The sequence below is a fragment of the Apium graveolens genome, chromosome 6 (assembly GCF_009905375.1).
Source record: "Apium graveolens cultivar Ventura chromosome 6, ASM990537v1, whole genome shotgun sequence".
NCBI classification, from domain to species: domain Eukaryota; kingdom Viridiplantae; phylum Streptophyta; class Magnoliopsida; order Apiales; family Apiaceae; genus Apium; species Apium graveolens.
In genome coordinates this window covers 19337483-19409571 of record NC_133652.1, presented here as the reverse complement: position 1 = coordinate 19409571, position 72089 = coordinate 19337483, and the positions used below count along the sequence as shown (strand labels likewise).

Here is a 72089-nt window from a genome sequence, read left to right as displayed (position 1 = left end):
AAGCTTTCAGAATCTGAGTCATCATCACTCTCAGAACTTGATGACTCAGTATCAGACTTTATGAAAAGAGCTTTACCCTTGTCTTTCTTTGAGGAAGCTGCTTTGGGGAATTCTTCTTCAGCCTTAAGAGCAACTGTCTTTGACTTTCCTCCTTTCCTCTTGCTTCTTTGTTCCATCTCCAGCTCGTGAGTCTTGAGCATTCCATAGATTTCGTCAAGAGTTGTTTCATCAAGATTGTAGTTGTCTCTTATTGTCGTTGCCTTCAAATCCCAGCATTCAGGAAGAGCTAACAGGAACTTAAGGTTTAAATCTTCAAGATCATACTCTTTATCAACCAATGACAAATCATTCAAAAGTTTGACAAATCTATCATATAAATCATTCAATGACTCATTAGTCTTTGAGTCAAAGTGTTCATACTCTTGAGTGAGTATTGTCTTCCTGTTCTTCTTAATTGTGTCAGTTCCCTGACACCTTGTTTCCAGAGCATCCCATATCTCCTTAGCAGTCTTGCAGTTGATTACCCTGTTTGACATTACATTATCAATGGCACTATGCAGTAAGTGTCGTACCTTAGCATCCTTAGCAATTGATGATATGTCCTCAGCAGTATAATCACTCTTCTCCTTTGGTACGGTCATTGCTGCTTCACCTGCAACTACAACAGCGAGTTTGGTTGGTTTGTGAGGACCTTCCTTGATTCTATCCAGGTATTCTGGATCTGTTGCTTCCAGGAACATGGTCATCCTTACCTTCCATATGGGATATTCAGATGGTCTCGGTATGGGGACTCTGATGGTCTCATATCGACTCTGAATTTGTGTCTTTGGTGGTTCCTCAGTTGTGGTAGGCTTAGTTGGAGTTTCTGTGTCCGACATGATTGTGTTTGGATCTTTAACTGTATGTAAGTTAACAGATTGGCTCTGATACCAATTGTTAGGTCACACACACACTGTAGAGGGGGTGAATACAGTGAATAGTACACTCAAATCGAACTTTAAGAACTTAAGTAACAGAAAACAAACTTTATTGAAACAATAAACTCTGTTACAGTATGAAACTGTTACCTCTCAGTGATGAACAAATATCACGAGAGCTGCTAGGGTTACAATGAATAATCTTTTCTAATAATGATAACACTTATAGTGTAAACCCTATGTCTGTGTTTATATACTACACAGTTACAAGATAATCGCTAATTGATATGGAATATAATTCTGCTTCCTAAAATATATCAATCAGATATCTTTTCTTCCAAGTATTCCATTCTTCACGGAATTCCTTCTTCATGCATATCTCTTCTTATGTTTATCTCAATCTTCTTTCCTTTAATCAGCTACTGTCCTTATCTGATTGTCCTTCAGCACTTAAGTTCTGATATCTATCTTCTGATGATTATCTCCTGATAATATAAGTACTGATATCCTTAAGTCCTGACTTCCAGTATAAGTACTGATCAACAGTTAAGTATTGATTTATCCTGTTCACGTAAGATCTGAAAGCTAAACATAAAACATATTAGCCATGACATTATCAAATATATCTAACAGATAGTATTGTTCAGAGTATTGTTATAAGTTGGTTTTGTATTAAGTGTAACCTAAATCATACTTAAACCTGGAAAAGGTCTTGGTAAGAGGGGGTCGTAATTGGGTATTTATAATGTTTTGAAATATATAATATGTTTAGTATTATTGTTGTTGGTGACGTCAACTCTTGACCCCGGGGTTGAGGCCGTCACATTGGACAACTGAAAAGATCCAATATCATGAAGAAATGGAGCTTTTTCTTTGATTGTATCACTAAGGCATTCGCCAACAAGTGCTCCAACTTTGATGTTATTCCCATCATGAGTCAGCAAATCGGGTATGCTCTTATTCATCAAACTCACTTTGATTTTGCAAGTGTTGTGCTAGGTTTCATAGGGGATAGGATGACAGAGGATAGGAATGTAGTATACTTTGCTAGATTCTGTCAGCTTATATATACTTTTTGTTGTGCTGATAAACCCCAACCTACCACTGATTTAATTCTACCCTTTAAGCTTGCAAAAAGGGCTTTTAATGATTTGTTAAATGCTGACAATAAGAAACAAGTGGTTAGACCCTTATAGATACCTCAGTCTGTAAAACAAGTCTTGGTAAATGCTGATCCACATACATACACATCTATCTATCCTGATGTCCAACCCACCAACTCATCACAACCAACCCAAACTCCATCAGTACCTACCACAACTACACCAACATCTCAAACTTCTCAACCTCAACCATCTCAACCCTCCATCACGACATTTTTCAAACCAACACAGTCAACTCAACCTCAACCTTCAGCACCTACAGTGAAGCCTTCATCTTCCAAACCAAAGAGGACAAAGACTGTTCCTCAGTATCAACAGAAGAAAAGGAGAATTATTCTGAGAGATGAATCAGATACTAAGGAACAGGTTCTCATATCAGAACCTGTTGTTGTAGAAGCTGAGAAGGTCTCTTCTCAGAAAGATACTGTAACTGGGAGTTCTAGGCCTCTCAAAAGGCTTAGAAAGCTAAATCCTGATGATAAAGCTCCTACAGTGTCTCCACCCTTGAAGAAAATAAAAAAGCAAAGAGCTTACAGGGACACAGTTGAGTCAGATTCAGAGGATGAGGAAGCAGCTAAGGAAGGGGGTCAGGAATCTCTGATCCCAACAGAACCAGTTATTATTAAATCACTTCCTTCTGCACAACCAGAAACTGCTCAAGACAGAGTGCCTACACCTCCTGTGTCACTTATAATTGAACAAGTACACACTACAGATCCAGGTACAAGTGATGAAATTGACATTCACAACTTGAATGTGCCTGAGATTCTATACTTGGAAGCTCCACCAACTCAACTCACTCCACCGACATCACCAATTTTGGATGCTGATTTCAATGCCAATATTCCATCAACACCAATTCTGGATTTAGATGCTGAAGATCAGATTTTAGATGAGCATCAAAATGTGGATGTTGATCAGAACTTAGCTACAGATCAAAATTTAAAGGATGATGTTGAAGCCTCTATAGCCTCACATACTGTTATTTTATCTGAGGATCCTGATACTGCAGGATCTATAAGTTCTGATGCTGCCTATGAGAATATTACTGGTGAAGCTGCTGCCAATTTAGATGCTGATGCAGCTGGTTCATCAGGACATGCACCTCAACAAACAGTTAATAAAGCTGATCTAATCAAGAAGTTTGTTAGAGAGGAAGCACCAGTACCTTGGAGTGAAACTCCTAGAGGAAAGGAGTGGACTAAGGAATGGAACATAGTTAGTTTTATTCCTACTGAAAAAATTCTTGCTGAGCATCTGGAAAAAGCTGATGGAATGCTGATAAATGATGATTTCAAGGCACAACTGAGAGTTACTGCATTGAGTACTAGGCACCTTCAAGGTCAACACTCAACAACTCATGCCAAGGTGAATAAAATTCAAGAAACCTTGATCCAACAAGATATGAATGTGAAACTTGAAAAGAACAGATTTTTCAAGCCTGCATTTGACAGAATTGCCTACATTGAGAAAACTCAGGAGAAGCAACAAACTCAGATTGATGAAATTCTCAAGAATCAAGCTTCTCAGCAAACTCAACTCAATGAGAACCAATCCTCAGTGGAATTGCTTGTCTCTCTTCTTTTACCTGCTGATGCCAAAAAGGGGGAGAAAGTGATTAAGTCCAAATGCAAATCTATTCAGACACTGAAGGGAAAGGATGATGGAAATGATGACCAGGGAAACTCTGATAAGGGTAGAGGTCAAGGTTAAGGCAAAGGATTTTCATCAAGTAAAGCTAGAATTACAAGTCAAGGAACAAGTTCTGATACTGGGAGAAGAATAAGTTCTGATACTGGTAAAAGGATAAGTTCTGGTGAACATCTGGAACTTGATGAAGAAATTTCAAAGAAATTATTTCTTAAAGAAAATCCAGGAATGGACTTTGAGAGTCTAAAGGAAGAAGAAGCTAGACTCAAAGCAGAAAGTGTCAAGACAAAATCTAAAGCTTTTGTTGTTGAAAAGAAACTTCCAAAGCTTAAGGGTATTGTGATAAAGGAAAGAACAAATTCTGAGGCAACCAAAGCTAAATTACAAGTGGAAGTAGATCCAAGGTCCAAAGGTAAAGAAAAAGTTGATGAACCTGTAAGGGTTTATATGCCGGTCATGGATGAAGAAATAACTGATGAAGAAGATACTAGTCTTACTCTGATGAAAAAGAAGATTTCTCAAACAACCTCTGACATGGCTCGTTGTTCAGAGTCAAGATGTAGTAAGTTATGATATGACAGTGAAGCAAACAACCTCTGATATAGCTCAAGTTGACTTGATATCAGAATTTAAGGAAAAGGAAACCTCTGACATTGCTCATGTTAAACCTTCAAAGATACTCCTACCAGGATTCACCAAAACTAAACAGACTCAACCTTTGAAGACTGCAACAAGTGGTTTTGAAGCAAGAGTTGTTACAGGAAAGGAAGCAAGAGATAAATCTGGATTGGGTAGTTCTGTTGAAAGAAGAGTACACAACACTACCAATGATCCAACTTCCTTAAGTGAACCAGGAGTAGGAGCAACTCCTGAAAGATTGGATCAACTTGAATCTGTACAAATGGTTTACCATTCTGTTTTGAAAGAACACATCATGTTATATTTTATGATAGATGGTAGGGTATTCCAGATCAGGAAGAATGCTATTCAACTGAAGTATTTTGAAGAACCGAAACATGTTCTATTTTTACTTCAAGTGAAAAAATAGATCTACAAATGGTGCTGCAGATTATTTAAAATCAAATATTCAAAGACAGAAGAAACTTTACTCTGTAAAGTCTGACAGCCCATACTTTCCAAAGTACAGAGATCACAATGGTGATATTGTTGAAATGAAGCCTAACACTGCTAAGATCATAACTATTTTTCTGGGTTATAAGGCTGTGGAATTCAATCTAGAGTCTGACAAAGTATATCTGATTAGACTTGATCAGGACATAAGGAAAGCTAAAATAAATGATCTCAGGGCTGCTATTTTTCAAGCTGGTGAAGATACAGCTGAATTGAAAAATGCTAAAAGGAGGATGGTTAATGAACTTGAATATGCTGAGGAAGAATTACCTCAGAACAACTCCTGACATCATAGAGATCAGAAATTGAAGCCAAGACGAAGATCTAAAACTGCTTAAATTGTGAAGTGTATACAGACTGAAGCAGATATCATACTTTAAAGATGGTAAAGCTGTAAGGACTGTAAGTTGTAGTTATCTAGTCAAATTCTCATGCATTTGTACTTAATATTTTTGACATCATCAAATATCTGTTGAACTTGTATATTATGCTAATTTACAAGTTGGGGGGGATTGTTAGATATATTTGTGATGTCATGTCTAATGATGATTTGTGTTTAGTTTTCAGATCTTACTTAACAGGAGAAATCAGTACTTAACTGGAAATCAGTACTTATACTGAAGTCAGAACTTAAATATCAGAACTTAAGTTATCAGGAGATATTTATCAGGAGATAATATCAGGACTTAAGGAGACTTTCAGATAAGGAAGGCGGCTGATTGAAAGGAAAGAAGATCAAAATAAACGCAAGAAGAGATATGCATGGAGAAGGAATTCTATGAAGAATAGAATACTTGGAAGAAAAGATAACTGATTGATATCTTTTAGGAAGCAGAATTAAATTCAATATCAATTAGAAGATTATCTTGTAAATGTGTAGTATATAAACACAGACATAGGGTTTACACTATATGTGTTATCGAAATCGAGATTATTATTCTTTGTAACCCTAGGAGCTCTCGTGATAATTTATTCATCACTGAGAGAGGACAGTTCCATATTGTAACAGAGTTTATTGTGTTGAATAAAATCTGTGTTCAGTTACTTGTGTTCATAATTGGATTTGATTGTAGTAAACACTGTATTCAACCCCCTTCTACAGTGTGTGTGACCTAACAATTTAACAAATATATAACTTAAGTTCTACACATATGTTGAACAATAGTTATACTTGTGTAGATCAAATAGATAATATAATTTTACATTGGTATTATTAATAAAATTATATTAAATTAATAATATTTTCTTTTTGCATAACCAAATTTAATATTGATGAACCTTAAAAGGATAGTTCAAAATTATGAAATATTTATTTAATAAAATTTTAACAACGGTTTTACACATTCTATATTAAATAAATAAAATTTTCATATCTTTGTGCTCTAATTTGATATTGATGAACTTTAAAAGGATATTGAAAGATTAAATTATATGTATTCAATTAAATTCCAACTGTTATTTAATAAATTAAGTTGAATCTACGTGTGTGCGGGCACGTGTACTGCATGTGCGTCAGAGATTTATAAAGATTATAGAACTCAATTTTTTTAAAAAATTATTAATTAAAATAAATAAATTTAATTTTACAAATATGATATTTAATGATAGCAATTTTCACACATATTTTGAAATTACTTTTATATTTAAAATTAAATAAATAAAACTTAAATTGCTCGATGTTGTGCAGTTTCATTTGATACATGTTATTATATTTAATGAAAATATTGTATTGATTTATAATTTCAAATGATTAAAAAACCTAACTATTTTTTTATAAAAAGTTTAATCGAGAATATTTAATTTTATAGAAATAATTTACAATATATTATCTAATTATTATAAGAAAAGATTAAAATTACAACAGATAAAATTCGAAATGATTTAAATGAGGATATTAATTCATAACTTAAGATCAAATTCTAGAAAATAACATGTGCCTTACACGGGTTTTTATGCTAGTTTAAATAATAAAGTTGCATAAATTTCGAGGTAACATGTATCATGTCAAACTTATTAAGAAATAAAAAGAAAGAACTTTAAATTAAAAGGCAAAATCTTATATCCTCTTTATATTATTATTTTCTCTAAATTACTAATATCGTCTAATGATACCTTACATGAATTAAATATTGATATGATATTTAAAGTTAAACTAAATAATATTTTTGATTCATCTTAAAAAAATTGATTTGTCCAAATTTTAAAGTAGAAACTTAAATAAGTATATCAGTTCTACACTATTTTATATTTATGTACAAAAACAACTGGAGTGAAATTATCCCAACGAATATCCCTCCCCGACTAGGGCTGTCAATAAATCGGATATCTGGTCCGATCCGATCCGAAGGCTAAAAGAGCTGATATGGATCATTAAAAATAAAATTCAATCCGGAAAGAATCTGATCCAACAAGTTTAGGATATGAATTTGATATGATCCAATCCGAATATATATACATAAATATAATATAATATATTTAATTTCTAATATATACTAAATATTTAAAATATAAAATTAAAGGAAGTAAGTAGAATTGGGCTGGATCTAAATTTGTGTGTAACAAACCACACTGTCTCTCGATCTTATTCTCTGTAAATCACGAGGCTCAACTCTCAAGCCCTCGACTAAAAATTGTTTAAACTTTTGATCTTTCATATGAAACTTTTGATCTTTCTTATGTGATTCTGCACAAGTGGCATTACACTAAATTCTCACTAAATTCAAGTCATTGATATTTTCATCCACTAAATTCTAGGAAAAATTATCATTAACAGTGACATTCTCACTTGCATTACCCAATATATTAATAGGTTTCACATACCTATTCAAAGATCATTGTAAAGATTGTGTGAGTTTGTCTTGCCTATCTTTTTTCTTTCTCTTAAAACATCCTGAATCATGCTTCCTTTTACCCGTCATTATGCTAATACCTGTAATATACTACAAAGAATCAAAAGTATATAGTATCTAGTATAATAAATTAGTTTTGAATTTAAAATACCAAAGTATAAAAGAATTGGAGAGATCACTATATATTACCTTTGCTGCTCTTGTTGATTTTATATTTGCTCAATTGAGCGTATTAGGTTTTCTACCTTTTTGGTTATATTAAAGACTTAAAGTGATTTAAAATATTGTAAAATATTATACTAATTTATTGGGCTATTATCTTTCTTTATTGTATTGAATGGGCCTAAAGTTAAAGTACTATCCAGATTTCTAAACTGGTGTATGGGAGAAGAATAGATATTATTTTAATAATTTTATTGAATATAATTAATAATTAATAATTATATATATTAATACTTGAAAGGCATATGTCATAGCCTATTTGTTTATTCGAGGATTTAACTCAACTCAAATAAGAATTTAATAAGTAAATAGTGGATCTATCGTCAGAGAGATCTCACAGAGTAACATCTGTCAAAGGGTTAAGAAATATTATTCATCTACAGACTTGGAGACTTAATTCACTGGAAGAAGCTCAAGAAATTGATCAAGCCTCAGTGATATAAATCAAGATTGTGAATTTAATCAAGTGACAGAGATCTCGTCAGGGTATCAAGTAATTACAAGGATTTAGTCTGAAGAAAATCAAAGTCAAGATATGAAGAAACGTCACGGAAGTTAGTCACTCATGAACCAGACAGTACATCGAGTGTCAACATTGAAGTGGTGAAATTGATTCATAATTTCAGTGATTTTCAGAAGATATTCAGAAGAATGGATGCTGCTCAAGATTAGTATTAATTCTCTATTAATTAATTAAGTCATATAATTTAATTAAGAAAATAATTTATATCTGCAAAGATTAATTTATTGATTAATTGAATTAATTGATTAATTAATTTAGAATTAATATTAAGGTTTTTCAGGATTTTAATTGATTTAAAATCTGTTATTAATTCATAAAGACAACTGATTGTATTAGTATGACAATCGGTATGACAATCAATAGTCATACCGAAAGTCATGCTAATTCAAAAGGATTGTCTTATTAGATTTTTTATTACATTAAAATCTTTTATTAATTCAGTAAGACAATCTGATTTTGAACTACTATGACAATCGCTATGACAATTGATAGTCATACCGAAAGTCTTGCTAGTTCATTCTGATTGTCTTGCCAGCTCAAAGAGATTGTCATGCCAGTACATTCTACTCGACTGTTGGATTAAAAGAAGCAGCAGAAGACATTCGTGCAATTATCATACAGAACACACATGTCAAGAACACAGCAGAAACAAAAGTAAATTATTTCATCTTTCATCTGCTTTAATCAAGATCAAAATTCTAGATTGTAAAGTTAAATCCAAACCACTAGAATTATTTATCTTGTTCTTGTGTAAAAATCTAGCGGATCAAAATCCCTAGAACTTAATCTCAAATCGCTTATAGCATTTGATCTTTTTATTGCAAAAATAGAAAAAGTTCATGTTGAATTTATTCTAGATTTGTGATAATTGATTTGAGATTAATCCCTTGTAAACGATACCGTTGTTGTAACACCTTTCAAGTTTAATAATAATTTTATTTAACTTGAATTTTGTTTCACATTTTTATTCCGCATTTTATTCGATTAAACGGTATTGTTTGTATTCAACCCCCCTTCTACAAACATATTGAGACCTAACAATTGGTATCAGAGCCTTCTGATTAACGTACAAATCAAGATCCTAGACTTTTGTGTTTCTTTCACTCCTTGAATTTTTTATTCACTCAAAAAAAAAATCATAATGACTACACAAAAAGTTGGAACCGTTAAAATTCCACTTTTTGATAAAGAAAATTATGTTATGTGGAAGAAGAAGATGCTACTGTTTTTACAAGTTGCTAATCCCAAATATCTGCAAGTGTTAAAGAAGGGTCCAAAAATTCCTATGGTTATTGAACCAGAGGTAATAGAAAATGATGTGGTGATCACCAAAGCGAGAACTTATGTGAAAGATCCTGAGGATTTCTCTCCTGCTGAAATAGAAGAAGCCTCCCTATATGCTAGCATTCAATTAATTTTAGTAGATTCCCTTGATCCCTTGATGAATAGACATGTGATGAATTGTAAAGATTCCAAACATATCTGGGAAACTATTGAGGTTATTAATGAAGGCACAGAGGAAGTTAGGGAGAACAAGTTAGAAATCCTAACCTCTGAGTATGAATACTTTAAATCCAATCCAGGAGAAGGAATCACTGAAGTGTTTGAGAGGTACAATGCATTGATCAACAACCTGAACATTAATGGTAAATACTATTCCATCAGGGAGGTCAACAAAAAGTTCCTTTTAACACTGCCAACTCATCTCGAACATAGAATCACTGCCATAAGAGAAGCAAGAGATCTGAGTGAGATTTCTTTGGATAGGCTCTATGGTGTGTTAAAGACTTATGAGTTGGAGCAGATTCAGCAGAAGGAAGTTTACGGGAAAGGAAGAGTGGTCAGCACGTCTACTGCTCTAGTAGCTGATGAACAACAACAACAACCTCAATATCAACAACAATCTCAACAGTCAGAAAGAATGGCACAGTCTTCCAAGATTGAAGAAAATGTGATAGTAGTATAATTTGATCCTCCTACTACAAATCAATCAGGAGATGATTTTTATTCCTTGGAAGAACTGGAGCAATTGGAGGATGAGTCAATGGCCCTGATTGTCAAGAGATTCTCAAATGTCAGATTCAAAAGGAATCCCAAGTTCAAGTACAAGTCCAACTACAACAGATTCCAGAAAGGTGGATCTTCATCCTCTAACACCAGCAGTGGTGGGTACAAAACAGGGATGGTTGATCGAAGCACCATTCGATGCTTCAACTGTAATGAGTTGGGACACTTTGCCACAGAATGCAGGAAGCCAAAACAAGTTAGGAAGAACTCTTACGATTCTAATCAGAAGAGTAAATCTGAAAGGGCTTACCTGGCAAAGGGAAGAAGCTGGGATGATACTGACAGTGAAGATGAAGAAGTTGGGAATCTTGCTCTCATGGCTAGTGATGCAAACACCTCATCGTCAAGAAAAGAGGTAAAATTTACTGATGCTGAATTAGTTTATCATCTAGGAGGTTCCTTAGATTGTGCTCGTCGTGATAATGAATTGTTAAATCAATAAATCAAAGACCTTGAGAAAGAGGTCAATGAATTAAGACTTGTGCACATTAATCAAGATAAATTAAAAGAACAAGTATCTTTTCTAGAGAATAGAGTTGACTGTTATAGACAACTTGAAACTATTCTCAAAGACAAGATCACCGGTCTTGAGGCTAAGGTTAAAGCTTACTTTAATTCTTGTTCGAAGTCCAAAGAGTTTTACAATAAGCAAGCTGTTAATCAAACATCTGGAATAGGTTATGATTACAATGTTGCTATTGGAAAATTAGGAATAAACTCCCCTCCTCATGTCTGTGCTAAAGGCAGGGAAGTACCACATGTGCTTAAGGGTGTTGATGAACCCGTCTATAAAGAATCAATTGATGAACCATTTGATGAGACCTCATTTATTATTCAAGAAGAAATCCGTGCTGAAGATAATGCTAATGAGAAAGCTGTCTCCAAGTCAAGTGTGTCAAAAGTTCCAGTCAAGGTTGTGAAAGCAACTGAGACTAACTCAGACACACATGAGTTGGATAACACAAATGCCATGTCTACCATGCATAAGTTGCCTATTGTTAATCCCTCTCATAAAGCATATGGTGTTCCTGATTGTATGTCTTGTGCTTTTAATCTGATGTATGCTTATTTTAATGGTAAGCATGTTTCTAATGATAAGACTACTCCTCGTCAGCATGTGAATAATAGAAAGCATGATATGTCTAAGACTGCTAGTCCTTCTAAAGCTAGAAAGGAGACATTTGTGCCTAAGCCTAAACAGAAATTTGTCAAGGCTGTTCACAAGGTCAAATGTCTAGTCATTGAGAAAGTTGAGAATATTAAAATTAAGAATGTTGTTTTGCCTGATAAAGGCCAATTTTACAAGTATGCCGGACCCAGCCAAGCTTGGGTTCTGAAGAAGGTCTAATCCATTTGTATTGCAGGGCATTAAACAGGTACAACCGGTAGTGTGGATTCTTGACAGCGGATCGTCAAGACATATGACCGGAGATAGAGCCCTGCTATCAAATGTGGTTGAGAAAGCTGGCCCAGTGGTTACCTTTGGAGATAACAGCAAAGGTTTAACGAAGGGATATGGCCGTTTGCTAGCTGGAAATGTTATCATTGAAAATGTGTATGTTGTGCAAGGACTTGAACACAATCTGCTTAGCATTAGTCAGTTCTGTGACAACGGCTACAATGTTTTATTCGACAAACTGAAGTGTCAGATTCTGCACAAGAAAAGTGAAAAACCCTCCTTAATGGGAATCCGGAAAGGAAATCTGTTCGTAGCTGACATGAACTGAGGAAGCAATCCTGAAGTCAATTGTTTCTATGCAAAGGCATCGTTAGATGAGAGTTGGCTATGGCACGAGAGACTTTCTCATCCCAATTTCAAAACAATGAATTCTCTTGTAAAAAGAGAATTGGTAAGAGGTCTGCCTCGGCTGGAATTCTCTCCAGAAGGACTATGTGAGGCCTGCCAGAAAGGAAAGTCAAAGAAAGTAAGTCACAGAGGCACTGACACATCTTCCATAACTGGTGTTCTGCAATTATTGCACATGGATTTATTTAGACCAGTTAATGTCCTTTCGATGTCAAAGAAGTGTTACTGTCTTGTGATAGTTGATGACTATTCCAAGTATACGTGGGTTTTATTTCTTCACACTAAGGATGAAACACCACAAGTTGTGATTGATCATATCAAGATGATTGAGTTAGATTCTAATATCCCTGTTAGAGCAATAAGGTCAGATAATGGAACAGAATTCAAGAATTCACTTCTCAATGGATTCTGTACAGACAAAGGGATTACCAGACAATTTTCAGCTCCTAGAACCCCTCAGCAAAATGGAGTGGTAGAAAGGAAGAATCGTACATTGATTGAAGCTGCAAGAACGATGTTAAGTGAATCAGGTCTTCCAATGTACTTTTGGGCTGAAGCTGTCAATACTGCATGTTATACTCAGAATCAAACTCTAATCAACAAAGACTTCATGAAAACTCCTTATGAGATTTTGAATGAACAGAAACCTTCTATCAAATACTTTCATGTATTTGGTGCCAGATGCTTCGAGCTCAAGGATGGAGATGATCGTCGTGGTAAATTCGAGGCAAAGGCATATGAGGGTATTTTTGTTGGATATGGAAGAAGATCATACAGAGTGTATATCATTGATCAACACAAAGTAACTGAAAGTGTCAATGTTACATTTGATGACACTAAACTCCCTAGTATCCAAACTGAAGATCCTTCTGAGAAACTGAAGTTTGATGATATGTCAGATTCAGAATCAGAACATGGTCAAGAACCTGAGTTTGTTGCTGGTGAAGAACCTGTTAATCATGATGATACTCAAGGTAATAGTGATGGAAACTTTGGCAACAATGGAGATACCACTGCTACTGACGGAGAATCTTCAAGTCAACATGGCAACAACTCAGGGGGAGATGCTGAAGGATCATCTAGTAGGACACAACATCCCAATGAATTTCAAGGCGAATCATCAAGATCAAATCTTCCAAGACAGACTGTCTGGAATAAAGCTCATCCTTTTGAGTTGATTATTGGTGATCCAGATGTTGGAGTCAGAACTAGACGTGCTACTCAAAATGAGTGTCTGTTCTCAGGATTTCTTTCTGAGATGGAACCTAAGAAGATTGAAGAAGCACTAACTAATCCAGATTGGGTGATTGCTATGCAAGATGAACTCAATCAGTTTGAAAGTCAACAAGTCTGGAAACTGGTACCTAGACCTACACACAAGAAAGCTGTTGGTACTAGGTGGGTATTCAGGAATAAACTAGATGAAGATGGTGTGGTTACAAGAAACAAGGCAAGACTGGTAGCAAAAGGGTATTCTCAAGCTGAAGGCATTGATTATGATGAAACCTATGCTCCAGTGGCTAGACTTGAGGCCATCAGGATATTTCTGGCATTCGCAGCATTCTCAAACTTTAAAGTTTATCAAATGGATGTCAAGAGCGCCTTTCTGAATGGAAAGCTGGATGAAGAGGTATATGTAGAGCAACCTCCTGGTTTTGAAGATCCAGATCATTTGGATTTTGTCTTCTTTCTTTTCAAGGCTATCTATGGGCTCAAACAGTCTCCAAGAAAATGGTATGACACTCTCTCTGAATTTCTTATTGAAAATAGCTTTATTAGAGGTGTCATAGACAAAACTCTCTTTTCTAAAAAACATAAGAATGATACTATATTAGTCCAAGTCTATGTGGATGATATAATATTTGGGTCTACTAATGATAATCTCTGTAAGAGATTTGCTAAGTTAATGCACAGCAAGTTTGAAATGAGCATGATGGGAGAGCTGAAGTTCTTTCTTGGATTACAAGTAAATCAAAGGTTAGATGGAACATTTATTTGTCAATCCAAGTATCTCAAGGAACTCCTTAAAAAGTACAATCTAGAGGATTCTGCATCAGCAAGGACTCCATCAACTACAGCTGTCAAGCTTGGACCATGTGAAAACTCCATTAAGGTAGATGTCACAAGCTACAGAGGTATGATTGGCTCGTTACTCTATCTTACTGCAAGTAGACCAGATATTATGTATGCTACATGCTTATGTGCAAGGTTCCAAGCGGATCCTAGAGATATTCATCTCGTTGCTGTTAAACGAATCTTAAGATATCTTAAGGGAACACCAAATCTAGGTATTTGGTACCCTAAAGAATCTGGTTTTAACCTTGTTGGATATACAGATTCAGATTATGCAGGAAGTGTTGTTGATAGGAAAAGCACCTCAGGGAGTTGTCAATTCCTAGGTAGCAGACTAGTCTCATGGTACAGCAAGAAACAGCAAACAGTTTCCAACTCAACGGCCGAGGCTGAATATATTGCTGCTGGAAGCTGCTGTGCTCAGATCTTGTGGATTAGGAACCAGCTACGAGACTATGGCTCTGTATTGAACAAAATTCCTATTTTATGTGACAATACAAGTGTAATAGCCATCACCAACAACCCTGTGCAGCACTCGAGGACAAAGCACATCGACATCAGTTATCATTTTATTAGAGAGCACGTCATGAATGGTACTGTTGAACTATTTTTTGTTCCAACAGAAGAATAAATAGCAGATATTTTCACTAAACCTCTTGATGAATCCACATTTATCAAATTAGTTGGTAAATTGGGTATGTTGAACAGCTTTAGTGATTAAACTTATGAATATCTGAAATCTGTTCTTGAGTTAATTTACAAATGAATTTTTCAAAAATGAAAAATTCATTTGCAAATTTATTTTATCATTTTCCAAAATTTCCTGCTTATTTCTATGTAATTTATATTATCTTATCTGTTTTAGTTACTCTACTTATTAAATTTTAATATCTCAGAATATTTTATTTTCTCTAAAAATATTTTTCTATGAATTTTATTTGCTAAAATTCAACAGAAATCTATTTTTGGGCTGAAATATAATTATTTCTGAATATTTTAATGTTGTGAATATTTTCTGCCTTATTTATAGTAGTTTTTAGTTTTATATTATTATTTGTCTGTGTTTTTGTAAATATTTTCTGAATTTTTACTATTAATATAAGTCTTTATTTCAGTTTTCTATAATTGTTAATATTTTCTGTAAATATTTAATTGTCTCTATACTAGAATGACAATCGGCAAGACAATTGAAATTGTCTTGCTGAAAATCATTTCAGTACATATATATATATATATATATATTTATGTGTGTTTTTAACAGTTTTTATGTTAATTATCCAGTATATTTAAAATACTTAATTTAGTTTATACTAGAATGACAATCGGCAAGACAATTGAAATTGTCTTGCTGAAAGTCATTCCAGTACTAATACTTGTTTATTTTTAAATCAGTTTAATTTTATAACTAGCAAGACAATCGGTATGACTATTGATTGTCATGCCAGTAATAAAATTAATTTCAGATATATTATATTTTATTTTGTACTGGTATGACAATCGGTATGACAATCGGTATGACAATCGGTATGACAATCCGATTGTCATACCAGTTATACTACTTAATCGTTTTTGTGTGTTTTAATTTCCATTCAGTTTCTTTTTCTTAAAAATTCCCACAGTTTATCTTTTCTCTCTTCTCTCTCTCTCTCTAATCGATCAAGCTCAACCGCCATTGTTCTCTGTCTGTCTTCCTTGCTTGAGTTTTTACTCAGCAAACTAAAACTTCACTCCTGTGATATATACATACAAGTATATACTTACAGAAGTGCTGCCCATTTTTTTCTTTTCTTTTACTTCAATTCGATTTTTCCCAAAAATCAGTTTTTTATTATTTTTTTTATTATTTTAATTTCAATTTCTGTTTTGCGTCTTTTGGCTTTTCAAATCTGTGTTTGTGAGTCAAGAATTTTAACGAGATACATTTCTGTCTAAATTTTTCGATTATAATTAATTTAATTCGAATTATTAAATTAATTTAATTAATTCGAATTTTCTTAATATTATTCTTAAAATTCTGAAAGTGTGTGTCTTATTATTATTTTAAATGGCTCTCAATTTCCAAATTGTCGCGCATAATCAGGTTGGTTATTTTAATCCAGAAAAATGTGATGTGGAAAAATTTAAGCCATGAATTAGATTTTTAAATGACCATTCGATTGTTAGCTTTGCTATTAAATCAAATGTGATTTTAAATGTCGATCTGCTTAGACTGATTTGCACAACCTCTACTGTGGCCGATGATTCAAAATCTTTTTCATTCACCGTGGCAAACACACAGTATGTAGTTGATGAAACAGTCGTCAATCAAGCGTTAAATTTTCCATTGGACAATTTCTGTAATTTACCCTCTGAAAATGATATCACAAACTTTTTCCATGCTATTCACTATCAGGGGGTGATCAATTTAACCAAACTTTCAAAATCCAATTTGGTGTCTGAATGGGATATTTTCTTCGATACACTTTCTAAAGTGTTTGCCAACTGCACTAAATCCAACTTTCACAACATCACTTCCACTCTGCAGTATATTGGTCTTGTGGTTGTTTTCAATCAAAGGATCAATTTTGGCAAACTACTTTTTCCCATTCTCTTGAGACGTCTCACTACTGCTTTACGTGATCATTCTATAAATCGTAGGGTATCATGTTACTATGCTCGTTTTCTCATGCTTATAGCAGATCATCTTCTCACACCTGAGCACAAAGCCCTTTTTGCTAACTCTGCAGTAACCGAACCCCCTCCAGTAAGCAAAAAGATTTACACCCGCCAAGACACAACCTTCAAATTCATGCAAGTTCCAGTACTTGTATCTGCTTTCATGGCCACTTATATTCCCTTACCTATTTTCAATCTTCCCGGTCATGAACAGTAACCTCAACCTCCAGTGGTTTAAGCCACCCAGGCTCCTCCAACATTAGATGCTCTTCCATTACAGGTAGTAATTCCTCACTCTCACTCCATTCCTACTTCTGTTGAAAGACCCCCAGTGGTCGATAGGACTGACCATGAAGTTGTAGAATCACAGCTTCAATCCCAGGTCATAGAGCCAAACACAGAGTCACAACCTATCTCAACCTCTCCCCCACTGTCTAAAATGTTACCCAGAAGATTAATAGGAAGTAGTGCATTGTTAAATGTGAGTGAACCCTCAGCTCTGCCTCCTCCAAAGAAAAGAAGAACTTATACTGAGGCATCTGAAAGCCCATCCTTGTCCTCCCAACAGGACATGGACTTTGAAATGGCCAATGAACAGTTACTAGAGACATTCTCTCAACAGGATGAATCTATTGAAATTCACCATAGGGTCATGGCATCTTGTACTGAGTCAAGCACAATTCCATTACTCACAATGGAACCATACATACCCACAGATGATACTCAGGACACAGAGCAAGGAGTGCACATAGAGTCTGTTATAGTGCCTGCCATAGTTACGGCAGAAGAGCAGTCACATGCTTCTGAGGGAAAATCTGACTCTCATCCACCCTTAATAGAGTCATTTTCTCCCCTCCCAGATCAAACACCTCTGGCTCCCTGACGGGATTCTCCACTCACAGATTTATCTGGGAAAGTGGAGGGCAACTCGGTCAATCTATCCCTGAAGCAATTCAGACATCTATTTCACATGAAATGATAGGTTTGACTGAGGACCGGGACTCGCGAATTCCCATTGCACCACCACTGACCTCTCTTGAAGAGGCTAGGGTGATTTTAACTGCAGGTATAGAAGAACAGCAACAGGAAGACTCCTTACGAGCAATTATATTGAGAGAAACACAAGCACGTGAGGTGAGTGAACCAAACACGAGTGAAATTCAGGTGAGAGCACACACAGACACAGATACTGAAAACCTGTTAGCTCAAATTGCTGCTCTAAAAGAAGAACTTGCTAAAAGCCAAGCTGAGGCTCAATCATTCAAAGCACAAGTGGTTGAACGGTCTTCTTCTTCCACCTCTGTCAACAATCAGTTGGCACTCATAAGGAATGATATCTCAGATCTCAAGAACACTGTCACACCAAAGCTCAATTCCATTCAGGAAACTCCAACTTTATCAGCTGATGACATTTCTAACTTCTGCTCTCTACATACAATGATGACTTCTCTTGAAGATTTGGTTGAAATGAATCATTCACTGGATTCCTCCAGATTTCTGAAGATAGAGATAGGTATGGAACATCTGAATGAAGGGATGAAGCACCTGTACTACATGATCAAAAATTCTCACTGTCCCAATGAAGAACAAAGGACTTACTTTGAAGGGTCGTCTGGTGGAGGCTCAGGCTCGGGAGGTGATAGAGGTCATGGAGGATCTAAGGGAAAATCCGTAGAGGATCCCTCAACTAAGGGGGAGAAGAAAGAGAGTAGTGGAAAGGGGAAAGAAAAAGATACCTCTGCTGGAGACAAAGGAAAGGCTGATGATGTCTACTACAGTGGAGAACATGATGATTTTGATATTTTTGACATTCCCACTGAACCAGTCTTGGAAGATAAAGATGGTTTATTTGAAGCTGAAGAGGAAAATGATTTTGGAGAATGGGAAGAGGAAGCTACAGTGGATCCTATCTTTGAGAAAGAGTTTCAGCAGCAGCAGTCAGAGATGAAAAGAAAAGAAGCTGAACTCAAAAAGGTCTCCCAGATTATTGACATGAGGAAAGACATACAAAGAACAGAAACTCTTCAAAAGCAACGTCTTCATGACATTAAGGCTCAAGAAAGGAGAAGAGATGTCAGACTGAAGATTGGTGAAAAATGGGATGAAGCTAGGAGAGTACTTGATATGCCTCAGTTGAGCACTAACAATGATAGGCAGTTCCTACATCTTCTTGACAAGCTGGAAATCTCAAATCCTAACAATGACATGTACATGAATGCTATCAAGACTGAAGTCTCAAGGATCACAACTGCTTTTGACAGATCCCTAAATGAGATGAGCATTTTTGTATATTGTCAGAGTGAAGGATCTTTCAAGGTGTCACTTCATCTGTTTGAGAATCGTTCTTTTTCAGAGACTTGGGTTCTTCTCAACAAGGTAAAAAGAAGCTCAGAATTGAATGAAGTTCTTCGAGAAAGGCTTAAAGAGTTTGCCAGCAGGGCTAGTCCTCAAGTGGTCAACAATCCTCATCAGGTGAGATTCTTTAAGTCTGATTGTCTTCAAATCTGTCAGCTAGATGTACAATCTCTTAAAGACTACTCAGCTAAACATCTGGTCTGGATGGAACATCATTTAAGAACTGCTGGATACTCATCCATGTTGAAGACTCAAGCTGCTGATTTGATTCAAGCTTATTGTGAAAAGAATATTAAAAGGTACAATCAGATCAAGAATAAGCTGAAGTCAGTTGGAGTTCAACCAGTCAGACCAGCAAGCTTCACTTCAGAAAAGGATCGTGTGTTTGACAAAGAGTTGCTTCAAGATTTAGAAGAAGGTGAAGTCAGAAGAGAAGACAACTGAAGTCAATTAGCTCAAAACTCAATGTAATATGATTAGAGCTTTATGAATCAAGATAGACTAATGTAGTTATTTGTTCAGGCTAGAGGAACATCTATCTTGTATTCACTTGTAAATTTCTTTTGGAATCTGGAAAATGTTAAATATAATCCAGAACTTTTCTGCTATTTACTTTGCATTACTGTTTATATCTTTTTCTTATTTGTTAGTTGAGTTATCCTCTAGGTATTTGTTGTTATTGTCTAACAAGCAAATAGGGGGAGATTGAAAGGCATATGTCATAGCCTATTTGTTTATTCGAGGATTTAACTCAACTCAAATAAGAATGTAATAAGTAAATAGTGGATCTATCGTCAGAGAGATCTCACAGAGTAACATCTGTCAAAGGGTTAAGAAACATTATTCATCTACAGACTTGAAGACTTAATTCACTGGAAGAAGCTCAAGAAATTGATCAAGCCTCAGTGATATAAATCAAGATTGTGGATTTAATCAAGTGACAGAGATCTCGTCAGGGTATCAAGTAATTACAAGGATTTAGTCTGAAGAAAATCAAAGTCAAGACATGAAGAAACGTCACGGAAGTTAGTCACTCATGAACCAGACAGTACATCGAGTGTCAACATTGAAGTGGTGGAATTGATTCATAATTTCAGTGATTTTCAGAAGATATTCAGAAGAATGAATGCTGCTCAAGATTAGTATTAATTCTCTATTAATTAATTAAGTCATATAATTTAATTAAGAAAATAATTTATATCTGCAAAGATTAATTTATTGATTAATTGAATTAATTGATTAATTAATTCAGAATTAATATTAAGGTTTTTCAGGATTTTAATTGATTTAAAATCTGTTATTAATTCATAAAGACAACTGATTGTATTAGTATGACAATCGGTATGACAATCAATAGTCATACCGAAAGTCATGCTAATTCAAAAGGATTGTCTTATCAGATTTTTTATTACATTAAAATCTTTTATTAATTCAGTAAGACAATCTGATTTTGAACTACTATGACAATCGGTATGACAATTGATAGTCATACCGAAAGTCTTGCTAGTTCATTCTGATTGTCTTGCCAACTCAAAGAGATTGTCATGCCAGTACATTCTACTCGACTGTTGGATTAAAAGAAGCAGCAGAAGACATTCATGCAATTATCATACAGAACACACAAGTCAAGAACACAGCAGAAACAAAAGCAAATTATTTCATCTTTCATCTGCTTTAATCAAGATCAAAATTCTAGATTGTAAAGTTAAATCCAAACCACTAGAATTATTTATCTTGTTCTTGTGTAACAATCTAGCGGATCAAAATCTCTAGAACTTAATCTCAAATCGCTTATAGCATTTGATTTTTTATTGCAAAAATAGAAAAAGTTCATGTTGAATTTATTCTAGATTTGTTATAATTGATTTGAGATTAATCCCTTGTAAACGATACCGTTGTTGTAACACCTTTCAAGTTTAATCATAATTTTATTTAACTTGAATTTTGTTTCACATTTTTATTCCGCATTTTATTCGATTAAACGGTATTGTTTGTATTCAATCCCCCTTCTACAAACATATTGAGACCTAACAATACTACATGTATGTATATATATATTGGAGGCCCCTATATTATTGGAGGCCCTAGGAAAATAAATGGGGAAACTCCCCGTAAAGCCCGTTCTGCTCTTGTGTCCTAGCTTGTTTTTGATTTATTTGTTACAGCTCAGCCTGTAGTACCACTATCTAATGCTTATTTAAAGACACTTAAATTAGTTTTCAGTTTTGCAAAATATAATTAAGTAAATTATTTTGCTAAATATAAATGGATCAGAACTTCGATTCGAAATCCAGTGATCCTAACAGATCCGGATATGGATCATGTTATAAAAAAATTGGTTCTAATCTGATCTGAATCCGGTAAATATAAACGGATCAGGATATAGATCATGACTGATCCGATCCATTGATAGTCGTATCCCCGACCACCGAAGCAACCTGATGAAAATCCCTAGCAACTTTAGTTTTATAAGAGCAAGAATTATTGTTTAGGATACTTTATTCGGAAAAATTATTGTTAAGGTTTCTTTAATTACCCTTTCAAGAAACTAGTATTTTATGGTGTACCAAAAAGTGATTTTCAAACATTATTTTAATAACTTTTTTAAAAAAATATATAATATTTGAATAATTAAAAAAAATGCATGTTTATCAATTTTTTTAAGTTAAAATCTATTTATACTATACTACTATAAGCGAAATATGATTTCGTTTGGTCGGTTAGTTAACGTATTCCCAAAAAAGTAAGTATTTTTACATCTTCCAAAATAAAGTTTAAACAAATATAATTTATTAAAAATAATAAATCATCTATCTAATATAACTATAAATTTACGAATTATTGTCTAACTTAATTTCAAAACACACTCAACTTTTTCTTACCTCTTTTGTAGGAAAGCAAACACTTCCAAAATTAATTTTAATATTTCAAATTATAATATAATAAAATAATTAATGAATCAAGAAAAAATTTAAATATTATTAAAAAAATAATATTCAATCCTTGCATCACAGGCTTATAGGCCAATATTTATAAAAAGTTAAAACCCAAAATTAAGAAAGCAATGGAGGTAGGAACTAGAGTTCTCGCCATAGATGTTCAAAAAAATCCGAAATCTGAAATCCGATCCGATTTGATTTGGAAAAAAGCCAGAAAAGCCCGATCCGGAAAAAAATCCGGTCCGGTTCGGCCCGACCCGCGGGCCTTAAATGAGCCTCATTTTTTCTCAAAAATCCGGCCCGGCCTGAATCCCAAAAAGCCCGGATAAAAGTTCGGATTTAAAAAAGTCCGGATCGAAAAAAGTTCGGATAAAAGCCTGGTTCGGCCTTGATAAAAGTCCGGGATTTTTAAAAAGCCCGATTAAAAAACCGATTTTTATTATAAAATTTGAAAATATACAATATTTTTTATGATTTTTAAAATAATAAATCATAAATTAGAAACAATTAAAATATATATGATTATTTATATATTATATTAAAAATAATTATTTATTACGGTGTCTAAACTACTCTATCTGATATATTAAGATATTATTTTCTCTGATATATTAACTACTCATAATTTGAGTTATAAAATATTAAAATATTTTTTTAATATGTAATAAAAAGTCCAGATAAATCCCGGTTCGGCCCGATCCGGCCTGGCCCGCGGGCCTAAAACGAGCCTTATATTTCTTAGAAAGTCCGGTCAACTCGACCCAATTTTTAAAAAAATCCGGCCCGATCCGTTTTAGAAAAACCCGGATTTTTTAAAGTCCGGATAAAACCCAGCCGGGTGGGTTTTTTTTACATATCTAGTTCCTAAGCTTCTAGCTGCAATAATTTAAAATAAAAAATACGAGACACATTCAAAATATTGAAATAATAAATAACAAATTTACAAAAGAAAAGAAAAGGCTAGAACAAACACCATCACCACCATTCTCTTTTTCCTCTTTCCTTTACTCACCAAATCCTCTTTGTTTATGCTATATTGTGTGTGTATCTATATTTATACATACACCAATTAACAGAGACACCAGAACAATGATTCCTTCACCAGATATTTGAATTTCTTCCTCTATACACACAATTGTATCTATTCTTCATCAAAAACACCTCAAGTTTTGATCTTTCAGATCTTAAACACACATTTACATTCACAATTCATCTTATTCATCATGTAATTTCACATTTTTAATCGAATTGGTGCTTCCACATTCAAAACACAGAGAGAGAGAGAGAGCGGGAGGGAGGGAGAGAGGAACAGAAAGGGGGAGATAGGATAGAGAGAGAGAGAGAGGAACAGAGAGGGGGAGATAGGAGAGAGAGAGAGACAGAGAGGGGGGGGGAGAGAGAGAGAGGGAGATTGTATATATAGAGAAATTGAGTTAGGGTTTGTACATACCGAAATGACACAACAATTGAGAAGAAATGGACGACACGGATACAATGATTATCGATCATTTGATTCGCCACTGTCATCATCGTCACCGTCAAATAAGCTTTATTCAGTTTCGTCAGCTCCATTGCCTATTTCTTCCTGCTCGTATGGTGCCGGTGGTAATTACATTGAACATACTGTTTCGAGGTTCGACACATTAGCTGGTGTTGCAATTAAATATGGAGTTGAGGTGATAATATTGCCTTTAATTACATTCCTGTGAATAATTAATTAAATTTGTAAAAAAATGATACTGATGTCGCTGGCGAATGTGTTAAGCATGCTGCATTGTTTTGTTATTTTGTTGTACCGTATAATTCCGTGATTTTAATTAAGCTAATTATTCGTGTTTCTGACTCTCGAGTTTGTTTTGTGTAAGTTCTGGTAAAATTATTACTATGTATATGTATGCGAGTACTCCAAGTATTGTTTTCAATGCCTGAAATGGTCGATAAACGCCCTTGACAAATGCTATGATATATCAGGTTTCTGACGTGAAGAAGCTAAATGGTTTGGTGTCAGATGTTCAAATGTTTGCTCTCAAGACTCTTTATATACCATTACCAGGAAGGCATCCTCCGTCTCCCCTTGTAACAAACGAAACTGATGCACAAAGGTACGATAAAAATAACATTTTAAGTGTAAAATAGTGCTTTGTTGTTCCTCTCGAGTACAATTATATACATTTTAATACAGTAATGTGGTACTTGTTGGTCAGTAATAAACCTTGTATTAGTGATACTGTGATAGACTGATAGTGTAATAACTCTACTGCTCGATGGCCAAATAAATACCGCAGGTCACCCCTCTGGTATAACATGTTCAAATATCAAATTATGTTGTGAAACAGAGAGGGTTGCCTATTCTTTCTTTTTTATTCTTATTTATAAATGTGTGTATGTGCGGACGCTGAGGATTGCCTATTCTTTCTTTTAATTTTTTAATTGAAAATGTGTATGTGCGCACGCTTGCATTTGGCACCGTTTAAGCCTTTAGTTTTTATCAACTTGATGTCGAGCAGAAAATCTGGATGTTATATTGTTGTCAAAATGGAAAGGCCTAAATATAGATGGTGCATAGGATGGATTTAGATGCTGCTGCATGTGTATGCCCTATGTACGGGATGCCTTATAAATATGATAACCGAGAAATGCTGTTAAAAAGTAGTAACATTGATAATGGATAAAATTTAAGTTGTCAATGCAGTGATAAATGTAAAGACTGATCCTTGTCTTACTGGCCCCTATTAAGAGTACCAGTTCGTAGATTATACACTCGTCACCACTGTTTTATACCTTTCACATTGAGGATCTTCTATGCCTTGATATTTGTAACGAACTAATTTTATGTGTAATGAATACCGATGTTGTCATAGACTCGAGAGGTTATAGTAACATGTAAGGATAAAGGTATGCAATCTTCATATTATTGTTTAAATTATTCTCATAGATTTCTTCAGAATTGGTTGTTACGATATTGCTAAAGGTTATAAAGGCTTCATATATGATCATATCTCGATTGCACATGAAAATTTTATCATGGCTCTCGATTACAGAAGTGTGTGTTAAGCAATGAGAACCTGCAATATGTTCCTTTATGTTACATGTTACTATGATTTGGATTTGTAGTGGCCAAATTTGATATTCCTCTTTTTTATTGGCTTGTATAGATAGATGTTTAGTTTTGACCAGGAAGTGTATAGTAAGCAATGAAAATTAATGTGCCGTGTTGTGAAAATAATATGCTCTTTACTCGGTGAAATGTAGTCTATCCAAAAAACTGCTTTGTTTTTTTAGTACATGCAATTCCACTATTTGTATTTGCCCAACTTGAAAAATCTTTTATGTTGATCATGAAGCTCTGAACAAACTCCTCCTGGACGACGACATTCTGATTTATTTGCTTCCTTGCAATCATTGAAGATGCATTCTCCTGATCAGGGCATTTCCCCAGCCATGCACAGTTTACGAGGATATTATAATCTTACGTCATTAGATGAAAAAACTGATTCAGATGGATCTCATTGCGTGAAAGATGGACCATTTAGTAAACCCCTACCTTGCATGAATCGGCCTGTAAGTGGTCATAGGAAGTGTAAAAGCATAGCTAGTGATTTTAAGTTGGGGAGTGTTGTACAATCTGATGATGTATTAGTTCCAGAATCTGATAAGCAATCTAGTAGTCTAGCAAGGCGCCGTCAGAAATCTGAAGCTGACTTTAGTAATATATGTGCCCCTGAAAAGTTGCTAAAGGAGGATACCAGCAGCAATGGATTTTCAGTTGTTGCTGGAAAGGGTTTAGCACTCCGAGCCAAAGCCGCAGTCAACCGGGCTCTATCTGGGGCGAATGGTGAAACCGTAGGGCAGAATGCTGTATCTACAGCTGTAGGGGATATTCCTTTGATTAAGAATTTGAGTGGAGTGAAGAAATCATATAGTACACCTAATTTCCAGGACTCGGAAAATAATTCCTCCATCTGGCCAACAGTAAACTGGGGATTGAAGCCAGATCTCCAAGCCCTTTCAGCCGCAACCACTATAGTACCAATCTTCGATGGGTTGCCAAAACCGCTCACAGGCAGAAGGAACAAAACTGCAGTTGATTAGCATTATAATTCATACAATCCCATTACTCTTCCATTTTTGCTTATATAAATCATTGGATTGAGCAGATGAAAATACAGGGAAGAAGGGAGTCGGATGATATTTTATTTTGGGGAGACGCCACAGACCAAGTCTTTATTCATGGATCTGTACATGCTAAATTATTTTGGACTGCATTGCTAAATTGTCCCAGCAGTCCATATTTTCTACGGGAGTTGAAAATCAAGCCATGCACTCGAAGATGAGGACGGGAAATTGCACAAAATGTATTATATTTAATTACATATTGTCTATTCGATTATTTATTAAAAGATTGCCTTCCTGTCCTGTTTTTGAACTTATGTGCAAGGAGAATTGCAAAGCTCATCATGTACAGAGCTCCTGAAACTTGACCATGGAAGTGTAAATATATATTTGTAATTAACTGAGATTCTAGTATATTAATGAATTAAGCTTTAGCGTCAATGATCCGCCGGTTATATAGTTAATATAATGAAACGAAACATTAATGTTTAAACCCCACCGTTAAGCATAAGATTAAAATGATGGTTTGGGATGTAGCTGCTCCTCGCATTTTAAATTAATGAAACAAATTAACTAAGCAGGTTTTTTCAAGATTAAGCTTAGTTTCTAATGAAAATCAGGAATAACTAAATGCAACTGAATTCTTACCAACTTTTTAAAAAGACCCGAATAATCAATAATTAGTTTCTCATCCAATCATGTCCTGAAATTCAATAATCACCTCTCCTATTTATCGTATAGAAAATCCCTATTTATTATCCAATTTTGCACATTAATTCAAATTTAATTACACTTCCAATCTCACAAACTCCCTCCATCCCATGTCTTTTAGCTTGTCTGACTTTTTGTAGGACCAAACTTTAATGATTAATTACATTATGTAATCTCAGAAACTTTAATAATAAAGGGGATAGAGGTCCTACTCATCCACCAGAATAACGAATAACGAGTCTCATCAAATCTATCCTCCTCCATAAACTCCTCCTGGAATCACATCACAGTTTATGACCAAAGACTATATCCGATAGTTTGAACTGAACTCGATATGATTAGACATATACTTATCTCGTGTGATCTTTTTATAACTCAAATAAGCCCAACTCCTAAATCTATATCAGTGACTATAACTTGCAGTTCTGATACCAATTTATGATACTCTCCAAATTCGGGGTCACTAACTAACTGATAAACTATGAAATAATATACACAGCATAATTAAAATACTATTTATGACCCCTACATGCATAAGGATCGAGCACAAGTTATAATATGAAATAGACATTAAAAATAAACCATTAATTATTACAACTACAGCTTTTCTGTTGGACTTGGATTTGTGTAGCTGAAATGAACTAATGAAAACATATAGCTGTGACTTTTATTTTGTAAACTGATATTTAATGTTTGTGTTGCTGTGAATCATATATTCATGTAATGTTTAATTCAATTTGCATCTCAAATCTCAAAATTATTTTGTGTTTCTTTTTTATTCGGTCGTGTATATTATGGTCTCAGGTCTCTAATAGTTCAATTTATCTTATTTTCTTTAAGAAAAACAATTTACAACTTCATTTATATTTTGCAGAAACATAATTTTTTAAATATTTCGGTTTCACAAACCGAACCGAATAAACCGACATAATTCAGTTCGGTTTTCGATTAGGTATATACAAAAGTTCGATTCGGTTATGAAAAAATCAGCAATTCGATTTTTGGTTAATTCAATTCGGTTTGATTTCTGACCGAACCGACCGAATACTCAACCCTAAATTTACATATATTATATAGTTAAAAACAATTATAAAAGTTACACGGTTAAAAGTATATTTAAGCTATTATAAGATGTATTAGATGCTTAAGATTATAAGATGATAATATGTAATTTCCTAGTAAAAGTTCAAACAAATAACCACAATAAATTAAGCAAGCCATGAATTATGGGATGGAACAAGTGCAACATATAATTTTACAAGCAATGCTACATATCCAAAAAAAATTCAAAAACGTTCTCAAAATGACAATTGTCATCTTTTAATTCGTGAAATTCATATTAATATATGAGGACCTATTTCATTTATGAGTAAACATTTAATTACACGTTGACACATCACCATTCGGGAACGGTTTTGGAAACCATTTTTGGGACTAGCATTTCTCTAATTTTATTACAAACCAACTCAAATGCTACATAGTATACACCAATTCTGTCACATACTACATCTACATGTATATTACACTTTATTTTTGAAACAGTTCAGTTCATTCAAGTGATTACAATTTTACTATACATATGGCATATCTACGTGCATATAATTTTCAAAGTTTGGCATACTATATCCACTAATACTTTTGGGTTCGGTACCTGGGATACATAAATGGCCTAAACTAATACACAAGTTTATTTTGTTTGTAACATGAATTGAACTACTGGTTTTTAACAAATTTGTGAAGATATGAAAACATACTCCAGTGCAGGAAAAAAAACTTTTTAACAAGGTCACAAAGATCCATGTTTAACTGGTCTAACATAAAGAGAATTAATCGTCTTAATTGAGAAATTTGAAGACTAAACACAAGTTAGATGCTCCACAATATTTCAAAGCAAAAGCAGAACAGTAAATAAAAACAGATTACACATTTGTACATCTCTTGCACACATTCATAAAACGTTTAACTTATGTACAGTAGGATAACTTTCACATTAGTTCCGAGCTCAAACAAACCAATTAAAGGAAATTTACTGTTCAGTAAGAGCACAAACCAATTGTATGCATTGTGGTTTAATAATTCTAAACCACATGCCAACCATGAAAAAGAAAGGGAGCATCATGAAACAGATATGTTATCCATGCTTTCACTTGAATAAGAACATAAAAACATTAAGAAAAAACCATAGCGAACTTAAAAAAACATAAGATTTTAAGCAGTTCTTCAGAGTTTTTATAGATGTCAATCGTTCAAAAAGGTGCCAGTTATTCTTTGGTTTTTTTATAAATTTATGCTAAATAAAAAAATTTGGCAGGGGAAGGGGTGGGGATTTTGTTAGTACTATGGATATAATTACAACAGTTAATGTTAAATGTATTTAAGAGACACATGGGCTTACACTTTGAAGTAATCTTCGAGAATCATCTGCCAGGAAAAATTTTAATATACAGAGTCCTGCCAGTTCCAAAACTTTGTAACACCTCCATTCTGTGCTTGATAGATATTTCATTGAATGATTACAAACAAGGTAATTCTCGATCCGCAGCCCTCAAAAGTACTGGAGATGCACAAGCATATTAAGGTAGGTGAAAGAGCTAGTCTGTGCAACAAAAGCCAGTGCAAAGAAAGTACTAGATGGACAACAGCATATAAGCTACAAATATATGCACACTCTTAACCGATTTATATTGACAAAATTCCAGACAAACAGAATCAAATGACGCATCGAAGAACTAGCAACTTACATGAAATCAACAAGGAAGCAGTAGATTGGCTTAAGCTGGCCTCCAGGAACCAAGTGAAGACGAATCTGGTCTACAGGGCATCATCTGGGGACCATTATGTCCTGACAAAAACCCAAGAAAAAAATGCATATCAAGTGATTAAATTAACCAAAATTACTTTAAGACGGGACGAAAATAATTCTACATAGAGACATCACCTGGAATTGGAGGCACAGCTGGGATTGAGTTAACAGCAGATTGTTGAAAGCTGGGAGGAACTGGAGGAGGCCTTTCCAGAGGTGGCCGAAAATAACCTGCCATGGTGGATCTTGTTCATAGAAAAAAATAAAGAAGCATATTTCCTAATTTCTTCCCGGCAAAAAGAGAGGGAGGGGTCAAAGGACAAGAGCCTATGATCAGTAGGGACAGAATATTTTTGCTGTTCTGAACAACAAGTTCTTCAGTAATTGGACATGCCAAGCAATTCACAAGGTATGGGACTATTACTGGAAAAAAGGAAAATGTTTCGCAAATTATACAATCTGAAGTAACCTTTGTAATTGAAACAGAAGATGAGACATTAGAATATTAGATGCATGCCATCAAAGTGAGAATAAAATGGTTTAGTGAATTTGTGCTTTGAATATCCCCTGGAATTGAAGAGGTGTGTTTTATCATTTAGAATTTAGATAGAGAGCTTGATCTATAGATATAGACGAGGGCTAGCAAATGAAAAAAGAAAAACGTAGGCAATGCTTCCATAGGATACAAAAGATGTTGACCAGTATCATAAGTACGATAGAACACTAGTCAACAAAACCAAATGATACAAGATCCTGGTCAGCCAACTAACATTTCAACTCTTAGGCACTTGAGCCGTTGAGAGTGAAGCAAACAAAAAAAAAAGAATCCATTCAAACACTAATCATTCATGCATCAAGTGTTACTGCTCGGGATTTTCAGACCCTGGTACTTGTTTACTTAACTACATATAACACTCATAAAAAGACCACCCGTCCCACATCCAATTTGATAGTTCAATTCAATTATTATATATGATTCATCCCCAAGACCACAAACACACTACAAGGTGTTATATAAGAGAGAAAGAGTTGAGCAATTATTACAGAGGAAAGTATGATTACCATGAGGAAAAACCACATACCTTCTTGAGCAAACGGGGGAACTGGTATCAACGAACTTCTCATTCCATTCATCCATGGACCATTTGGATTATTCGTGCTAAACTCACTTGATTGCATCCTCCATTTCTCATCAGTATGATACTGTCTTGGTCCATCAGAATGCAATGGTAATGTGTATGGTTGCTGGTATTGATGCTGAGGATGTTGTTGAACTGCTGCTGGATTTGAATATGAAAAATGACTCGAAGAGGCTTGAAGTGGTGGAGCAGGATGAAAAGGTCTTTGTGACGAAAGCATGGGCTGAAATTGCTGACTGGGTTGAGAACTTTGATGATGAGTGTTACCGCACTCAAGCGGCCTTCCTGAATTATAACCAGTAGGCTCATGTACATTGCCTCCTGAAGAGACATAGCAAGATGGTGGCTGTATATACATCTCACTCCTGATATTTGCATCTATATGAGCTCCATGAGGATTACCTCCGGCCAACTGGGAAAGCTGGTTACCCTGTAAATAAAATGACGATATTACAATTGGGGATCGTCAAAAAAGATGTAGCGACTGTATCCTTACACTAGCTGTAATTGTAAAAAAAAACGCTCGTAGGTACCTGAAGCTGATACGCCATTTTTGGTGAAGAAGATGGTACTGATGATTGAAATGGATGTGGGTGCAAATGTTGAGGGAATGACAAAGGTTGAGGCATTACAGATGACTGTGGAGCCACGTATTGAAGCATCCCAGCAAGAGGTGGAGGATGAGGTTGTGCCTGTTGGACAAGTGGAGGTGGTGGTGGTGGTGGAGGGGGTGATGATGGAGCTATTGGAGGCGGAGGAGGCCGAGATAGTGGTCGTGGTGAAGTCGGCAAAGGGGGAGTTGGAGGGGGGGAATCAGGAGGTGACGGTGGAGAACCCATAGGAAAAGGCAATTGTGAACAACTGTTAGATTCTGCTTCTAATACCACCATGTCTGGACCTTTCTCTTCTTTAGAAACAATTTCAAAAGGAGCACCCATGAAAAGAGCACCTTCATCCTTTGGGTGAACAGATACATCCTCCATTTCAAGCTCGCCATCCACGTCCTCTAAGATGCAGTGGCGCCTGTCATTCTGGTTAACTGTTAACTTCTCAGCCTCCTCTGTTGTACAAGTCAGCTCCAGTGGTAATATATCTGTTTGTTCTTTGCATACAGGAATTTGAAATTCATCTTCCTCTTCTTCATCGTCGAAAACATGGGAAGTCACAAAGCCAGGCAACTGAAATGTAGCATTGCTATAACCACCAAAAAAAATTGTCAGATATAGTCAAGTAGTCACCTTACTTCAACATAACAGCTCCTATCCAGATACATTCCAACATTGTAACATATAAATATAGAATATATATCACAACCGACTACTGTTGAATTGCAATAATAAAACTAATAGTAATTAACAAAAAAAATATCGGTGCTTGTGATCATAAATTACATGATTTATTATGTTCTAATATCAGATGATCTTGTAATAATACTGAATGGCTGAAGCTCGATGTATTACATGAATTAGGCAGACGACAGTAAATATAAAATATTTGACCCCAGTATAGTAACATTAGAGTTTACTACAAGTCCACAACCTGAACAAGTATAGGCTTGTAAACCCACATACTTGTAAAGAAGCCAACACAAGTTGATATAAGTAGAGCAACTCACATACAAGTGAACAGCACATGGTTGGATAAGTGAGATGTTCCTCGGTTCCTCCACATCCTGGACTTCACTAGACTTGTATAAACAACTAACCTTTTATTCATAATGATACGAAATATAAAGATGGGCTCCATATATTAATTATGATTTATCATATTTCTGAGCAACTACCAAAATAGCTAATCTGGGAATATGTAATAGCAGTTCTACCAGAAAACCAGGTCCAGGTGCACGTGCATATAATTATAGCCACACACATATCAACTCAAGTAAGAAACGAACTAGCATTTTTTAAATAATGACAAATTATACCTCCCATATTCATCAACAAGCATGCCTTCCATTTCTCTAATAGGATCATCTACAGCCCGCTCAGCTCGAGAAGGACGTCTTAAGAAAGCTCCAGCAGATGATTCATCATTTGAAACTCCAATATCATCCATACATTTTCGAAGAAGAGATTCTGGTAAAATTTTCCTCTCAAGCCATAATCGTAAAACCTAAAATAAGAATGCAATAAATACATGATGACGATATAAATGCTATACTAGTACTTTACTCATAGTACATTAAACAATACCTTCAGACATTGTCGGCGGTTTTCGCGAGCTCCAGCTTCAGGGGGAGCAGCAGCTCCTAAGAGACGAGGTAATGCAGATTGAACTGTAGGAATATATGAAGCTCCAGCTACGCCTTATAAAGAACCAATCAGACCAAAGAGGTGGAAACATGTCAAGATATCGACGACTATAAAATTTAGAAAAGGCAAACTTTGGTTCCACCTTTTTAGCTCATAGGTAGCGTCGAATGTAAAATTATTTAGCCCACCTCCTTTCAGAGTCTATACCATATATTATATTATAATCTTAGTTATAAAAATTGAAAAACTAAACTCCTTATTTAAGAAGAACCAAACACAACATAAATATTAAATTCCTCCAAACCATAATATTAAAAATTGTTAACTCTAAAGAAATACATTTACCACGCCTATTTCAGATTTAATGCTTCGTATTTAACATCATTATGTACAGAGAACATATATTTTTCATTTAAATATGTTAAATAGTCACGCTACCAATCATAAATAGGTAAAGATTCTGCATTTACAAGCATATGCTAAAGATTTCAACAACAAAAAAAAAAAAATCTACCAAGCATAAACAGATACAGGTTCTGCATTTCCTACCTTTCTGACTATGAGAGCACTGTGTGATGGAATCCATGAGAAAAAATAGGTCAACTTTGCGATGCAAACTAGACTCAATTTCCAACTTGTGAATAAGGAGTTCCACAACCTGCAGATCACAGGAATTAAGAGAAAAATGTGAACGTACAGATTATCCACAACAACCATATTTGTCTTCTTCAAATATATTGGGTCAACAGTCAAAGTAGAGAAGCGTGCCATCCTTCCGATTAATTGTTCTTATAAGCTTCCAAACAAAAGCTAGAGGAAGCGGAATATATCTTGAAAATGCACTTCATGCAGATTCTACTGATAAATATTACTTGGTGCATTTTGATCTAGAACAAATATAGATCAGGCATTATATAACCAAGTGAGAAATTCTCAAAGCACATGATGTACCTAATTTAAGTGAGACCTTTCAAGTTCAACAGTGTATTAACTAGTCTCGATGGTTCACTTATTCTAGGTAAAGAAAGGTCCCCAATCAATGCTTCATTCTCTTTTCACCAGATTGTGCTGCATAAGCTCTTAATCAAAAGGTAGACGTGAACTAGACCTTAAATATGCACTTGTTCAGCTTCCAATTGATGAAGATCACAGGGTACAGCAGATCCAGAAAAAAATTAGGTAAGACCCTATTTGTCTAACATAAGCAAATTTGTTTTTATTATTCTCAGGCAAGGTCAATAGTGAGAACTGAGAACATAACAGACTACCTAGGAAAGGTTAGAACTTAGGATAAGCCTCTAAATCTTTTTCATTCAACAGGGGAGCTTCTAAACCTTGTTCTATAACAATATAATTAATTAATAAAAAAACATATATATATTTGTATATTTTAAAATAATACTGCAAGTAAAGAATTAAAATAATGACAAATTTTATATAAATAAAAAAAATAATTAGAAATTTGTATAAAAATTGGAAAAAATTTACAAATTGGAATAAATATCACAACTTCTATTAAAAAATTAAAACAATAAATTATTAAAAGATTATTTAATACTATTTATATATAGATATATGCGTAACAAATACCAATAAAGGTATAAAAATTTTCACAATTAAAATTATATATCCATACATTATTAGTCTTAAGTTGTCCTTTTTGATCACGTGATTTCAAAGGTGGGCGGATTTTAAGTAATTAAAAACATAAAATTTAGGGGGAGATATTGTATGAAAAATTCAAAAAATTGAAATAAATAAAACTCTTTCCGTTATAAGTTTAAAAAAATACAATTGCTAATATATATATATATATGTATATGTATTGTCATCAAAACACATCCAGGTCATCTGGGAAGATGAAAAAACAAGTAAAATAAAGGATAATTTTGAAGGTTAAAAATATGAACTCATATATACACCTTGAACAAAAGATAGCTTTTAACACATACACAATCCTTGAACAAACATATATATATATATATAAAAGATTAAATTAAGAATAAAATAATAGAAAGAAAAAGAAAAAGGAGTCCCAGCACAAAAACTATCAAGTGGCAACTGACAAAGAAGGTGGCAGGGAGAACAGAAATAGCGACTTCAAGATTTCACAAGATTGTGGAACGTAGCAAAGTATAACCAAGTAATAGGAAGATAAATAAAGTAAACAAAGACAAAAAATATTATATTAAAACAAATTTACAAGATTAAAGAAATGTAACAACAATAGTCACAACTTTCTACGAAAATACAAGAATGTGCAAGATTTTCAATATAATACAACCACATTATACTAGAAAAACAATTATATAAATAAGACCATGTAAAATTAAACATAATCTAGTACCAACCTCACTAGCAATACCATACTTGGCACAATCAATTGCAAGGCGAGTTGCACGGCCAATACTTTCTTTAGTCCGCGAGAGGGTCTCAATCATTCCTTCAAATGCATCACGAGCAACAGCTGCTTCAGTGCCACCACTAAGAGGATCAGCAGCTCTGTGCCCGGAACCAAATATTTGATCCTCAAATTCTTCAACCTCAGGATGATTATCTGCTGATGGCTGAGGAATGTGAGAAGATAAAGATGACCGAGCATTAAATACTTGAGTATCAGCTTGGATGTTGGAGCTTGGTTGAATAGGTGGAATAGCAAATACAACACTGGGACTCCCTTCAGATACATCAGGATAAGAATTTCCATGAAAAAAGTTTTGAGAGTAAGCTTCTTTTCTTTTTGCCTGAGCAACTGCAATAAGATGCTTCATAGACGAAGAGGAGTCCTCAATCTTTGGATCTAAGAGTACAAACGTTTTATCTTCTCGGGCAGCTTCTTTGTCTTTGTCCATCCTATTTTATCACAGAAAAGATAAATAAGACTATCACAGACATTGACACATTACAAATAGACACAGGTTCCAGCATTACCTGTCACCATTTATGGAACTGATATCCAAAGTTTTGTCTGTTGAAAGAATTGGGTCATTCATCCTTGAGCTTGATTTTGGTGTATCTTTTTTTCGCTCCACAAAAGCAGTGGATTTATTTCTTTCACACATTCCTTGACTTGGAGAATGATCAATGCAATCAGGTGCTACAATCATGTTCTTATTAGACACAGCTTGAGAAGTTCGATGAGAAACATAATCGGATACCTTGCTCATTGGAATTTTGGATTTAAAGGATTCTACGACAGGCTTCCCAGAAGAAACTGACAGGGGAGATTGCACTGGAGAGCGTCCAACTGGTTTAGCAGCCTCAGGAGATCTCATATTAGATTCAGCTTTCAAATGACTGATTGGGATATCTGTAGTCGCTTGTATAGGTATGGGGTTCTGCACTTCTACATGTTTGTGAGAATCCTGTGTCAAGGACTCATTTACTATTTTGACAGTTGACAAAGACACCTTCGAAGGGCCACCATTATTGAGTACGCTTTCCTGTCCACTATAAGCGGGACCATTTTTTACAGCACCCAAGACACCTAAAGGTGCATCAACCTTTCTGACATGTCCTCCATGGACTGGAGTCTTCGGCTCATCATCATCATCATCAAACAGGCGAACAGCTCTCCGCTTTTTTAGATATTGACCAGCTGGTGATTTTACTTTATCAGGAAACAAAATGTCATATTTCCGAACAGGACCTTTTTCTGTTTTGTTTTCAGATTCCCTTGTAAAAGAGCCATCAACAATATTCTGTGCCTGACGGCGACGCTTAGTAGGCGGGAAAACCTCCTCATCCCTAGGTGTCAAGCAGTCTTCAGCATTACCCTGCAACATAGACCTTCTCAATTCTGCATTTCCCGCTTTATTATCAATGTAACCAGTGTTCCTATTTTTCTGTACAGACCCCTTAGTGTTAACAAGTGTAATATCTACAGATTTGGATCTTTTGACAGGATGTGAAGCCTTATCGGTTCCCAAATTATGCTTTCCATGACCAAGTTCGAACTTAATTTTCTTTCCAGAAAAGTCAGCAGCTTCATGCTTCTTAGTTGTGGCCTTCTTGTCCATTAAATCTTCTGCTCGCTCAAGAGGCACTTTATCTTTCAAGGATTGCTTTTGTCTCTTGTCGCTTAGAGTATCCACATTAGATCTTGACTTATCTGGAGATGAGTCTTTTAAGCCACCACTAGAACCTAAACTTTTTTGTGCTCCACTTTCACCAGATTTAAGAATATTCAGATGATCACCAGAATTACCATGTAACGACTTGACAGCACCTGAACTATTAATTTTTTGCACTTGAGTATCACCTTGTAGTCGGCTTCTTGACCCAGAAACTACCTTCTTTAATTTGTGACTATGTGTAGCTTCTTTAGGCCCGCTATCCTCATGACGTTGATTGACTGATGAAGGCACTGGTGAAGAACTGTCCTTTCCACCTCCACCCGAAACTTGTCCTGCCTCAGAATAACTATTGTCCTTGCTAGCAATCAAGCCTTTGATGTGATCCACTATCCAAGAGGGATCCGAAGAAGCTACATTCTCTTCTCTATTTTTTGGCTTATTGACTTGGCAGTCCATCTCACCTTGTCTCTGGGAACAGCGCTCCAATCCACAACCGTGATCTGCTGGGACTTCAAGCACCCTTTCTCCATGCAGTTTATCGACAGAATTTTTAACTTCCACGCCAGTCAATCTAACATCATCTGGCACCCCATGAGCAGACGGAGCCTCAGATCCAAAATTAAATTTATCTGTGTCAGCTCCCACACCACTTGAACTTTTCTCCTGAAGCTCCTCAAATGCTGCACATATTTGCTCCACAGCAGCAGAAAAGTATTTGACAGTTTTACCTTTACAGCGAGCTGCCAATTTATTTTTTGCCTCGATAGTAAATTCCTGAATATCGGCAGGAGCAACAAAGGCTCTGTAAACAAAGAATCCAATATATATAATTGTGAATCAGCAGCAATCAGATATTAAAATGAAACCCCTTTGAGGAGGCTACTGACATCAGAGCTATCAAATTAGGAATAATCACGATATATTTCCATACCTTGTCCCTGACAACCAAAAATACTACGTAAGGACAATAAAAAATAACCAATTACAGCAACATAACATGTATATCTTATTTAAGCATATCTAATAACTGCATACTACTTGATACAGCTCACTGATACTGCAAAAGTTAAACTTAACAAGGAAATAATTGTAGGATATAGTATACAGATAGAAACATTATTATTAGTATCATAAAGAAAACAACAGAAAAGATATCCAGAAACATCCTAGTAACCAGAATTGCCATAAGTACAAATAAATACATAAAAAACCAATATAAAGCATTCACAGTTAATCCAGAATCTCCCGTTAAACAAAAAATACAAATGAAAACAAACAGCAATTCACGCATATATAAGAAGAGGGCAAAGGCGATGATCTATAATATTTGTTGGTCAATTTTATTTTATTTTTGCTAAATTTGGTCAATTTTAACTACATTATCATTTATAAATTATATTTACTACCAGATTAGGAGTACAATGAATATTTTTACTAAAGTTCTTTTAATTTTGTTAATTGTTACTGATAGACTAATTTTTCAACAAATCATATGATTAACCCTCATACTTACAAAAGAGTAATCATATCTGCCATTTTGAAGTAATGTTACTTTTACAATTAAATGTTCTTATTAGTATAAAATATCGATAGAAAATATTGCAAGAAGCATCTCACTATCTCAGTAACCAGCATCGCCAGGTGTATAATTAGGTATAAACAGAACTAATATATTAAATATCTTATCCAGAATTTCAAATTAGACAGCATATTATAGAAGAGGGCACAGACTACAATCTGTAACTTCCATTGGTCAATTTTTAACTACATAATTATTTATAACCGGTGCCGCATAGGAGACCCTCTAATTAGCACGAATATTTTACTAAAAATTCTACTGATGTTATAACTTGTCAACTAATTTTATAGCAAACCACATAATTAGTCCTCAAAAATCTGAATACAACAGAAAAATCACTAAATCTGGTAATTGAACTTGGCCAACTGGAACAATAACCTCCAAGAAATTGAAGCATCAGTCAAACAGATTTTTTCAACATGACTCTACCACACCCTAAATACATTGATAACTAATTTTCTGGACCTGATTTTTGTTGAACAACAATTCCATCTACACTACTGGTATAATATTCACACATGGCCAATAGTGTTTTCAAGATTTTATACTTCTTATGTACTCAAACATCTGTGATTCAGGTGCGCATGCGAGGCGAGGGGGACGATACAAATTCAACAACTGGCACTCATTCAAGAAATAAGAGAAGTGCCTTTCAAGCACATATGATCCATAAGAGCCAACTTATTTGCACCAAGTTATCTGGTCCGATAAAGTACAATTTGAGAAGCTTGCCATTAACCCCCCCCTCCTAGGATACTAGTAATTTTCTTCATCGATCCAAATCCATACCCTTAGGCCATGTTTGTTTCGGAGGATTATCAGCTCGGATTATTACAAGTGAAAAAAATCCCACCATTTTTAGTCCTAGGGATTAAATTATTTTATCTTAATTTCTTATGTTTTCGAAGTATTAAGTTCAGGATTGGACTATAATCCTTTAAATTTTATCCAATGTTTAATTTGAGGGATAATGATGGGGTTGGACTATTATCCTTTAGATTTTCCAATCCTATGTTTGTTTTACATTGGATTATTCATTATAGTTAGGGGATTATAATCCCATAATAAATAAATTATTAGAGAGGACTACATAATACCTCCTCCAACCAAGTATTAGAGAGGATTGACTAATCCGCTACTCAACAAAACAAATATGGGAAAGGATAATTTAAAGAATTATAATCTTTGGATTAATCTCAAATAAGTTTTATCACAAAAAACATGAGATTGGAAAATTTAAAGGATTATTATCCTATCTTATACTTAATGCCAGGAAACAAACATGGCCTTGATGTCCCAGGTCTAATGCATAGGAATTTAGGAAAAGTTAGATTTACATTGTCATCCGGCCATACCTCCATCAGATTCAGGCTTCAGCTAAAAGTTACCTTCCACTATCCACTACTAATAATAAAAACAAGATGCTTCTGGATTACAAAAAGCACTTACATAACGCATGTGATACATTCTAAATTATAAAAGAATTACAGAATAGGCACTCACATTTCTTCTGTTCCGAAGAAGTGCACAAATATTTTCTTAGGATCCGGAATTTTTTCCCAGTCTTCAGGTCTGCCAATCTGGGAAATATAATCACACATAAATAGTTGAAAGAATGCAATTGAATAAATAATATCTTTACTAGTCCACAATATTATTATTTCTCCTTAAAAATATTTATCATCATACAAATTTGTGTACTTGACTGTTATGTGCATTTAGCAGAAAATGATCTAGTCAAACAAAAAACTATAAGATCAAGCTCCAAATTAAGTCATCAAAATGGACATTAATTCTTGGACTCTAGTCTCGGGTAAAACATTCTAAAATTCACCATTTTTTCTCTACTGTAGAAGCCAAAATTCAACTTGTAAAACTCTAGTTAAGTAGTATAAGTAGGTTATAATAAACACTTGTCAAAAAGGAACCCAGTGTACACAAAAATCACAATAATTTTCAGCCTGAACATTGCGAAACACAAGTCGAATCAATATATATCTAATTAATATATCTCAAAAATCGTATCTCTTATGTAATTCCAGTGTTCTAATTGACCTTTCCTCACTAATAATTCAAGCAAGCACAGGTTAGATATTAATAAAATACTATGTGAAAATACTTCATCACCATGCCTAATATTTTTCATTATAATCTTTTCAAATTATCCCTAACTTAACCTAGTGGTAGTATTAAAATCTATGTAACTTAAGTTTGTTGAATACTACCTATAATTTTAGGAAAAATTACTAAATGCAAAAAAAGTGTTTTTAGTTGCGCTTCACAAGTCAAGCTTAGCAAATGGAGGAAGAGCTACTTCTGAATTTGCACATTATACAACACTAAACAAATCCCCAGGAGGGGAGGGGGTTGCATTAGGTGTAATGAGAAAAGATAGTTTTTCACTGAGGAGAGAACCTAAACCAAAGACTCTAATAATTTTACTGGAAAGAGTAGAGAGTTTCAAATTTTAAGGATTGAAGGATGGTAAGGTAAAAGATGTTGAGAAAATGCAAACAAAATGTCCCATTCAATAAATGGTGGTCAAAGAGACTTTAGAGGGAAAGAAAGGGAAGGTTACAACTAAAAGGAGGCTTGATGTTGAATGAAGATGATGTGCCAGAGAACATTAAGGATGGAGTGCATCTCATTGAGTTAATGAATTGTCGCAGAGTATAAGGATGATGATGTAAGAATTGTATAACAAAACGAAAAGAGAGGTTAGACAACTGGTGGTAGAGCGAGGGGATCAGGTGTACAGGGATATGTACAAGCATGTAAGCACCAATGAGGATTTTAAATTTTTTTTAACAAAAACTAGCGAAAGACAGATGAAAAACCTAGGCACTACAAGGTATATAATGGTAATTTAAGGATTAAGATGAATAAGTGTCATTGCAGGAAGATGATACTAAAGTGCAGTTACTTTCACATGTGGTGTAACAGTGGTATGCGAATTAGTATTAGAGCAAGGAGGATTTTTAGTTAAGATAAACACAAAGTTTCATTTCACCAAGGTTTGATGTTAAGCTCATATCTCTTTATAGAAACTTTGTATGTAACCTCAAAAGAGAACTGCAGTAGACTCTAACGCGTTAGTTGCTTGAAAACTATATACTTCTAAGGAGGAGCCCAGTACGGAGGGAAAGAAGCTTGGAAATAAAAGTGACCCTTCAAGGAAAATGTATGTATTTGGGCTTCAACATGACGAGTAAATAAGAGATTGAGCATGATGTAACAAACTTTATAATACAAATACAAGGTGACTGAAATAGAGGGTTGCCACGTGAGTGTTGTGTGACAAAAAAAACTGTTTAACATTTGTTGGACATAATAATAAATCGTAACTTAGAACTCGCACAAAATCCAAATAAAGGGAGAGGATACTGTAATGGTTTGACCACAACCGTAAGGGACACATTGGCTCTTATAAGAAGGTTGCAGAACACAGGGTTCCAGATGTAAAGAGAAGGAAAACTTTGTAGAACGTGGGATGACTGGTTGAGCTTGAGCTTACACACATGAAAGCTTCAAACTCGTCATGGCATAACCAGATACAAGAATTTATAAACAAAACCAATTGGGTAGCTTATATCTCATTTTTAAGAGAACTAACGGATTCAATCACAAAGGGTAAATAAAAATTGCCTAGCAAAAATAGTAGGAAGAGCTACAGATTTTCGCTATTATTTTACTTCAATAACATCTTCCCTCCATAACTGTAAGGCATTCTCGTTCCCCATCATTTTACAACTACACATTTCACCATATCTCGTCTTCTTAATAAAGCACTTAAATATCTACTTTCATTACATTTCTCTATCTAATTCAATTTAGTAAATAGAAACGTTACGCACCCCCAACCGACCTTACACCCTCCTAATTCAAACTTCTCGTAAACATCAGGGTTACGTATCACTCAAAACAATACACATTTAACTACACATTACATAATCCCACATTTAACTACACATTACATAATCACACCGCAAATTATCAAAACCAAAACAAACGAAAACCTAATTTAACAATTACTTGTACCAAAATTAAGCAAACAATTACGAAACGAAACCGAAAATAATCGAAACCACGAACCTTAGCAGGCCAAGCAGGATGCCCCTTAACTTTCGCCAGCACAAGATCTCCCAACTTCAAACTCTTGATTTTCGCACCTTTCGCTCCGCGCTTTCGCCCCGGAGCCATTGGCGCATTCAAAACCCTTATCCACCAAGCAACGACGTCGTTTTCACCGCTCGATCGAAGCGTTAAATTGAGTAAAACCTGGATTTGTGTAAGAAGAGAGTGTATGTGTGTGTGGAAGATATAGATACAGGAAATTGTAAGTAATGTAGAGAGAGAATGATGATGAGGCGGTTGAGGAGAGAGAAAGGGGAGCGTGGTGTTGATGATGGGTATATTGAGATTGACCAATAGGCTTCGATGGAATATTGTTTTTTATTTTACACGCGTTTAATTTGGTTTATATTGGGCTTCTTTGGGATATATACACGTGGTTTTATAGGGTTTTAAAAGTAAATTGGCGACTGAATATTTTATAATTTTAAATTGTAATTTCAAAATAAATGATCAAAATATATCATTATTTTACTTAACTGTAAATACCGAGAAGTGCTAATCACCGCCAAAATCTATACTATCTATACTTAGTATAATATAATAGCCGGAATATTGATAATTTGGTTCAACGGTTTGGTTCAACATAATTCCCTAATTTTGATTATTACTAAAATAGATAAATAGTGTTATATATCTAATAAACTACTAAATTATTAAACTACTACTAAATATAGTATACTTATCCTACTAAATTACGAATACAACTTAACCTACTATTAAAATATATAAATAATAGTGTTATATATTTGTTAAACTACTAGAAACTAGCATAAAAACCCGTGCAAGGCACGAGTCTCTTCTAAAACACGTAATTTTCGTAATATTTACATATTTATTGACTGCTATGAAAGCGAAGTTATAAAAATTGCTGGAATTTAAAATCAATATATATATATATATATATTTAATAAGTAAAAGCTACATCAAGTTTGAACTTTCACAATATTAGCTCTTTAATGAATCTGAGCCCTATAAAATTTTCAACTTTAAATTAGCAAAAATAAATAAATTCAACTTCACATCTCGAAAACCAGTGGGCACACAGTTCGAGTCATCTTTCAAAGAAATGTCTACAATGAGGCATAAATCATGATCCGTGATGAAGCTAGTTATTGTCTGATTGTATCAGACTGAGTTTGATAGTACATGTTTTTAGTTTTGTTTCATGCTACACCTAGGCAGTTGTAGATATCAAGCACTCCATTAGACTTCATGTTCCACGTCTTTAACAAGCTGAAAAAAATGGCCAAGAACCTTTACATATTAGTAACACTTTGCAATTAAAAAATATTAATCATTCAGCAGAGATAGTATTCAATCCAAACATAGGAGACACTTAGCTATTTTCGTTATTGCACTTATTTTAGATATATTTAACTCAAATAAAGTAAGTTCCATGTGAGGCTAGTTGTACATTTAAAAACGAAGGTTCCCAAATTTTGCACGACCTTTGCAAATGACCTTTTCATTAAAAAAGTTAAATCCTATATAGTATAGAAAAGTGATTTCAGTAAAGTTGTTTCTTACAATTTTTTTAAGTTGATACAATATTACTTTCTAGCCTAAATTGTAAATGACCCCAGCACATATACACATCAATATAAGAAATTAATTTACTTTTCATCAGATTGCAACACAATGATATAGTTACTAAGTAAAACAGTTTGCATTTGTAAGTACTGACCTAACTCCATCACATGTTGGATGAGAGAATAAAAAGTCATTGATGGGACAGTCCAACACGCGGGCTCAAATGATTGACCTTTCTGGTAAAAGGAGTTTCAAGCTCGGCCAAAATCCCCCATAACAGTCTGTAATAAATGATTTGAAGGGGTATTCAATACAAATCAAATTCAAAATGAGTGGTAAATTTTTTGAAATGTACCAGTAAAGGGAATTACTATTATGACTCATTCTATCAGTACCCCCATTGTCTGAAAGGTTCTTAGTGATAAAAGTATCGAGTGTTTGATTATGTTTATTGGTGACCTCAACACGACCTGATAAACCACAATAGTCTTCAATATGGACTGCATGTCCACCTACAGACCATATACACCAGTAGATGAAAGGTACCAATGTCAGTATTTATAAAATGTGTGGACATTTTTAGGATCCATTAGTCCTGCACCCTGTGGTGCCACTGGATCAACTTTTCATCATGTTCCATTCTCGTCACTCTTTTGATATCACTGGATACTTTAAATCAACCCCTATCACACAATTTCCTCCACTCTAGGCTTACCCAGCGGCCCATCTTAATACCACATTCTCGCATGCCACAAATATACATACCTTAATCCATTTTTTCTTTAAGAATGCTTACTATATTCTGGAACCCTAATGGAGGATAATCATTTTCTGAGTCAATGTTGCCTTCTACTTCATGCAAGCCCTAATCACTGATCACAAACATCGGAGGTGTTGTACCAGAAGTGAGAGCTTGAATACCATTTTGCACACCCACCAAACTTAATTCTTGGTAAATTAAATCCCATGTACACCTGCCAAAACAATAATCCATGGTGATCTCTTTTTCTTGAGTTGTTGAAACGCTATAACTAAAACATAACAGCTTTAACTGAACTTTTTATTCTCCTAAACAGATCTGTTAGTACGGCAACATAAGCATACTGACAAAAACATTAAGCTGAGGGTAGTCCACGAATAAAATGATCCGGAAACAAATATGCATAAAAATAAAAGGAAATTAACAAATAAAAAATAAAAAAGCCGCCAATTCTGAAATTAACAGCTATATCATCCAATATAAAATGATAGGTTAAAACAGTACAGTTCAGTCTATTAATACTATAAATGTAAGTGGAGTGCCTGATAAAAATTAGCAACCTATTTTCTATCTTTACAAAATTAGATATGTCCGCCCGTCGTTATTTTAAATCAAAAACACCCTCGCTATTCACAATATATACCAGAAGTGATAGGAATTATGGCCTCGTCTTTCACTTCATAAAGTTATCTTTGAACTCACATTTTACATACGAGCATAAAAGCTGGTTGTGATAATAGATATACGTATTTTAGCACCACCATTAGATTTGCTCTAATGGCCCTTCATCAAACCTGAAAATTGTTACGAAATGTTACACTTCATACATATCAAGGGCCATTTTCGGGTTCTCGACTGATAAGGCAAATGTAGGATTTGGAAATGAATGAGGACGCTAGAGTGTATATTGATATATGGTCTAGATGCAGCATGTTAGCAGCAAATACAACTCAACAACTAAAATGTTAAGCAAATTGACTATTTAAAAGATAACTTTTTGGACATTTCCCACCCCTGAGGACTTGAATAAGTAAACTATATACCTTATGATGATGAAAACAAATGTATATTGATAGAGCCCATATCAATGATAAATTTATTTTTTAATTGATTTTATATTATAGAAGAAGATAGAAAATTGAATAAACTTGTTAGAGAGACACACAAACATTTCTGGGAAACGGATCGGATTGAGTAAGTGAGTGATCAGAATTGAAGGTAAGAAAAGAGACAAAGACTTGAAGAAACCTGAGTACATATGACACTTTGTAACATACAATTTTTACGTATTTACATAACTTTTTCAGACCCACGGATTAACGCAATATTCTAAGATCACCTACTATAAAAATTGCAGAATTAAATAGCTTAATCAAATATTTGAACATGCAAATGATCAATTCTCAACAACGCGAAACCCTTTTTCACATCAAAAATTCCAAAACCTCATTGCAATTTAGCACTCCACGAGTTGAATAATAACGTAGTACTAAATTCTAAATTTGCGGGGATAAAATCACAGGTTCTGGTGAAGAAATTAAATTACAATTAAAATAGATGTTAAGAACTAAAGATTACCAGCAAATTGAGGTGAGGATTCCAAAGTGCAGGTGTATGTGACCGGATATGGAATTCAGAAGGTCAGCCCTACACAAATCAGCAATCAAAAATCAGAATACGATGAGCTGTATGGATGCAACAGATGTTTAGCGAGTATGGGAAATATGTAATATTGCGATAAACAATGCAATTTTAACGATCGTGTACAGTACCAGTCCTACGAATAGACGATTAAATATTACATTCCCGAAAATATATGTTTGTTTTCTAATACGTTCATGGCTTATCCTAAAGTGCACGCATACATCAGCTATCTTTATTCAGAAGTTTTCCTAAATTCTTGATGTCTAATATATATATTTATAAGAACCCAAACAACGAAGGGATTTCTTTTTTCGCGGCAATTTAGGCAAATCTTTTAATAGATCACATTCACACCAGCTCAGAGTGTTAATAAAATAAAAAGGATAATCTCGTTTAAGAAAAGCATAAAAATTATTAAAATTTGTGTCTAAATAAATAGCTTTATATAAGCAACTAAACTAATAATCTAATAATATTATGATGAAATAGTTGACATATATAACATGACAAATTAATAAAACATATCATTGTAGACCAACAGAATTTGATAAAAAAGAAAGCAAAATCCAAACTTATTTTACACGCAGACTGATCAAACTGTGATGCAAATACTCATAGCAGTCATATGCCATTAATTTAGGATGTAATTTGGAATGGTCGACATAAGTGCAGAAATATTTGATACATATCCGATCAGAATTATATTATATGAGCATCTCGTGTTATGATTATTCTATTTTCTTCTGAAACTTTTGTTCCGGGAAAGCTTATGACCTGAAAATAAATGCATTTTAAGGGTTAAAAGATGTGGATTATTTCATTTATCCTCTTAACAGACCTTACAATGTCATAGTTTGATATAGCTGAAATAATTATTTCTAGATACACTGTAAATTGACCAACTTCTAAACTAAAGTTCAAACGCATGCCACATAAATTTGAAAAACACCTCTGAGGCAAAGTAAACTATCTCTAAAAATGAGCAAGAATATTTATCTTAAATTAAGAGTGTTGTTGCTGACTGGACCACAAGAGAAAAGTTTGATATATTTTTAAACGCTCTTCTTGCTCAACTTTTATCTCTGAACTGTGCTATTACCTTAAATTTTTCCTTGGCACAGAGGCTTCAATTAAGACACTTTTTAACAGGTTTTGTACCCTCAGTGACCACTCTTGCCTTTGCTCAAGTAAATGGGTTGTGAAAAAAAGAGAAAATTATCTTCATAGCCTACTATTGCCTTTACGTTGTAGTTCTATGACTAAATGTAAAAAAAGTGTTGCATTTTGGGATAATTTTGCAAACAGAATCATAAGTCTGACTATCTAAATTTCTTTAGTGGATCTGGCCCTCATGAAAATATAATAGAGTTATACTCATTAAATCTCACTTTACTATGTTGTCGTAATTTTCATTTATATAAAAAACATGTCATATGGCTCCAAAACCGTAGGTGATCACAAACACAATATTTACCAATGATAGGTTCATTTATTGAACCGACCCAATGATAACTTAAAATCACCCAATATTACGGTAAAATTTAATGAATTTATTATTTATTCATACATGCAAATGCCAAATTCGAACCCAAGTTACCCAAATATACACACACACACTATATATATATCTGGATGACCATCACAAAATTTCGCATGGAAATAAATTATATATAAAACAAAACATCTATACAAATGCGAACATAGAAAAAATTATATTACATCAGTACAAATGCGAACATCTATTTTGATTGAAAATATAAAAATTGAACAACTATGTTAATATGAAATCAAAATTGAAATTAAGAAAAATCACACCAATGTAATTGGAAAGAAGATTCACATGAATACTGATAATCCAGAAAAGGGAGGATGAAAAAATATATGCATATGCGTGTGTGACATACATAAAACAAAAACTACAGCCATATTGCAAAAAACAGCACCTGGACGGCTGGACGACAGACTCTGAAAATCAATGTACGCAACAACATGAGATTATCTAACAACACAGAAATGAACAGGCTCTAAAAAATGAACCAGAACAGTTTGTGTGAGACTTTTTTGTACTGATCGAAACGCAGCCATGTAAATCTGACAGAGGCAGGGCTATTTGGGTACTTTCACAGGGTTTTCCTGGCCCTTTTTATCCTTGTGTTCATCTATTATATATCGAAAAAGAGATGGGATCTATAATGGAGTATCTATTTCTACACCTTTAGATTTAAAATACAATGGCTACATTTTCTTTTTGTTCAAATGAGAATTATACATAAGGCATGTTTACTTGTTTGTATGCAATGCAATGGACCTTGACTAAACAAGTATGGACACTAAAAAATAACCCTATCTATCATCCAAAACAATTAGCCCATTCCATATCCACAACAATAACAAAAAACCTAAAACCAATTTATCCCTAATTTATTCATTTATAATTAATTGTTGTTTCACGAAGCCAAATCATGTGGCCATATAAACGCGAAAGCTGTACACACGACACAACTCCTTCGAGGACAAGTGAAACCAAGCGGCGGAATAAGAAAAAAGAGGTGTAAATCATACAATTATTACCAGGGGAGAAGGAAGGATTGAGCCACACTCACGCGATCGACCCACGCAATACACATAGAGAGCCCAATTGTCAAGTTCTGATCTCGAAACCCTCGTCCACGAAATCACACATCGATAACGAATGGGCGAAACAACAGGAGTACAATGAAGAAATATAATGGCAAGGGTTCTGACTTCTGACTATGCGAATTAGAATGAGTGGGGAAGTTCCATCGTTCTCTAACGAATAAAATGTCTCAGAATTTTTTTAGAATAAAATGTCTCATTTTATTGCCCTATGTTGGGCTATTAATAATATAATAATAGATAATCTATTTATTCTACTAAATTACGACCACATGTTATTCTATTATTTTTATTATAAATTTATAATCATTATATATTTATATAAATATTTTAAAAATATAAAATAACTGGATAAATAAAAATTTAAAATATTAATGGAAACCCATGCATGGCACGGGATTTATGCTAGTATCAAATAAAATACAGGAATGTGTTTTCAGTTTTTTTAAAAATTAACACATGTCAATGTATCTATCAATCTATCTATTATATTATAGTGAAATAAAATACAAGTTTTATCAAATGTCATTCTTTCCTTAAAAAATGATACTCGTCATTATCTCAATTAATTAATGATATATTTTTAATTTATTTATCATGCTATCATTCGTGAAACTCTTCTTTCTCATCTAACTAATTCTCTCTCTACCTTTTTTTAATTTTATAATCTTTTTCCAATAATATTTTAAAAAATATTAATAAAATCTAAATTTTACCTTAAATACAATTAATTTTATAAATCAATTGACCATCAGTACATAAAATTAAACAACCTACAACTATCTATTTATCTATATTATACTACATATAAATTATGTATACAACTGATATTCCATATTTAAAATTAAACACATTATTGACTACTAACTTATCTATTTTGATATTTAAAATATATAATATTTAATAATAATTAATTAATTTAATATGATTGGGCATCTGCCCGACAAATAATCTAGTACTATAACCTAAAGTAAGAAAAAAAATAAAAAAAATGGAAATAAAAGAAACTAGACAAGTCTTGTCTGTGTCTTATGCAGGACAGATCAGCTGTCCACCTGGGGTTACCAGAGAATAACCAAAGTGAAATTGGGAGGTGCAAAGCCAAAATCGAAACCATGGCCATCCGATTGAAATGGAGAAACCTACGCTTGTAAACTGGAAGACCCAAACACTTGGTCCAACTCGTGTCTGGTGTTTATTAAATTATACTTCAAATATCAAAATTAACCATATTATTTGATTTTTTATTAAAAAAATTAAATAAAATCTCAATATATATTTCTTAAATTTCATGTTATCTAATTTTTAATAACATTTTTCTCCGATTTTAATGTAATCAACATATTGAACCAAACACATAATATTATGGATTATATCGTTATCTCACAATATCTTTACCTATTTTTTATTACAAACTCATGCCGCTTAGAAAAAGTTAACATTTTATATCGTGCAGTGTGTTGAATAGTAGTAATTCTTTGCAAGTTATAATATTAGAAATATATTTTATTTGAAGTGTATATTGTGCAGTTTGTCAAATGGTAGTGATTCTTTGTAAGTTTTAAGTTGGTGATAAAACGCAAGTCTAAACTAAAATTCTTAGAACAAATTACGATTTTATGTTACATGATGGTAAGGATACTCCAACGATTCTTAGTAGGTCTAAAATTTAGATGCAAAATATAATAACTTGGAACATCTGAAGTGACCGCCTCTCAATTCATTTTTCTGGAAAACAACCCAAATAAATTGTAAACTTTTAAATTGGCACTAAATTGACACCAATTTGACATGAGTTATCCATGAGCTACTTATTCTGACGAGTCGTGGGCTTGAGTTATCCTCGAATTTAGTATGGCCACGACGACATCTTTTGTCAGAGGCACGAGCTCGAGTTATCGTTGCATTTAATATGGTCGGAACTGACATCTTCTGTTGGAGGTATTAATTGTCGATAATAATTATGCAATATACATCAATATTCTAATTGCAGATAATTTTTTCACTTTCAATGATCTCATGCCACAGAGTATGTTTTGTGGCAAGTCTCCGAGGCACACATTAGTGCACTTTGGCGATGGAGGGCACTACACGAATATTAATGTTTTTGCCCTAAAGATAATACTATAATATTTTAGTTTAAAACACTTGGATTATTAAAGTTTATATTCTATCGATTATTCTCTTTATAATTTATTATGTCTTAATTTATTGCATATAAATATTAGATTAATAAATATTCTTGAAATATGATATGAATTTTATATCTCTAAGTATGTGACATAGAAATGAGATTACGAGAATAGTATCAATATTCCTAAAGGTCCATAGTCGAGTATTATTATTAAGGGACAATAATAATGCATTAAAACTGATGTGTTTGTTGACGGATGATCACATCTCATTGATCATAGGTATAGTGATACTAAAGTGAAAAAAATAGGCAGATGTAAATGTACATGGTGCTGGACACCGACCTACAGTTATCCTTAAACTTCCGTGCTTGGTGGAGAAGAAGCGAACAGAGGACCAATGTGAGAATTTACATATTTATTGTGTCATAAGTAATTCTCGCTGTGATAATGATGTAGTGGTCCTTAGACTTGAAATTATTATATTTTTATACGAGAATTAATGTATTTGATGACATTAAAAGTTATATTTGACCGGGTAATGATAACAGTGTATTTCAGGTATATTATGAATCGTATGAGAAATGTGAATGATCTAGAAATGATTTAACCCTCCTAATTTTAGGAGTGATATTATTGGCCTATTGTGTGAGCTAGACTATGAAATACGTGATCACGCTCAAATGTTGATTTGATACGATAGTCTACTCATTTATCAAGGAAACCTGAATTATACTATGATGAGAATGACACATTACATGCCTCTAGTTTAATCTATAATATGTGGTTAAAGAGATTATATTACATTGTATATTATTCACGAAAGGTTTAATCGGTAACGATTTAATTATTATTACTTGGGTAGCAATGATGAATTATTAGATGCCGCTCATTTTTTAAGATTTTAAATTATATTTAAAATTTGTTGTCAATGTAATAGTAACCTATAGGGTCACACACAAAAAATGCATGAAGGATTATTTAATTTAAATTGGATTTAAATAAATTAAAGTAATTCAAATTATTTATAATATTAATTAATTTTGACTTAATTAATTTGATAAATAATAATATTCGAAGTTACAAATATTAGTTATAAAATATATTTGTTATATAATTAAGTGAGACTTAATTATAATACAAATAGAAATTTCAAATTAGTAATAACACCTAATACGTTCAGAGTTATAATTCATTTTTTACCCTCTATAAATATCTCTTATGTGGCTGATTTTGTATGCAAGACATTTACTAAAACCCTAACCAACAAGAGAGAAGATAGAGAGAGAGTAAGAAAAACGATTTTGTGATAATACACATTCAATCCTTGCGTTCAAGCATTCGTGTGGATACCGATAGAGCGTATTTAATATTCAGGATATATCGTGTTATTATTTTTATCAATAAATAATTATTATGTGATTATTGTGTGAATTTTGATGAATTATCTGTTAATTGGTATATGTGTTTGGATGTTTATATGTGGTAAAATTTGAGAATTTTAATCTTTATATGTCCAAAATAAAGTATAGATAATTTTGATATTTTTCTATTAATTTATATGTTGTTATATGATTTTATAAAGAATTTATAGATTTAGTAAATTATTTTTCCGAGTAATTATAAATTATTTTGTATAATTAGGAATTGCCCAACTTCAACCGTTTTTACATTTTTGTAACCCGGAAGTCTCGGAAAAACTCCTTTCTAATCTAATTTGATTATTCCGAGTATTTTCCGTATTTTGACTTTTTCGATCCGGAGTACGGTTTTACCTGTGCGGTTCCCAGTACGAATTTTACGATACAACTTTCGTTTCAGTAAATCGATAAAACCCGTATTTTTAAGGAACAAAATATTTTGATTAAACTATTATATTTTCTTCTCGTAATTCGTGTAACCAAAGCGCTGAGACCAAAACTATATTTACAAAAAGTCTGTTTTAGATAATTATCCCAAAATCGATATCGAATTGGATCAGTTTTATTAATACTTAACGATTAAGTTTTTTTTAATCCGATATGATCCAGCAGGGTACCAATATTCGGTAAATATAAATAGCCCTTACCGTATTTTATTTTGTACAAATAATTATAATCAAACAGTAAAATTACATAATTTCCAGAGAAAAATCATAGAATTCAGAGTGTTCTTCACAATCAAACCTTAAAATGTAGGCGTTAGAGAACTCAAAATCGACCGTGTGAATAACCAAAATGAAGCTTGTGAAGAGTACTATCAGATTCCACAACTTGTTTAACTGCATAAATCATAGGTATTTTTCTATATTTTATTTAAATTCGAATTAGTTTGGATTTAATTATGAATTTTTGATTTTAATGTTGTTTGTATGATTTGATGCTTGCATGTTGTAGAGAATTTGGTTCTGATCATTTTGGTATATCATATGTTGAATTTAAGCCCAATAACATAGAGAAATTGGTGTTTGATTCCCTGATTTTGAAATTAGGGTTTATAATTAGTTTGAATGTTCTTAACTGAATTTGGGTGTTTTTTATTCAAGGGTTATTAGTTGAATTAATTTATACCAATAGATAGATCGTTGAAAGAGGAATCAAAGGACAATCACAAGCATGGAATTAATTTCCTCTTCTTACTCTTCTTCTCCTTCTGTGAAAGAGGAAATTTGAGGGAAACGAAGGACGGTCACAAGCATGGAATTTTCCAAATTTTAATCAAAAGAACGGAAAGTTTCAGTCCAGAAGGAATTTTAATTTCAAAAAGCAAAATGCAGGCGATGGAGGACAAGGCAACCGTCCAGCCATTGGAACCAGCCAAATCAGCAGAGGCTAGCTTTACCAGAATGTAAGGTATGTGGGAAGAAATATGGAGGAGTTTGCAATAAGTTAAATGTGGTTTGTTATATATGTAACCTAAAGGGGCACTATTCAATGGAGTGCCATAATCAACCAGCCAGAGAGCCAGAAAATAAGGATCAACCTACTAGGAATCAAGCAAGCAAGGTTCCAGTATTTGGGTTTACATGCTTCAAGTGTGGAAAACCAGGACACATGGCAAGGGATTGTAAAATGCCAGCCCCAGTTAGTAATGCGCTGAGAATCATGGGATCTACTCCAATAGCGAACGAACCTCCCAGAGCTAGAGTATATGATATGTCTGTGAAGGATGCTATTCAGGACACTAATGTCGTGGCAGGTACGCTTACTGTGAATTCTTTATGTGCCAAAGTGTTAGTAGATTCGGGAGCAACTCGATCATTTATTTCTCAGGATTTTGTTGATAAATTAAATTATCTAATTGAATTGTTAAATGAGATTATGATTGTAGAATTAGCAAATCAAGAGCGTGTATCTGTTAACCAAGTGAGTACGGACTGTGAGATTGAGATTTCTTGCAATAAGTTTTGTGTTGACTTCATACCATTTAAGTTGGGAGAATTTGACATTATTTTAGGAATGGATTGGCTATCTAAGCATGATGCTCAAATAGACTGTCGTAATAAGAAGGTAATTATGAAGACGCTATATGAGAAAGTGGTGATGTTTAGAGGTCAGAGGCAAGCTAAGAAGTTCTTAACAATGATCCAAGCTAAGAAGTTATTGCGACAAGGATGCGAGCATTAGATGTCTTATGTGATAGATAGAAATCAGGAGCCAGCAAAACTTGAAGATATTCCCGTGGTCAATGAATTTACAGACGTGTTTCCAGATGAGTTACCAGGACTTCCTCCAAATAGAGAAATTGAGTTTGCGATCGACTTAGCACTTGGAATGGAACCAGTATCCAAGACCCCGTACAAAATGGCACTAGTTGAAATGAAGGAGTTAGCAAAACAATTGCAAGAGTTGTTAGAAAAGGGAGTGATTATACCCAGTGTGTCCCCATGGGGTGCACCCGTACTATCTGTTAAGAAAAAGGATGGAAGCATGAGATTATGTATCGACTATCGGGAGCCCAACAAGCTTACTATCAAGAACAAGTATCCATTACCTCGAATTGATAATTTGTTTGATCAGCTAAAAGGAGCCAAATATTTTTACAAGATTGACTTGAGATCCGGGTATCACCAACTGAAGATTAAACCTGAAGACGTACTGAAGACAACTTTCAGAACAAGGCATGGTCATTATGAATTTTTAGTGATGTCTTTTGGATTGACCAATGCCCCAACATCATTTATGGACTTGATGAACATAATTTTAAGGAATATTTGGAAAAGTTTGTCATTGTGTTTATAGATGATATTTTGATCTACTTAAAGTCAACAGAAGACCATCTGAAGCACTTAAGGATATCTTTGGGAATTTTGAGAAAGGAAAAGTTGTATGCTAAATTTTCAAAGTGTGAATTTTAGTTGCAGGAAGTTCAATTCTTAGGGCATATAGTCAGTAATGAAGGGAACAAAGTGGACCCAATATAGATTGAAACTATTATGAATTGGGAGAGGCCAAAAACACCAACAGAAGTGAGAATTTCTTAGGATTGGCAGGATATTATCGAAGATTTGTTCAAGATTTCTTGAAGATTACGATACCTTTGACGAAGCTTACCAGGAAAAGTGAGAAGTTTATATGGAACGAGAAGTGTGAAGAAAGTTTTCAAGAAATGAAGAAAAGATTGATCAAGGCACCTATTTCGTCACTTATAGATGATTAAGGAAAGTTTGTAATCTATAGTGATGCTTCTCATAAGGGATTAGGTTGTGTTCTGATGCACAACGATAAAGTTATTGCATATGCGTCTAGACAACTGAAACCTCATGAACAGAATTATCATACTCATGACTTGGAACTAGTAAAAATAGTATTCGCTTTGAAGATTTGGAGACATTATCTTTATGAAGGAAGATGTGATATTTATACGAATCATAAGAGTTTGAAGTATATATTCACGCAAAAGGAACTTAAATGAGACAGTGAGGATGGTTGGAGTTGATCAAGGACTATGACTGCACGATTAACTATCATCTAGGAAAAGCAATTGTAGTGGTAGACGCGCTAAGCAGAAAGGAGAGATTGAATGTGTTGACAGTACCCGAAGAGTTGTACAAGGAATTTTAGAAATTGGAATTGGAGATCAGAATGTGCAAGCCTAATGAAGCAAAGATGTATAATATGACTTTTCAGCCAAAATTTTTAGAGAAGATAAAGTAATGTCAAGAGGAAATAATGGATCAGGATACCTATCATTTGGTAGGAGAAGAGTTATGCACTTAGAAGGATGAGCAAGGTATTTTCAGATTTTCTTCCAGAATTTGGATTCCACCAGTGGCAGAGTTGAAGAATGAAAGTCTACAAGAAGCTCACAGTTCAAAGTATTCAATCCATCCCAGAAGTACCAAGATGTACAGAGATTTAAAGGAAAATTATTGGTGGCCAGATATGAAAAGAGGGATTGCAGAATGGATTAGCAAATGTTATACGTGTCAAAGAGTTAAGGCGGAGCATCAGAGACCAAGTGGATTATTGCAACTGTTAGAGATTCCAGAGTGGAAGTGAGAGCACATTGCTATGGATTTTATAGTCGGCTTACCAAGGACAAAAGAGAACTACGACGCCATTTGGGTTATAGTGGACATACTAACTAGTCAGCTTATTTTCTTCCTATTAATGAAAGATTTCACTTGACAAGTTGGTTCACATGTATTTGAAGGAAATAGTAGTTCGTCATGGAGTCCCTGTGTCTATTGTATCTGATCAGGTTCCACGATTCAATTCAAGGTTTTGGAGAAGTTTTCAGGAATATTTGGGAACCAAGTTGAATATGAGCACAACTTATCATCCACAGACGGAAGGCCAAAGAGAAAGAACCATCCAGACCATTGAAGATATGTTACGTGTTTATGCCATTGATTTCAAAGGAATTTGGGATGATCATTTGCCCTTAATAGAATTTGATTATAACAACAGTTATCACGCCAATATCGGAATGCCTCCCTATGAAACTCTTTATGAAAGCAAATTTCGATCACCGGTATATTAGGATGAAGTAGGAGAACGCAAGATACTTGGGCCAAAGTTGGTGCAACAAACAAAAGAAGTTGTCGAAGTTATTCAGAATAGGTTAATTTCAGCGCATAATCGTCAAGGGAAATATGCAGATCAAGCCGGAAAGGGTATGGAATTTGAAGACGGAGATTTAGTATTATTAAAAGTATCACCATGTAAAGGATTGTCTAGATTTGGAAAGAAAGAGAAGCCGAGTCCTAGATATGTTGGACCTTTTGAAATTTTGAAGTGTGTTGGCAAGGTAGCATACGAATTAGCGTTACCCGCGCATATAGAGCATATTCATACTTTCTTTCACGTGTCAATGCTTAAGAAGTACAATCCAGATTTTAGGCATGTAATCGAGTACGAGCTGATAGAACTACATGCAGATTTGTCATATGTAGAGAATCCAATAGAGATTTTATAAAAAAGGGAGAAATTGTTAAGAAATAAGGTTGTAAATTTAGTAAGAGTACTGTGGAGAAATCCAAGGGTTGAAGAATCAACCTTAGAGTTAGAAGTGATATGCGAGAAAAGTTCCCTCATTTGTTTACTTAGGAGATCCTGAGGACGGAATCGTTTTAAGGGGGGAAGGATGTAATATCTGGGATATATGCGTAATTATTTTTATCAATAAATAATTATTATGTGATTATTATGTGAATTTTGGTGAATAATCTGTTAATTGGTATCAGTGTTTGGATGTTTATATGTGGTAAAATTTGAGAATTTTAATTTTATATTTCCAAAATAAAATGTAGATAATTTATATATTTTTCTATTAATTTATTTGTTGTTATATGATTTTATAAAGGATTTATGGATTTAATAAATTATTTTTCCGAGTAATTATAAATTATTTTGTATAATCGGGAATCGTCCAATTTCAACCGTTTTTACATTTTTACAACCCGAAAATCTCGGGAAAACTCCTTTCTAATCTAATTTGATTATTCCGAGCATTTTCAGTGTTTTGACTTTTTTGATCCGGAGTACGGTTTTACCTGTGCGGTTCCCAACGCTAATTTTACGGTACAACTTTATTAAAAATATATTGTGCACTTGATGATATGTTAAACAAAACACTAAGTAGATTTACTTTGTGTTTTGATTTCATCAATACTTTCATTCCGCACTATAGCCAAATCAAACATAATTATATATTTATAGTAGAACTGTTCTTAAAATTAAAAAAGTAGCCAGAATTACATTCAACCCCCTTCTGTAATTCTTTATTAGATTGTTAGGGAATAACATTGGTATCAGAGCAAGCTCTTGAAGAACAAAGAGTTTAAAGATCAAAACAACTAACAAGATGAGCAAAAAAAATGTTGGAGTAAAAATTCCAGTTCTGGATAAAGATAACTATCACCATTGGAAAGTGAAGATGCACCTGCATCTCCTCTCTCAAGATGAAGAATATGTGGACTACATTGAGAAAGGTCCACATGTCCCTATGAGAGCTGCTACAGGAAATGAGCCATCAATCCCAAAGCCTAGAGCAGAATGGTCAGATTCAGATATTGAACAAGTTCATAAGGATAAGAAGGCCATGAACATTTTGTTTAATGGTGTTGATGGTGACATGTTTGACAACAACATAAACTGTAAAACTGCTAAAGAGGTCTGGGATACTATTCAGGATATATGTGATGAAACTGAGCAAATAAAGGAAAATAAAATACAACTCTTGATTCAGGAATATGAGCATTTTCATAGTGAAGAAAGTGAGTTACTCACTGACATTTTCAGCAGATTTCAAAAACTGCTGAATGCTCTAAAGTTGCATGGAAGAGTCTATCTAACAAAGGACTCAAACCTCAAATTCCTCAGATCTCTACCAAAGGAATGGAAGCCTATGATAGTCTCACTAAGAAACTCTCAAGATTACAAGGAATTCACCTTGGATAGACTGTATGTGATTCTAAAGACCTATGAGCTTGAAATAGAGCAAGATGAGAAGCTGAAGAAAGGAAGAAAGAAAGGAGGATCCATTACACTGGTTGCTGAGCAAGAAATGGAGAAGGAGATAAAGGTTGAAGCTGTTGAATCTGCACCAAACCCTAGAGTTTGTGAAGGCAAGGAAAAAGGGCTAGTGGCTGGACATGAAGACCATCTCAGTTAAGATGACATGGATGACATAGATGAGCATCTGGCTTTTCTATCCAGGAGGTTTTCCAAGCTCAAATTCAAGAAGAATTTTGGAGCATCCAAGTCAAACAGAAACATGGTTGACAGGTCAAAATTCAAATGTTTCAAGTGTGTCTTGAGTGGTCATTTTGCCAATAAATGTAGAAAGCCTGATTCTAATAGAAAGAAGTTTGAGCCTGTAGATTACAAAAGAAAATATTTTGATTTGCTCAAACAAAAGGAAAAGGTCTTTCTAACTCAAGAAAATGACTGGGCTGCTGATGGATTGGATGAAGGTGAGGATACAAGCTATATCAATCTAGCCCTAATGGAAAAATCAGATGAAGTAGAGGTTAATTCTTCAAGTAATCAGGTAATCACTACTAATCTAGCTCAATTATCTAAAGTTGAGTGTAATGCTGCCATAAATGACATATCTACTTAATCATATCATCTGCATGTTACACTCAAATCTCTCACTAAAGAAAACTCTAAAATTAAAGAGAACAATTTGTTTTCAAGTGAAAGAAATAATGTATTAGAAACTCAATTTATTGAGTTTGAGAAACTGAAAATGGAGTGCAAGGTTGCCAAAGATGAACTAACTGAATCCTTAAAGAAAGAGGAAATTTTAAGAAATCAGCTTGAACGAGAACAGGAAGTAATCGAAGCATGGCAATCATCTAGAGAAGTCCATGCTCAAATTACTAAAGTTCAAGGTATAGAATCCTTCTGTGATGCAGCCTGGAAAAAGAGCAAGGAGAAACTGAATTCCAACTTGGAAGAGGGACCTTCAACGGATGTGGAATCGACTGATGATGAATGTTATCCGTCGAATGATAACAATGATTCTGTTGAGTGAAAGAAAGTCAGTTAGAAAATCTCAGCTAGCTAAGTTAAATGAGAAATATGGATCAGTTTCCAAAAACTTTGTTCGAGGAGAAATAAGTCATGTGAAGAAGAACAAGAGAGACAATGTAGGGCATCTGTCTATCAAGCAATTAAATGACAGATTGGAGAAAATTGAAGTGAAAGCAGAGTCTAAAAGGAAAAACAATAGGAATGGGAAAGTAGGAATTAACAAACATAACAACTACACACCTAATAAATATGCTCCAAGAAAAACCTGTGTTAGGTGTGGTAATATTAATCATTTGTCTGTTAATTACAAACTTGCTATGCCGGCCCCCATGTTTGCACCTCCTTCATTTCCCAGTATGCCTATAATGCCTGTGAATGTTATGCCTGCACATAATTTGAATGCACATTTTGCTAATATGCCATTTGCATAAAATCCTTAATATGCTGCATTTAGTATGCCACAAATGCCATTTAGCATGCCATACTGGAATAACATGTTTGAACAGAATATGCCTTTCCATGTTAATCAGCTGGTGCCTGATAATTCCGCAATGATGAATGATTTCAAAGATTCTACTCAAATGACTAAGTATGAAAACCAAATACCTAAGTCAATTGAGGACAGGTCTAAGAAACCTAAGAAAAGAGCTAACAAAACAAGACCCAAGGAAACTTGGGTACCAAAATTAACTTGATTTAATTTTTTTTTGTGTAGGAAAACAAAAAGAATCTTTGGTATTTGGATAGTGGGTGCTCAAGGCACATGACTGGAGATTTTACCCTGTTCACTGAGTTCAAGGAGAGAGCTGGCCCAAGTATTACTTTTAGAGATGACAGCAAGGGTTATACTGTGGGATGTGGCTTGATTTCAAAGGATAATGTCATCATTGAGGAAGTTGCCCTAGTGGATGGACTCAAGCACAATTTATTGAGTAACAACCAGCTTTGTGATAAGGGCAACTCAGTATCATTTAATTCTGAAGCCTGTGGAGTGAGAAAAGGAAATGTGTATCTAGCTGACTTCAACTTATTTAATGCAGAATCTGTCAGTTGTCTATTTAGCAAGGCAAGTCAAGATGAAAGTTGGTTGTGGCACAAGAAGCTGTCCCACCTTAACTTCAAGACTATGAATGAGCTAGTCAGGAAAGATTTGGTAAGAGGCATTCCACAAGTGGAATTCTCTAAGGATGAATAGTGTGATGCCTGTCAGAGAGGAAAACATACCAAGGCATCATTTAGAAAGAAGCTTGATTCAACAATTGAAGAACCTCTACAACTACTACACATGGACTTATTTGGACCAATCAATATATTATCAATCTCAAAAAAAAGATATTGTCTAGTAATTGTGGATGATTTCTCAAAGTTCTCTTGGTCATTCTTTCTAAAATCTGAAGATGAAGCTAGTGAAATCATCATCAATCACATAAGGCAAGTTAACAATTATCCCGATTTCAAAGTAAGAAGAATCAGGAGTGACAATGGAACTGAGTTCAAGAATTCTGTGATGAGATTATTTTATGAAGATAATGGGATCATGCATGAGTTTTCAGCAGCAAGAACCCCACAAAAAAATGGAGTGGTGGAAAGTAAAAAAACAGATCTCTTATTGAAGCTGTAAAAACAATGCTAGAAGAATCAAAATTACCAACATATTTTTGGGCAGAAGCTGTAAATACTGCATGCTACACTCAAAATATTTCTTTGGTTAATCAAGCAAAATGCATGACACCCTACCAATTATTCAAGGACCAGAAGCCAACATTAAACTTTCTTCATGTCTTTGGATGTATATGCTATATCTTAAGGGATCAAACTGATCAGCATGGAAGTTTGATGCCAAAGCAGATGAAGGCATTTTTGTTGGATATGCAGTTGGAAAAGCATATAGAGTCTTCAATCTCAGAACCAACATTGATATGGAATATGTACATATTGTGTTTGATGATAAAAAGATTGAAGGACTGCAAGATGGAGATTTCCATGAAAGCCTCAAATTTGATAATGTTGAGATGATTTGTGATGATAGTGATGATGAAGGTGATCAAGAACCAATGTCTAAGGACAATGCAGAAAAATCTACAACTAATGGAGCACATAATTCAACATCCGTCGAAAGACCAAGTGCATCATCTGTTGAAAGACAATCTGCATCACCTGTCGAGAGGCAAAGATCAACATCCATTGAACCATCAATAGGATTTGAAGGCCAATACAGATCACAATCAGAAAGAACCCCAACTACAAGATCCACAAACTCAGGCGGAGTTTCTTCTAATCAAAACTCTGTCACACATCAAGACAATTATGAGGCCTCTTCATCTAGAGTAAATTTACCACAATGGAGAAAATGGACTAGAGATCACCATTTTGAACTGATTATTGGTGATGCATCTTCAAGAGTGCAAACAAGAAAAACAACTCAAGAAGAATGTCTATATAGCAACTTTCTATCTCAAGAAGAACCTAAAAAGGTAGAAGAAACTTTGTTGGATCCTGATTGGGTTTTAGCTATGCAAGAGGAGCTAAACCAATTTAAAAGGAATAAAGTATGGAAGCTAGTACCCAAGCTTAGAGGAAACAATCCTATTGACACCAAGTGGGTATTCAGAAACAAGATGGATGAAAATGACATAGTAAACAGGAATAAAGCTAGATTGGTTGCAAAGGGCTATTGTCAATAAGAAGGAATATATTTTGATGACACTTTTGCTCCTGTTGCAAGACTTGAAGATATCATAATTTTCCTAGCTATGCGGCCCATGCCAATTTCAAGGTCTATCAAATGGATGTCAAAAGTGCCTTTCTGAATGGAGATTTGGAGGAGGAAGTCTATGTCAGTCAGCCTCCTGGGTATGAAGATCCAAAATTTCCAGAATATGTCTATTACCTTTTGAAGGCACTTTATGGACTGAAACAAGCACCTAGAGCCTGGTATGACACTTTGTCAAAATTCCTCTTAATAAAATCATTTCACAAGAGGTACTGTTGATAAAACCTTATTCTATAGAAATGTTAATGACTCTAGCATACTTGTTCAAATTTATGTAGATGATATTATATTTAGCTCTACAAATGAAAAACTTTGCAAAAGGTTTGCCAAATTAATGCAAATTAAATATGAAATGAGTATGATGGGAGAACTAACTTATTTTCTTGGTTTAAGAGTTAAGCAAGTTAGTGATGGAGTATTTATTAGTCAAACCAAATATATTTACAATCTTTTGAAGAAGTTTGACTTAATGGATTGCACATTTGCAAAAACTCACATGGCCACTGTAACTAAACTTGAATTAAACACTACTAAAAAGTCTGTGGATATTTCAAGCTATAGAGGCATGGTTGGCTCACTTTTATATTTAACAGCCAATAGGCCAGATATAATGTTTGCTACATGTATTTGTGCTATATTTTAAGCTGATCCTAGAGAATCTCATTTAGTAGCTATCAAGAGAATTTTCAGATATCTCAAAGGAACACCAAAACTTGGCATTCGGTATCCTAGAGATTCTGATTTTGATCTAACTGGTTATTCAGATGCAGGTTATGCAGGTTGTAAAATAGATAGAAAAAGTACTACAAGAACCTGTCAATTTCTAGGAAACAAGCTAGTATCCTGGTTCAGTAAGAAGCAAAATTTAGTCTCTACTTCTACAGTTGAGGCTGAATATATTGCTGCTGGTAGTTGTTGTGCACAGATTTTGTGGATGAAAAATCAACTGTTGGACTATGGTCTACAGGTGAATAGGATTCCTATTTTATGTGATAACACAAGTGCCATTGCAATTACTGAAAATCCTGTACAACATTCAAGGACCAAGCACATTGACATCAAGTACCAATTCTTAGAGAACATGTCATGAATGGTACTGTAGAACTTCATTTTGTTCCAAGTGAGAAGCAACTTGCAGACATCTTTACCAAGCCACTTGATGAATCCACCTTCACCAGGTTGGTAAGTGAGTTAGGTATGCTTAATTACTCTTAATATATTTTGATGTCTAAGCAATTTGAACTGCAGCCAGAACAATATCTGATATTTCTTGTCAAAAATTTACTTTTTGACTAAGTCAGAATTTATATCTCGACGGATGTCCATTATCCGTTGGTAGTAAATATCTATTGATTCATATCATCAGTTGAAATATTAAATATTATTCTGGGTACTTTTATCGAGGTGAATAACTGTCTAATCGTTATCCGTCGAATTGCTCTCAGTCCTAGCCGTTAATTCTAGGCATTATCCGTCGAATTTACTTACAGCCTATAAGTATATTTCGATGGATAATCATCAGAATTTTAGCAGTTTATTTTATTCTTCAATGGCTTTTTTGGGATAATTTGATTGGTTATGTAATAACCCCAAAATTTTGAACTTTTTGTAACCCTTATGAATAGTATTTTTGCTGATATTGCTGAATAAGAAAATTGTTCATGCCACACTATGTAGGGGTTCTTTTATGGATATTCTGAGATTTTATTGGTACTCTATATGATATATAAGTGTATGTAAAGATCGTCAGAATCCAAATCCGAACACTTTGATTTTTCCCGAAAATCCACCAGATATCGAAAGAATTGAGTATAAGGTAACAGGATAAAAAGGATTTAAATTCAAGGATTGTAAGAGAGGATTATAAAAGGAATATAATGTATTGAGAAAGGTTAAGGGAACCCAAGTAATAAGATCCCGGGTATGATCCCTCAAACGATAAAGGAAAACGAAAGTTAAGCGAACCGTATAACAGATCAGCGGTCATTAGCCAAATAATTAAAAGCTAATCAAAGAGATTAGTGGGGATGATGTCATCAAACCAATGAGAAGAGGACAAAGGAGGGAGGGTGACATCACATGGTGACATAAGCATGACCAAACAAGTGTGTTGTTGGTTGAATTAGAACCACACAAAAATTACCATGGTAAAAAGGTAACAAAACAAATCAAAATGTCAACCAACCAAGCCAACAATTCATATTCACCAAAACATAAAATTTTCTCCCCATTCTTCATCAAGCTCTCGGCTTTTCTTCTTTTCCAAAGAAAGAAAAATCAAAAACCTAGTTCCAAGCTTTGTTAAATTGCAAGGTAATTATCTAAGACTCCTTATGCATAGTTATGGAAATCCTATAAGTTTGAGCTCCTAAATCATTCACAATCTCTTCCTAAAAATCATAGAAAAAGATGGTGAATAGTGTTTTTCAAGAACTAAATTTTTTGTTCTTGAAGTTTTGTTTAGATTAAGCTTGGATAAGGACTTTAAGGGTGATTCCAAGCTATTCACTTGATTCTCCACTCTCCAAGGAAGGTATAACCCCTCCAAACCCTAACTTTATTTGAGTAATTAGGTTTAGTTTTGTTGTTATAATTCATGAGAGGCTTGCTAGTTGTAAATGTAGAGATTAGTTGATTTTGTGAAGTTTTTGGAGTGGTAGTTCTTGGATTGTTGATTAATGAACTTAAGTGTAGTTTAAATTAAAGTTTAAGAATAATATAAATTGATAATATGGAGTTGTTGGGGCTGTTATGGTGAGTTATGGATGGAATTTTGATTGGGTTGTGATTGTGGATTGATTGTGGGTTGATTTAGAGTGGTTTAAATTTGGGTAATCGCGTAAACATAGCCGTCGTAATGTCCGATTTACTTTAGTCTGTTTTTGTTCTTAACATTAGGAACCGTGAACTCACTGCTAGGTTTTGACCATTGCCATGATTAGATAGTTCATGTTATGAGCTTCGTTTTGATATGTAGTTCGTTTGATTCCGATGTACGGTTTAGGAGAAACGGCCGTTTTAAGTAACGACGTTTCGCGAACGAATCATTACCCCTCGCCTTACTTTGAAACATAGGTTAAAGACCAAAAAGGGCTAATTGGAGTATGAAACAATTATGTAAAGTGTATTAGGCAGTTGGTAAGACACTCGCGAAAGAATCGCCTTAAAACTCGTAATGGTTAATTTATTAAAAATGGTGGAGCCGAGGGTACTCGAGCGACTTAAGAGAATCAGTAAGCACAAAGCAAGCGTTAGAGTCTAAATTGGTTAAAGTATAGATTGATAAGTGACTTTGGTTTAATTCCAACTTATATGTTGTTTATAGGTTACCAGACTCGTCCCAAGCCATTTATAACCCCAGTCGCTGAGGCAAGTTTTCTATCCCTTATACTGTTGTTGTGATGTATACATTTGTATATGCATTATCTTGTGATAGATGCATAATGGTTAATTAGCAAATTCTTGCGATATATTGTAGCATGTGATATGGAATATATGCATGCCTGTTTCGTATTCTTGATACATATATCTATTGATTCAGTTGATAATACCGATGCTAGAGATAAGCGGTAATTTGCATATACCCTTAGTATAGGGGACCCAAAAGTGAACATTTTTCTAAAACCGGGAGTCGATGTTCCCGAGTATAATATATATATATATATATTTATATATATGAATAGTTTTCAAAACTATTATTCGAATAAGGTTTATTCGATAACTTTATTTTATTTATGAATATTATTTCGAATATTCATTCGAGGGCTTATGACTCCGTTTATTTTATTAATGAATATTATCTTGAATATTCATTCGAGGCCTTATGACTCCGACTAATTACTAATTATTATTCTTTATTTTATTAAGGAATAATGTATCGATAATCAAACTCGCTTTTGATTATTCAAATAAAGATAGTACTTTCGTATAAATATATCTTTAGTTATTTAATATTTATTTCAAGCATAAGTTTTAAAACTTCTACTTCAATTATTTTTATAAAGATTATTCTTTATGAGAATATTATTTAAATAATAATATTCAGATATTTTCTAATATATTGGGACCGATTTATTTTATTAAATCAGTATCACTCCAAACATTCTTAAAAATGTTTTGCGAGTCTTCAAAATGATTTTAAAAGTTAGAGCGGATCCCAAAAACTCATTTTTATATTTAAGATCCTCCTTTCGAAGGGGATTTAAATACTCGCTCAAAACCTGAGGGATCCGGCTCTGTGGTGTATTGTATATTCGCAACAAGGTTGCTATTTTGATAAAAGAATTTTTGATTACTTACCCAACACTCGGGAAGTAAAATTCTTGGAACAAGTTAATCCATTAACAGGCATCGCCTGGGAAATATCGGTGAGTTCTCCTTTCCAACTAGATACGTCTTTTTGGTGGAGTCGTATCAACAAGTTTCTACTTGGGGAAAAGGGGAACGAGCTTTACGTTTCAGAGTCATGGATTTCATCTGAACTAGGAGTGGCGTAAGTGGTCGAGTGGCGCCGGCCCAGCCTTATTATATTGGCCCAAATGGCCTGGAAGTTCCGCAAGACGGTACATTTCTTAGGAGTCCAGTGTTCGGTTGACAAGTAAATCCGACAGGTTCTCCTCTACATGTAGAAAATGGTGGGGTTGTACTACTGCGACTGATCATCGTAAGTGGTCTTCCTGGCGCGACAAACTCCCGTAATGAGTTCATCATCCAATTGGATATTTCTGCAACACTACCCAGAGCACTTCGATAGAAAGGCTACGGCTGGGCGATTGTTGAGTGTTGGCAGGGTCGAGTTTTCAAAATGGTGTTTCCATTGAATGAAGTATCTCGTAACTTCATTTCTTTTGAATGATATTTCAAAGATTGATTTTATACAAGTTATGCCTTGTAGCTTCATATATGTGATGAACTAATTATAACTTGAACGGTGGTAGTTCAAGTAGTATTCGGAAAAGATATAAGTATATTGGAGTATCTTGTAACTTCATCTTTTAAACTTATATATAGTAAATGATTATCTTGTGCATGTCAAAGATTTAAAAAAAAAACGTTGAGACAAGGTTAGATATACGAGATCACCTTGCAACGATATTTTTATACAGTTGTAAACTGGAACTCTGTGTATATTATACATGTCAGAGGATTTCAAAGATTGTGAAAAGTATATATGTATATATATACTGAATATTTTGCGACTTGGTCGCGTAAAGATAACAAACTTGGTTCACTTCTTTTTGACCAAGACTTTCATGAGTACTATGAAAATGCTCATATATTGTTAATCATTATACATATTATTTTGGTGGGCTTGTTGCTCACCCTTGCTTTCTTCTTTCATCACACAACATCAGATAGACAAGATGAACAGGACCAAGCTCCCAATTCGCGAGTGGATAGGAAATGTTCCGCAGTTTCCTATAGGCGTTGATGTCGCTGTAGCTGAGGTAGAAATTACCAATAGGCTAGACTTTCAACTTCTGATGTACCAGACTTATGTATCTATACGAATTGTAATAATGGCAAAGAAATGTAGATTTATTCAGAAACCCTTTTAAGGTGTAACGGTTTATAATTGTGGAATAAAATGACTTGTGTTATTTTTTGTATTCATCTATGAGACTATAACTTGTGGTGTGTGTGTGTATATTGTGGGGTCACAGTACTCAGTAGTTGGTTGACTGTTAAGATTAAGTATTGATAAGGGAAATGGAACTCGTGACAACCCGAATCCCCGACCCCGGATTTGGGGGTGTTACAGAAATGGTATCAGAGCCAAGCGTTATAAACCTCAGAGATGATGTGACGTTAAGATAATAAGTTCACTCAGATAATAAGAACTCTTGCCAAGTTCATGGTCGGACTACTTAACGTAGTACTGACAGTTAAAACCCTTACGGGAACCCTTATAAATATTATGATAGTAACATAGTTCGTTCTCGTATAGGGCAGCAGGGCACCGAACCCTGAGGTTCAGGAGCATCAGCATGAGGATGTTTTATTACATGTTGGAGATCAAATTGTGAATCTGATAGAGTACCCTAACGAGGGACCGGATGAGATTCATATTGAGAATGTTGTGGTTGAGGATGTTATCCCAGAAGGGATTGTTGCCGAGGAGGATCTCGTGGAGGATCCTGACGAGAATGAAGAGAGGACCGCTGAGGAATTGATGACCGTAGTCAGGGCGACTACCAGAGCAAGAATGGCCGCGAGGGTGGCACTGGAGGATGAAGAGTTACCAAGGGCACAAAGGTTAATGAGGGCAGAAGGAGTGGGGCCTTCCACGGCACCAATTATACCAGTATCAGACCCTCTTCCCGAGGTTCCTGAAGACATCCATGAGGTTCCACCAATTCCTGTTCCCTCCCCTGTACAGAGCCCAGCACCTACTGAGGAAATGCCACCTTTATCTCCTGCACCATTGTCACCTGATATCGTGCTTGGTTATCCATTTGGATCCCCTGGGCCTGCACCACCTGCACCCCATGGACTGCTAGATGCAACCACTCAGGCTTCTCTTATCGCCGATTATTACCTGTCTGAGGCTCATAATGTTAGGAGTGATCTGTTGGATCGACTTACTGCACCAAGGATTGAGGGCGGGGTACTTCCGACAGGATTAGCTCATAGCATTGAAAGGATTGAGGCTACCACCCGTGTTACAGCTAGAGGCCATCTTGAGGGTCAGATTGATCCAGCTCTACTTGCAACTATCTTAGACCTCATCACCTCTGTGATGGAGCAGGTTAGGGATGTCGTGCGTGCCCGCATTTCTTGATCCATGGTAGTGTGCAGAGCCAGAGCGATTAGACAAGGGTTTCATGTAGCACCGCTTTTGGAGGATTAGCCTAAGTTATGAATGATTAGTTTTAATGACTAGATGATTATCTATGGTAGTACTTTTGGGATAGAAGCGATAAGATCAAATGATGTAATTCTCTTTAATGTGTTCAGTTGTTGTACCCTCGAACAAATGGTTATGTATATATTCGTTAATTTCAGTTCAGATCAGTTTGTTTGTGATAAGTTCATATTGTTAATTACACCATTAACACTTAAGAGAGTGTCATGAAGTTTATAGAACTTGAGAATTCATAATATGCAATCATGCAAGGACGGAACGAGGGAAAGACTTAAGCAAAGTAAATAAGACAAATATCCAGAGATTCTCAAAAATTTTCCAAGCATTATGCCCCCATGAGGAATAAGATTAGGGGCAAACCTTGAATGTGATAATCAGGGAGGTTAATTAAGATATAAGGAACCCAGAATATAATGAAGTGGAAAATGAGGATTTTAAATTAAAAGATGACCCCAATTATGGGGAGAAGGAAGAAGTATTTAGACTGAGAAAACAGAAGTCGAGCAAGATAGGAAGAACCAGGATGGTACTCCTATTAGGCAATCCATGGACCTGCCTAAAACAAAACTTATACTTTTACCCCTAACCACCACCTTGAGGAAACAATGTGGTGTGAAATTCTTTCAGGACCTTTAAGTCGCTAAGCTCTCAGAGTTCCAAGGAAATAGCTGACCCAGTCGAGGAAAGAGCCTGGCTAAAGGAAATACAGGAATCATTTGAGATTCTAAATGATTGACGAATCATAAAAGACTGTTTCCGTCACTTACCCTCCTAAGAGAGAGACCACCCACTGGTGAAAGACCAAGAAAGGCACGGAGCAAGAGGTTATGATAAACTGATTAAAGTTCAGTCAATTGTTTTCGAGAAAGTAAATCCCAAGGTTAGGGAGATAGTGTAAAGGCTTTAAGAGCCAGAACAAAGGCGGAAGAATATGATGAATTATGAATCTAAGATTGTAAAAGTTGTAAAAATTTGTTCGGAGGACAAGAATCCCAGAACGACGTGATGTTTGCAGTAAATAATTAGTGGGTTCATGAAATGATTGTAAGAGAAAGGAAAATAAAAAGAAACCGAAGTGGAAAGGAATATAAAGGCAATAGAGTTTGAGGAATGATAAGGGAGTTGGGTATGAGGAAACCCTAAAGAATCATAGTAATAGAAATAGAAAAGTATGTAATCGTCAGGATGAGGGTGATTCACCATGAGTTAAATTGATGGTTGAAGGCATAAGAGATACATATATTTTATCCCCTGTAAGTTGGGAGGATTCGAGGAAACCTTGAGATAGTTCGAAGGATAAATAATGAGACGCGGATAGACTGAGGTGACAAGGAAGTAAGAAATTAGGAAAATTGGATGAAGGAGGTGACCTTCAAGAATGTGAAGTGTAAGACTGGTGGCATGATACCCAGAAAGGGAGACGTCCGGTATGAAAGATATCCCAACATTGAGAAGACTGTTGAGATAAACAACAAAAGTAAATGAGGAATTATTAAGAAGAAGTTCACGTTGAACACGACCAATATCTTCCAGAACATCCTTGTTATCATTACCAAATTAGGCAAGAAAAGCGGATAACCGTTGTTATCTTTTGGAGGCCATATTGTTTGACCTTATTTTGAATACA

General features: G+C 34.4%; 2 protein-coding genes and 1 long non-coding RNA gene across 6 annotated transcripts; 1 reads left to right on the top strand and 2 right to left on the bottom strand.

The window, feature by feature from the left end:
- The first annotated feature begins 23304 nt into the window (after positions 1-23304).
- On the top strand, positions 23305-26905 carry LOC141664876 (uncharacterized). Its single transcript, XM_074470834.1, has 3 exons — positions 23305-24027; positions 24323-24453; positions 25696-26905. The coding sequence occupies exons 1-3, from the start codon at positions 23806-23808 to the stop codon at positions 26441-26443; spliced, it is 1101 nt and encodes a 366-aa protein (XP_074326935.1). The 5' UTR covers positions 23305-23805; the 3' UTR covers positions 26444-26905.
- Positions 26906-29378: 2473 nt separating this feature from the next.
- Positions 29379-43471, bottom strand: LOC141664875 (ENHANCER OF AG-4 protein 2-like). 3 transcript variants are annotated; one of them, XM_074470831.1, is made up of 12 exons: positions 43117-43471; positions 40528-40604; positions 36301-38247; positions 35721-36222; positions 33919-34027; positions 33310-33422; positions 33042-33229; positions 31651-32311; positions 31061-31547; positions 30114-30209; positions 29917-30017; positions 29379-29771 (listed from the first exon to the last, which is right to left on the bottom strand). In XM_074470831.1, the coding sequence occupies exons 1-11, from the start codon at positions 43222-43224 to the stop codon at positions 29947-29949; spliced, it is 4359 nt and encodes a 1452-aa protein (XP_074326932.1). In that variant the 5' UTR covers positions 43225-43471; the 3' UTR covers positions 29379-29771; positions 29917-29946. The 3 variants fall into 3 exon arrangements, with proteins under 3 accessions (XP_074326932.1, XP_074326933.1, XP_074326931.1); XM_074470832.1 differs by having other exon boundaries at positions 29379-29729; positions 33310-33416; XM_074470830.1 differs by having other exon boundaries at positions 29379-29729; positions 43117-43470.
- A 611-nt stretch (positions 43472-44082) lies between these two features.
- LOC141663962 (uncharacterized) lies at positions 44083-49905 on the bottom strand. 2 transcript variants are annotated; one of them, XR_012551762.1, is made up of 5 exons: positions 49664-49905; positions 47027-47095; positions 45060-45662; positions 44843-44969; positions 44083-44391 (listed from the first exon to the last, which is right to left on the bottom strand). It is a non-coding gene; the product is annotated as an uncharacterized LOC141663962 (long non-coding RNA). The 2 variants fall into 2 exon arrangements; XR_012551761.1 differs by having other exon boundaries at positions 44084-44391; positions 44843-45662.
- Between the last annotated feature and the right edge of the window lie 22184 nt (positions 49906-72089).

Coding starts and splice junctions, on each gene's coding strand:
- LOC141664876 (XM_074470834.1), top strand. CDS start 23,806: ATGACACAACAATTGAGAAGAAATGGACGACACGGATACAATGATTAT. Junction 24,028..24,322: donor CAATTAAATATGGAGTTGAG/GTGATAATATTG, acceptor ATGATATATCAG/GTTTCTGACGTGAAGAAGCT. Junction 24,454..25,695: donor AACGAAACTGATGCACAAAG/GTACGATAAAAA, acceptor TTGATCATGAAG/CTCTGAACAAACTCCTCCTG.
- LOC141664875 (XM_074470831.1), bottom strand. CDS start 43,224: ATGGCTCCGGGGCGAAAGCGCGGAGCGAAAGGTGCGAAAATCAAGAGT. Junction 33,230..33,309: donor ACCGCCGACAATGTCTGAAG/GTATTGTTTAAT, acceptor TTCTTATTTTAG/GTTTTACGATTATGGCTTGA. Junction 32,312..33,041: donor CTTGTTGATGAATATGGGAG/GTATAATTTGTC, acceptor TGGTGGTTATAG/CAATGCTACATTTCAGTTGC.